The following is a 69,012-nucleotide window of genomic DNA, read 5'->3' on the forward strand; positions in this document are numbered from 1 at the left end:
AGGGTGGTGAGAGACCTATTTAAACTACTGTAAACCTTTTTATGAGGGGAGTTGGTAGCAGAATAAATTTATTGAGTAAATTGTGCGGCTCGGGATCCTTTTCTATCTTCCTGTTTCCTTTGATTCTTAATCTAATTAGGTTCAAGCTTCGTCAACATGTTACAGGTTTGAAAATTGTGTAGAGCATAAAAATTTTGTGTTTTTAATTCATTTTGCTTGATTATTTTTTATCTTGCTTTTCTTCTCTTCATGGTACATGCCCTTATTAGTTTTCAATCAAAACATGCACAAAATTACAGCGGAAGTGCAGTACTGTTCTTTCTGTTAGAAGCTATAGCAATTCTTAGCACCATATATAGTTGCTTAAGTGAATGAACTGTAAATGTTAATTTAACCTAATCTCTTTTGTTACAGGTCTAGGTCAGACCTCGATTGCAAACGATGTTGGGCAAAGCGCGGAGACAAATGCCGGCACACAATTTTCCCAACGTTTAGTCGGTACTAATTTTGTTGAACAAAATATGCAACCGAATATTTCTCTTAACTCTCGGAGGGAAATGCTAGGAAGCCAGTCCTCAGATCAGAAACTGAAGTACCAATTACAACAACAGGAGTTTCAGGATGGGATCCTGAAGGATAAGGTCCAGAATACTGGTAAGAGTTTTGTCATCCAACCTGGCATTCTAAACCGCCAACCTCATCAGCGGCAGCAGCATGTTACATCACAGAATACTCAGAATCAATTTTCTCAGCCGCCATCAGTAACAACACAATACCGTCAAACACCATTTGCACAGCCATCAAATAACCCAATGTTTCAACAGAATCAGCAACTCGGGAAGCAACGTGATGATTCAGAGCAGCTACAATGGTCAATTCCCCAACAAAATGTTTTACCGTCATTCCAGCAGCCCCTGGGCCAAAAAAGATATGTTTCTAGAATGCAGCTCCAGCAAAAAATGGCTGGATCACAACCATTTATCTTCAATGCTCAATCGCATCGGAGTTCAAGCCCCAAGATTCAACAACCCGGGGTTACAGCTTCTGAACAAGATGTTCATAAAATCACACAGCCTGGTCAGTTGCATCAGATTCTGGGTTCTCAAAAACAAAGCGGCTTGTCTCAAGAAGAGATCCAGCGAAAACCACAAACCTCAGCTTCCTTCCATCAGCAGAGGAGTATAGCTGATCAGCAGAAGCTTTTTCAGTCACAGATATCATTCGCTGGGTCCTCCTCAGGTAGCAATTTCTACGAAACTGTACACATGTTTGCTGGATGTATAATATAATTCATCACATTTACCAAACATTGTTTTTAGACCAAAAAGCAGAAATGTGCTCTATCAATTTCTTATTCAAAACCTTTTTTTCACTGCCTTTCTCTTGCAATATCTTTTGTTTTCTATTTTTAGGGGCTAATAATACATTGTCAAATAGTATCTGTCTTTTGTAGCATCACTAGAGCCCAAATCATCAGGTCAACTAGCCAATACAGATGATGAGCTTGATGAGGCCTATCAAAAGGTAACTTTTATTGATTAAACTGAGTATTTCTTGAAGTTTCATTATGTTTTTCCATAAAGGAATATCTGTCATCTCCATCGCCAAGGTACTTATCATTTCATATAGGATTTGGATAGAACAAATGATGGTGCTTTTATCATCATACAATGGATTGGTCGTGTGGTGACAGCATCACCCCCACCCTCCTTGGGGGAAACAAAAAAGAAGGCTATCTCAGACACTCAAATCTTATGTATCCTATGGTTGACAATGAAGTCAGAAATTCTTGCCACTGATTAGAATATGTTCATTTCCTTTGCAGCTTCAATACTTTAAGCAACAGTATGGTCCACAACTCAAGAAACTATACATATATTTTAAGTCCTTACTTGACAAGGTATGTGAACTATTTGATTTCTGGTTGCACGCAGCATATATGTTCGCAGATGCCATAGATTGATTTACTCTCAGGATTTACATCCATTAGTTTTTGTCAGGATGTACATCCATTAGTTTTTGCCGCAAGGATTTTGATTTTCTGCCAATTATCACTTTTGATCTTTTCTGCAGGCAACAGATCCGGAGCTGGTTAGAAAGAACATGAAGCAAGTGATTTGGATAGAAAAGGCCATGCAGGTTTTTTCATTACAGCGAAATCAGATGAAAAATGCTTCCAGGGAGAAGCTGGAGACGACCAAGGATGCTATTGTAAAGTATGTGAACCTCTTTCGGCAGAAGAGAGTTGCCTCAGTTGAGCAGCAAGCAGAACTTAGTCTGCCGAATAGCGGTCAATCCCAAATATCTCAGCCTCCTCAAAGCTGGAATGGGAAACTCCAATTCCCTCTAGTGAATTTAACTATGACAAATGGTTTGGGAAATTCATCTCCCCCAACTTCTTCAATGCAGTCAAGGGTTCCAAATTCGCAACCCAATTTTGTCAGTTCACTTCAATATAGTTCTGGAATGGGTTTGGAACAAAAGAATGGACCGAGTATGTTTCAGCAGTCAGCAAGGAAAACGGGCCAATATTTTGCTGGTTCACCACAAAATAATAATTTTTTTAGCAATAGCAATGTGAATGCTTTCGATTCTCCATTTACTCATTACACATGGGTGTTACAGAACCTCGAGCAACAAATGCAGAAACAAACTATTCAGCTCAAAAAGGAACAGATGCTGATGCGCAACAGTCAATCATGCATCACTCCAGCTATTGAATCTACAGAACATCTACATCAACTACAGTTACCAACTACTGTAAATCAACTATACTCCAGTTCTCCTAGAAAGTCTCGGCTCTCTTCTGCTCAAATTGACCAGCAGAATTTCCCTTCAGCCTCTATTCCCTTGACTCCAACTTCAAGATATGTTGCATTGACCAAAGTTGATCACCAGACACGAAGTCAAAATCAATCTACGGCAACCGACACACCTGGGATATCAGCCTCCCCTTTTCTCGAAGAGTTCACGAGCCCCTCCAACGCATCTGATACAAATCAACCATTCCAGCGCTTACTTCGAGCTGTGAGTATATTTCTCTGGTTGCTTCTCAACATCTAAATGTCAGCACAAACCAACCATTCCTTCTAATATGATTTGACCCTGTTCTGATTCATTTAAGGCTCCACATATATTGATTGCTCATTGCTACAATGTCACGGAATGTCTGCTATCCCTACAGAAGAACTGCTATTTTTCCTTCAGATATAAAGCTTACATGGTCACGTGGACTGCTAATGTATTCCCAGGTAGAATCAATGTCACCAGGGGTATTAAGCGCTGCTGTCCAGGATATTGACTCAGTTGTCAACATGGTCGATAAGATTGCTGGTGGATTAGCTGAAGGACACTCTCAGGCTGCTATTGGTGAGGATTTGGTGTCTGAAACAAGGTTCCGTGTACAAGAAATGAACTTAGCATACCAACAGTTAAGCATTTATGAGAGAGAGATGGAGCAGAAATTTAGTGCAATGACCTGGGACACAGACGGGCAACCAATGCATAGGAAATTTGATTTTGATTCAACTACAACACCGAAGCTCAACAATTTGAGGATCAAGGTTTGCAATGTACTTTTACTCTTGTCTTCAGTGTTCCTTATTGAATACTATCCAATATGTCCTGCCTCTGCTCCTAGCTTATTTCCTTTGCTTTATCTAATGTAGTTCAACGCTTCTCCTTTTTCCGATATTAATTTAAGTACGAAATCAGGTTATAAAGATTCTATATTCTGACTGTTTCCTCAATGAATCTAGTTCCTCTCGATCCTTAAATGGAACAATTTGACCAGATAGAACTCTAGGATTGCTTTGGCTTAATGAGGAACTGGAATCTAAATTAACGATCCTTATTGCAGCCCAGCAAAGATCTGCTGGATGAAATCAGACGTGTAAACCAGCGATTGGTCGAAACTTTAGTGGAGGTTGATTCAACTGAAGATGATTCTATATTATCTGAATCTGGTAAAGGAACAATCATCAAGTGTTCCTATACTGCTGTGTCTCTTAGTGAAGATTTAAAATCTCTGTCTTCATCTCCGACGGTCGGATTCGTAAACCAACTGAATTAATAGCAATTACTATTTGTTGATTATTCACTAATATATTATCATCACTTCTTACAGTTCCCTGTGCTTATCTTGCGCTTGCTTGTTCCAGCCGATTATCCAAATACTTCTTCGGTAATCTTTGATAAGTTACCTGTTGGTTGGTGAGAAACTGGAAAACTCATTGTGTTTGATTTATTGCTTTTTCACTTCTGACACATGGTTCCATTTTCACAAGCTGTATCGAATCTGTTTCAAAATGTCTCATGTTTATTCATCTTGGACAATTTCATGACACAGTGAGGAGCCAGAAGATTTGTCAGAGAAGACAAAGTTGAGATTCAGCACAGCTCTTAGGAACCTTTCTGAATCCATGCCTCTCCTGGAGATAGCAGAGACTTGGGATGCTTGTTGTCGAGCTGTGCTCTTAGAGTTTGTTAAACCATTTGGAGGAGGATGTTTCAGTTCGAGATATGGCAAATGGGAGGATTTCTTTACTACATAAGTTACCAATTCTTATGGATTGTACCGTTCAGAATTTCCGGACGAGTAACTCTTTAGGATTAACTTGTTTCTGTTATCTTCACTTTTATGTCGGGTTGGGTTTTATTTTTTAACACATATTAATAATTTGACTGGTTTTTTAGTACTTGTGGAAATGAAAGTGAGCCAATGAGAATTTTTATTCTTGATTTTTTGTTTCTTTCATTTTCTTATTCAGAATCTGCACATTTCGTTGCAAGAAAAGAATGCTACCGGGCTAGCCTTCACAAGGAGCTCGTTGAAGCATTGAGCCAATGACTTTGATTCCAACTTTGAGCTCAACCAAGAAATGGATTTGCATCATTAATTTGTGAAGTTTAGGCTCAAGTCTAAGGATGGGTTTAAAGGAAAACCAAATATTTTTAAGAAATAAACTTAACTGAACAGATATTGATGACCAGAATGGAGTGCCAATATGATTAATTATTGTTCATTATATTGTTCATTATTAATTATTGTTATTTCATCACTTATTAAATAAAACTCTAAAATATAATTTATTTTATTTTTTAATATAATTTTTTATTTGAAACCTATTTGTACTTAAAACTTGCACAAATCCATTATTACATTGTATTTATTAATATAATTAGTTAGAATGGGGTAATAAGATTTTTGATTTCATGATTATTTGATCTTCAAAGTTCTGATATTATATTAAATAATTATCTCAATCCAAAAATTTAAATCAATAGACGAAACTCAATATGATTTATATTATTGATTTAGTTAGGTTTGAAATAACAGATGATTCTAACTAGTCAAGTGTAGATTTGCCATAATAAAATATAATAATATACCCTAAACAGATTATATAGATCGCCTAGTAGATATATTTATAAGCCAATTACATAGGTATAGATCATAAGGAGGTCTGATCACATTAGACCAAAATAATAGGTCAAGTAGACCATAATTTTTTATTTAATTATTGGATCATACTTAAATTTTTACAAGAGATTTCAGAGGTTAATTTTTTTTTAGAAACCACAATGTTGCAATGTGAATTGTTAAATCTTTAGATATCAAAAATCTCGTTCAAACCTTTGGTTTTGATTATTTTGTTGTTTTCCTTGTTAATTTTGAGTTTCATGCATTATTTTGGATTTTATCGTTATTTCCTTTGTAGTTTTATTTATGATTTTTAATTGAGATAGGATTTCTAATTTATTTAAGATTCCGCAAACCTTTTAAAGATGCAAACTTTATTATTATTACTTTTAGAGATAATAAATCTATGAATTTAAAGTTCATATCTATAACATTTTATTTAAACTAATAATTACTTATTAAAACTTTAATATTGTATTTTTAATAGAATAAAATAAAGTATTTCCTACCTATCGAAAACAATCCATCCTACCAAGCCCTTATTCCGCTAAAAGACTAAGATCCGGATTGCCGTAGATGTAACATGGAGCATTGAGCAGCGGACCAACGATGGAGTCCCCATTCCTACCTTCTTATCCTTGTGCTTTGATCACTACGGTATAATTTACCATTCCCCTAAGTTCTTTCCTTATTTCCACCCTTGCTTGCCAAGCTTTTTGTAGGTCCCCTGGTAGATTTCTTAGCGATTGCAGTGGAAACAAAGACTTAATGAAAAAGGTTTATCTTATTCATATGAAATCGGAGTTGGGATGCTGCTAAGTTGGCTGCCATGAAGTTTATCCATAGGTTTGGAAAAACCTTGAACATTGAGCTTGAGTAGCTGGTTACCTATGTCTTCAAGATGACGTATAATGTGAAACCACATAGTGCGGTTGTATCAAAATGGAAAACTCTGCCACCCATTCTCGATTAAATCGGATATGCCACGCTCGAATGTTTATTCCATACATGCAGCTGGCAGATGGATTGCGTCCAACAACATTTTAATTCGTTTTTCTTGGGTAGTATTGTTATAGTGTTGATGTTTTCTGCTCCAGAGGCTCCATTTTTCGAAGGATTGTTGATTCTGCTGGTTGGTATTTAATGTTAATTTGAGGGCACTGGAATTCATTGCGGTGATTCTGCTGTTAGTGTTTTGTAATGGCATAAAGCTGATCAGTAGTTTTGCTTTGGTCTTTTAGACTTTCATGCCTAGTTATGGCTCCTCAAGCTAGTTCTGTTTGGTAGCTGTCAATATTTTTTTCTGTGGCTTGTTATATCGATCCATTCAAACTCTTTATCAGGCACACAACCACCTTCTGCCCTTCCTATAGCAGCATTGGTTCTCAATATTCTTGAATAGAAAACAAAAATATTGAGTCGTAATTAATGGCTTGGAGTTTCTAAATCTGTTGAATGATGGTCATCAGAAAGGGCTAGAATTTACTTGTATATTTTGTTGTCCGTGCTGTACTGAGAGCAAAAAATAAATAAAACACAAATAAACTAATTTATGTAGTTTTTTAAAATTGAATAATTGTATATTATTAAAAAAATGATAGAAATACTCAACTCAATTTAGTACAATCCTATAAAACCCAGTATTTTACTCTTACACTCTGTATTTCTCTCGAATCTTTCTCACTTTCACAGTTACATTTACTTGCACTCACCACACTTTTTATGCACACACTATATATATCACTCTCTCGTTTCTATCTCTATTTATAGAAAAAAAATAAAAACCTTGAGAGCAACCCATGTATAACCTAATAAATATCAACCAACTATTACCTACTACAATAATAAATTTATGGTGATTAAAAAATAATTGATAAATTTGCTATGTATTTTGGTCAGAAAACTTAGATAACAAGGTTACTAATATGAAAGGATGTTATAATTAAGGTGTTTTGATGGTTTTATTTTATAAAATCATCTATTTGAGTACTATATAAATTTTTAATTTTTTTTATTTAAGTTCTTTACAGGTAAAAAATGATGAGTATTCATTACCAACACTTATATATTTACATTTTTACTATTATTATTCCGTGAAGAATTAAATTGTAACGATAGATTAAAATATTTTCATATTGAAGTGGGCCTCTAGAATCATCTAGGATTCAATGGTCAAATTGAAAGTCATGAGTTTTTTTGTACACACTTGTTTAGTAGTTTTTTTTATCTAGTTTCACTTGTATATAAATGAGTTAGCTAGATTTTCTGCCCCATTCACTAGTGAAAAATCCATGAACTATCCATAACTTATTAACTCCATATACCATTTCTTTAATTCCTCCTTTATGCAATGCAAACATGCTGGCTCTTTGGAGGTGTTTGTGATGAAATTGACGAGTATGCTAGCTAGACGGTTTTTGTTCTCTGGATGATGAAATTGGCTCTTTTAGGGCATGCATCCATCTCTTAAATTGGGAGTCAGTCATTTCTCCTAAGTTTAGACGTGGTTCGGGTCTTCGTATGGCAAGAGATAATAACATTGTGATGTTGAGGAAAATTGTTTGGGCACTCCTCTCCTCCATTCAAAAGGCATGGAGGATCGCTAGTACTGATTGCGGAACAGTGCATGTCATCATATTACACATCAAAAGCATCATGGCGATCACCATGATTCCCATCCATGCAATCCCAGCGAAGGTTAAAGTTTTCCATGATCAGAGAAGCTAGAGTTCAGAGAACGAACTTTTCTTGATCAAAGAGAGTGAAGGTTCTTGATGAAGATAAAGTTCTTGAACGAGGGAGAATGAGAAGGGAGAAGAGGTTTTTTGTTAAGAGTTTGTTAATGAGATGGTAAGATCAGATAGGCTTATACATGAGTGTTTGTGGAGCAAAACAATAGAAGGGAACTTGAATATCGACAATTTCAGCATTGAAAATATAGGGCAATTTTTATATATGCAATGCAGTTTCAAGAACACGACAGACCGAGAATATTTATAAAAAATAATAATAATAATAATAAAATTATGAGAGTTGAATTTTCGATATTGTAATTTTATGTACACGGGTTGAAGGTTGTGGCTAAATTACTCGTTTTTTACAAAATACCTTGGGCTCTCTTATGACTCTGACCAAATCTGACTTGACTCAAGGCTTAGATAGCAAGCTGGTCGGGTCAACCAGTAGAGTGGTAGGTCAATATATTTTTTTACAAAAACAATATAGTTTGGATATTTTAAAAATAAAATAATGTTATTTTTTTTTGTTTTTTAAATTAAATTATATCATTTTAAATTTTTTTCTAAATAAAACGATGTTTAAAAAATATAATTCGAAATGAAACTCAGCTTCGGTTTGCTCACCTAAGTTAGATTTTACAACTTTGTCTTGGGTGCTTCTTAGGTAGAAAAATATAATGGCAAATCTAAAACAGTCCCCCAAGTATGCATGTAGTCTCCATTGATGAATCTCTAAACTTTGTTTTCATCTCAATTAGATACCCATTAATCTTTCATTGAGCTCATATATTCCATTCAAATTTAGGTTTTCCATTTAAAAAATGTTTCTTTTTCGTTAAAAACAGCTTTGAAGAATTTATACGGAACCTTAATTGAGAACTAATTTTTCAATGCTTCGGGATCCAATTGAGCTTTTCACCATACAAGTTTCTTCTCTGATTTTCAACTCTTGAAAGTTGGTGTAGATCATAAGTAATACTTAAGAGGGTATTTAAAAGCGTGGTTATTGTAATTTTTTTAACATATTTTTTATTTAAAAATATATTAAAATAATATTTTTTATATATTTTAAAAATTATTTTTAATATCAGCATATTAAAATAATATAAAAAATAAAAATAAAAATATTTTTAAAATACAAAAACAAACCTAACTTAAAAAAAAATAAAAAAAGAGTAGAAGAAGCAAGAATCAAAACAGGATGCCTTTACTCCATCTTCAAATGACACAAGGTAAACCATAACACCCAAGGAAGCATACAAAGGGAGTCCCGAAAACTGCTACTGAATAGAAGAACAACAGGAGCCGGCATGACTAGCCATGAAAGTCTAAAGACCATAACCAAAAACTAACAGCAGAATAGGTTAAGCATGAACAAAAAGAACTCCAGTTCCCACAAACATCAAATATTACCAACCAGTAGAATCGTCAGTCCTATGAATTCTGAGATCCTGGAACTGCAAGTGCAAAGAAAACAAAAAAAAAATGTAAAATTTTCACCCAAGAACTAATCTTTAAACAACTGATCATGCGTAAGTTTTGAACCATGAATAAAAGAATTTTTACAGAATGATTAAAGAATCAATACCTCTGTTAGGATCGTTCAGGAATGGAGAGCCGAGCTGCCAACTTGTAGGCAAAAAAGCAATCTAGGGCTGCATACATTACTTTATCAAGAGGAAGTGGAACCAGCCTCCAGTTGCTTTTAAGAAGGTCATCAGGTTTTTTATACGACTTCGAGAACTCAATGTATACCATATCTTGTAGAGGCGAATGGAAATTGAGACGAAACCTGTTTGGATCCAACACAGTGGCCAAAAACGGGATCTCATACCAGTGTTCCATCTTCACTTCAAGATTGTGTGTCTTACGAAGATAATTGACTTTCTCAATCAATCCAAAACAAACAAAATCTACGCAACTGTGATTCAAGAAATTCTCTAGTGAAGAAGTTGGAAAGTTATCCGGAGGATAAACATGATAGATGATGCAACAACTCTCGTGACAGAATTGAAGGGTAGCAGGAGTTTTGAGTCGGCCATCATCACAGTATTTGTCCCAAATCATGTCCATAGAGACCCTAAGCCTGTTGCCACGATGTGGTAGCTTAGTCCCAAACAATTCAGCAATCCACCTCAAGAGGCTTGTAGGATTATTGACAATGGTTGTGTAACAGAGCATGTCGTCACATTTCACGTCAAAAACATCATCTCCCCCAATATAATTCCCCCCCTTGTGATTACAGCGAAGTTCAAAGTTTTCCATAATCAGTAAAGCTGGAGTTTAAAGAATAAGGAAGAGAACGAAGAGGAAGACAGTTTTTTTTTTATCAAGAAATGACTTCTTGATCAAAGAGAGTGAAGGTTCTTGGCCGAGAAAGATAGTTTCTTGATAATTAAATTGAAAGTTCTTGATTAAGAGGGTTGTTCTTGATTGAAGAAGAATAAGAGAAAGGGTAATGATAGGCAGAGAGGAGAGGAGAGGTTTTTGTCAATAAGTTTGTTAATGAAATGAAGAGATCAGATAAACTTATATATGTGGTTGTGGTGCAAAACAAGAGAAGGGGGAGCTGCAATCAGTTTCAGCATCTGCAAATACTGTGCAATTTGTGTATATGCAAAGAAATTTCAAGCACACAAGTGAGAATTGTTGGATTTTGGATGTTGTCATTTTACATGTACATTGGACAGCTTCCGTTAAATTTCTCTTTTGTTTTACTAGGGTGTTTCATGAGAGAATACCTCTGGGCATATTAATGAAACCTGGCCGGCTAATGACCAGTACAAGGTTAGGGTTATAGTTCTGAGCCAATTAAAATAATATTGAATTGATTTGTCAGATCAACATGGAACCAAATCTACTCCAGGTTAAAAAAAAATTACACTTGACTCGAGTCAAGAGGGAGATCAGCTAGATCTCGGGATAACCTATCAAGCCAAATTTAATAATCATGTCTTTGTGTGCTTCTTGCATAGAAAACTTAAATGGAAAATCTAAAATGACCCCAAGCTATATAGGTAGGTCGATTGAGTCTGTAAACATTGTCATCACTTCAAGATTGTGTGTATTCCGAAGATAATTGACTCTTTCAATCAATCCAGATTGTGTTTCAATAATTTTTCCAGAGAAGACTTTGGAAAGTTATCTGGAGGTGAAACATGATAGATGATGCGAAGACTCTCGTGACATAATTGAAGGGTAACAGGAGTGCTGGGTTCTTCATCGTCACTGAATTTTTCCCAGATCATGACAGGTTCGGCTAAATAGCTTTTTTATTATTATTATTACTACTCAAGTTTTTCATGAGAGAACACCCTTGGGCATACCGATGAAACCTGTCCCACTCCATGACCGATCCAAGATTTGGGTAATGGATTAGGCACGGTAAAACTCAAGTTAATACAGATGAATTAAAACAATATCACTAGTCTGTTGGATCCTCAAACTTCCATAAATTCTCAGTTGAATCCACCCAATCTCCTTCATAATCGCTCATGTTGTCTATAATTGTCTATAGTTGTCGTTCTCGGTTCGAGATTTAGATTTGACCTAATTAAAAAACTAGATCAGTTTGTTGAGTCAATAGTGTTATTTTAGTGGTTTCTTTTTTAAAAAAAAATATGTAACAGAGTTATTTTGAAAAAAAAATTAAAAATCTTTTGGATAAAAATTAAATAAAAAAATAATAAAGTTTACTTAAATCTCACTCGAATTTAAAGCCAACTAAATTGTGAGACTAGCCGGATCTTCAAAGTTTGATTAGATGAATATCCAAATCAGTTTTTTCAAATAAAAAAAAAACCGTTGCCTGAACTAAATTTGGAGTCAGTAAATCAACAGATCAGATCGGGAAAGGTTTCACAGGTCGATAATTCACATTTTAGGTTTTCCATTAAAAACAAAAGACATTTTTTTCATAAAAATGATGTGGACAATTCACATTGTTGGGAAAATGATAGTTCTTATGCACTATCAAGTACAAAGAAATGAATTTATTGAGGCCTGTGGCTGGATCGGCAGCCAGTTGAAAAGGTCAGGTCTGTATCCATTCAACTCCACAGAGCCATACCAATTTTTTTCCAATTTTTCTGTACATATTCTTTTGCGTGGAGCATATTAGGCTGAGGTAAATGAGTTGAACTACTCTAGCAATAGCAAATATTTCTAGGCAAAATATCTCACACTCGACAACTTGAACATATGGCCATGGATGGCATCCAGAATAGAAAGCACCATTATTGAGCAGAGCAGTTTCGCATCTAAAGATGATTTCATTGTTTTTTCTTTTCAGTATCTATCAAAATATTGGAAGACAGCCTGAAAGATCCAGTTCAACAACACTATCACACATCAAAACAAATAGAAATAGGCACAGAAAATTAAATAAACCAGTTGAAACAACATTCACCACACATTGAAATACTTCAAATTTAAAAGTCATCCAAGTTAAGTACATAATCTTTAAAAAGAACTAAAAAACCCTCAGATCCCATCATGAAACCTAACTCAAGCAGCATACAAATTCTCCCCAATCTTGTAACACAAAAAGGCATCGAGACAAGCATATTGAACTTGAGCACCAGTAAGCCACTCATTGTCCCACCTGCTCATAGTAACCCTTTTTGGCTTCTCAATCTGCTTCCCCAAAATCTCCTTCACCAACGATTTTATCCCAGAATTCTTCCACTTCTCAGCCCCCAATTTCTCAGCAGCCAAAACCCTTAAATCCACAGCATTCCCCATACTCACATCATAATCCTCCACTAACTTCTCCACATCACCCTCAATACCAACCCCAACAAAAGTATAATTCTTGTTACTCAAAAAATCATAAAGGGATTGTGGGATACCAGTGGGACAGTGCAGGAGTTGAAAGATCAAGCAGTCTTTGCCAGTGGAAATTTGGAGGGTGGCAACTGGGTTTTCGGTTTGACGCATCCTATTGGGCCTCCACTCGATGTCTAGGCCAACTAGAAGGGGATGATCAGCAGGGTTGTTGTTTTGGTGGAGCTTTTGTTGGGTTTCGGCTATCCATGTGTTGACAAAGGAAGGCGTGTGAGTGACTAAAGTACGGATCTTGTCATCGAAGAAGTTGACATCATAGAGGTTGTGTGTATTGTATGGGAGTTGGTGATCTTCAATGCTGATTGCCATGGTGGTGGTGGTGGTGCTGCTGCTGCTGCTGGGGGTGGAATCGGCCGACGAGGATACGATTGTGGATGGCTGACGAGGAGACTTTAAATGGTCCAGCAACCTAAAAGCCCTGAGCCTATTTGCCTATTGGACATTGGTCATAGTCACAATTGCTTTTTTTTGTCTTTTTTGTGGATTAAACTTCATTTTAAACCTTATAGATTCATCAATATTTCACTTTTATCCTTATAATTTAAATGTTTTTCAATACTGCCTTTCTCGTTTATAAAAGTCACACAGATCATCATCCTTGTCATTAAGTAGCCTACTTTTAAAATTATTTTCGATTTTTTTTAGGATTTTGAATATTATGTATAATTGTCAGGGTCAGTTCAAGGAGTGATCCGAAAAAATCTTGATTATTGGATTAACGCATGAGTCACCAAATCAAATTAGGTAAATTATTTTTATTAAAATAACATTATTATAGGGATAAGAATACGAAACTTTAACCTATGAAGATAAAAGTGGACATTGACGTGTCTACGAGAATAAAGAAAAGAATAAATACTTTGCTTTGTGTTAACTGCCCGATTGCTTTATGTTTAAAAATTGTTTTAGAGTACGGTTGTTTCTTAAATAATTTTTTATATTAAAATATATTAATAATATTTTTTTATTTTTTTAAATTTATTTTTAATATTAAAATAATTTTAAAATATAGTAATTTTAAAAAAAATAAATTTTTTTAAAAATACATTTAAAACTTAAAAACAAACCTGTCTTAAAATAAGAAATGGATTCTAAGATGGTCGTATATTGGGCTTCTTCCATCAGCATATGTTGATGCTTTTGTTCAGTGATTTAAAAATATCAATTACATGATGTGACATTATTTAATAAAGAATTTAAATTAAAAAAAGAGGTTAAATATATCAAACCTTATCCAAAGTATAAACAAAAAAACAAGGCATGCCATTAGTACATCAAATATAAAACTGGATAACATTAACGTTAAATTATGAGATATTTTAATGAAAGAATAACATTTAAACTTTATAATACTTTGAGGGAAAACTATCTTGAATAATTTAAAAGGTGAATTTAAGGTGTTCATGGTCCAATTCACTTAATTTAAATTAAAAATTCCAACCAAACCAAAAGATATTATTTTTTAAATAAAAAATAATTTAATTAAAATCTGTTAGACTAATTTTTCAACATTAAAAACTGGGGAACCAAACAATGCCTGTAAAGTTTTGTTATTTTTAATTATATATTTGAAAATCAAACTATATAATTTCTTGCTCAGAAACATATGAGAAAAAATATATATATATATATATAACTTTGTTAACCACAATAATATTCATTAAGTATTTTTAAATTACATGAGAAGAACAGAAATTAAAGTAAAAAAATGGACAATAATATCAATTACAGTAGAAAGAATCAACAAGCCACCAAAAAAATGAATTTATCATCCTTACATTAATGTGTTGTACAATAAAAACTAAACTTTTAAAATGAATTTCGTTGATACGTTGAGATTGAAGTTAAAAATCTGTTTATTTTGAAGATAATTTTTATGATTATAATTTTAATAAAATGTATATGTAATTGTAATTGGTTAGATTTAGATATAAATTTAGTAAAGATTATGATTAAAGTTTACATATAAAAAAAAGTATAGTATAAATTAAGGTGAGGTTTTGAGAGGGCAGAGCGAAAGCCCAAGTTAAGCATAACCGCGTCAACGCTAGAGATGGTGGGCTATATATAGGTAAAGGGAGATAAAAAGTGGGGATGGATTGCGTCTTCATGAAATTAAAAATAAAAGGAAGAAGAAGATAGAGATGCTGCTACATTATTTTAACTTTCAAGTTTGATCATGGAAAAGCAAGAGAGATGATAAGAGGAGGGGTGGCTGCTGTCAAACAAAAAACAAATGGAAAAAGAATAGCTTAGGGTTAGGTTACGTAAGCTATTTATACATTCTTTTCTGTTTAAATTTCACTTAAACAAACTCACTTTACTTGAGTTTTACTTGAGTTTAGTTTAATTGGTTTTTTAGTTTTTAAATTATTTTTGTTATGTTTCCTTTAATTTCAGTGATTTTTTTTTTTTTCAGTTTGTTCCATTGGTTGATTTTTTTAATATCCCTTATGAGTTGAGTGTTTAAATTTTCTTATTAATAATAACTTGTCTTTTTTTTTTAACATCCACAATAAAAAAAATTCAAAGATGATGGGTTTTTTAATTGATTTTTGAGATAATTGAGCTTTTTATTTAAATAAAATTCAATATATATATATATATATATAATCTTATAATGTTTAGAAATACTAGTTATTTTTTGTATTTATTTTTAAAAAGGAGATAGTTACATATGTAAGAGAGAAATCTTAGACGATAATGAAAAAAATGATAGTACTCATCAAGTAATTAGTGATCACTTGTTATAAAATAAATCTCATAATAATATTAATTTAAAATTCAAATTAAAACATATAAAAAGTAAGTAAATATCTTATATTAACACATGAGAGATTGCAATTGCAATAACTAACAAGTTGTCTTGCTTCATTGCTTTTTAATTAAATATTATTAATTATATTCATAAAAGTAATGAGTAAAATCTTAGTTGGTTTGGATAAATATAAATAAAAAAAATTAATTAATTCAATAAAAAATTTGATGTGAATTAAAAACATATAAATAAAATTAATTTAATTAATTTGGTCAAAAAAATATTTTTTGAGCTGTTGATTTGGTTTATTATAATTACAACTCAGTTTTAAACTTGTTGATTTTTAAATAAAATAAATAAATCAAAAGTGCTTTGATTTTCTTTTTTAAAAGAATGTCTTGAAATTAAGACAACTATAAATAAGATATAGGGACATGCTTGTACGGGCCTTTGCCTGTATCGTAAAATCATCATCATCACATTAGTTGTTACTCTGTGATTTGCAAAGGACAGAATCTTTTTTAATTACACCAGCAAATAAAGACCTCGTGTAAATTCATGACATACCATCTTAAAAAAGCTGTCCGAAAGAAAGGTCTCTCTCTTATTATGTCTTCTCTCCACATGACCCAAGGTAATGGCAGAGAAAAACAACATTGAAAAAACATCCAAAAGCCATGATTCCAGCCAAGGCCCACCATTACTAGCGACCTCTTCAAGCCAGAAACCCAAGAAAGAAGAGCACGAAACAATCAGGGAATCCAAGAGAAGAAAAAGGTGCCCTACAGCACTTGACAAAATTGAGGAACTCACCCCATCAAATCCGAACTTTTCCTTCACTTTTGACACCCAATTCGGTGGCAATTCTCAAGAACCCACGCCCAAATTTGGATCTTTCAACCTGGTCGCATCTACCCAAGAAAGAGTGGACGATACCGGTCATTGTTTCTATCAGAGCTTAGAAGACGAAGAGGGAGACCATCAAGAAGAAGTAGACAGGCAGCAGGGTGGGGTGAGTGAAGGAGGAGTGGTCAATGTTAGCAAGATATTGAGGAGGTCCATTGATGGGATTAGAGAGGTTAAGTAAGAAGGTAGGATTTGAGATATTTTTTCATTTCATGTATGATTAGATTAGGGCGTAATGGAATCAAAAACCCAAATCAAAAGGGGCAATAATTCTTGTCTATGTTCATCCTCAAGCAGTATTAAAGCATCATTCTTTCTCTCTCTGAGGTGGGCCATCATCACTTTTCAGGTTCAGCTCACCTACGCCTGCACCCCTTCACTTATTGGCTTTTATTTATTATTCCTTTCTGGGTTGGTCTGATGTTTATTACCTTCACACACTGTTATGTGGAAGATCTGTGATCCGAGAATTGAAGCACGAAGGGTTTTATGGCTATGTTTGTGCGGCATGATGATTTCTGGGCTTGAAATTATTTGGTTTGTTAACCCGCATTAATTTATCATTTTTATTTAATTTATTTTTTCAAATCGTAACCATGAAAATAAGGAAAATAAATGAGTTTTAGAATTCATGGTGTGTGAGTGGATATAGAATTGATCTTTGATTACCATAAACAAATGTAGAAGAGTTTGGCTCTTGAGATTTCCTTCCACGTCCAAACATTTGTGTCGAGGAAAAACACTTTCAATCCTCGAATGGTAAGTGAACATATGATCCTATGAGCCAAGGGTTAATTCTTTCTAATTATGAATGATGTGAATTCAGTTCCTCATGAGTCTTGTTATTTTGGTTTCGGATGATCTGTTTTTCACTTGTCATGGATAATGAAATTAATCTATTTTTTGCAAGTTTAATTAGTTCTAATGTACCACCTAGGATATAATTCTAATGATAAATCATGTGAATTCAATTTTTTTTAAATGATTTTAGTCTATTTTTCACAACTCGTTAGCTGGTCTTAGGACACCGTGGATTAAAAGAAAACAGAAAGAAAAATCATTGTTATTATAAGCATAATTGTTAGAAATTGATTTAAATATCAACTCGGAAATAAGCATGGGTTAATTTTTAAATTATAAAAAACTTTTTAGTCGAATTTAAACCAGATTTAACCATGTCAACAACTAGATTTCATTGACATGATATTTTTTTGGGTTTAATTTAAAATCCAGCCTAAATGAAATTCTAAATTACAAGTTTTAAAATTAATTCATTATTTAGACGGAGTTTAATCACTACAATCCATGTGATCAATGCACCATTGATGGGTTTAACTTTGATGTGCTGATCCTTGAAGGATATCTCTAATGAGCTTGTTTCTACAGGCATAGTTTGAAATGGGTTCATGCCTTGATCTTCAGGGCTAAAGCCTGTCTAATAAAGTTGGTGATTGGATCCTTGAATGAAATGAAATTCACGCTAGCTCCACTTGACAAGACGCATGGATTTTGGGATGATCAACTATTCAACCCTACTTCTAAATTTTAATTTGAAAGAAGTAGCAGATGCAGCCAATCTCCTTGGAGCCATGTAAACATAGGCGTCAAACCTACCTGATCCTGATCATTGCAGAAATCAAAGATACAAGAGTAGATGATGTTCTTGATTAGCACCAAATATTTCTTGGTTTCTGCTGTTGATACCCTCCACGACAGAGCCATTTACTTGCAATAACAAGTTACTGCAATGATTTCAGATGCAGCTTCTAGCAGGAAGAATCAATCATGTAATTGTCAATATTCACAATTCTGTATACAAAGATATTAGAAAAATGGAAGAGAAACAAAAATAAAGGGAAAGGATGGCTATCTGCCCATCACTTTTTAATCCTAAATGTTTATCTACAATCTACAGGGGCAATGTACATGCTTCTCCAACTAGATACAAGCACCCCTCGAATTTCTCAGAACTGGCAAGAAGTTCCCAACCGTTGCTTCAAGCTGCCACATTTTGTGCCCTCGAGAACCTCCAGGAAAAGCTTCTCGAAACACTCCAAGAACAATTTCCATTCACCTTCACTCAAGTCTCCAAAAGAAATGCCCTCGGATTCGCAAGCCCTATTTCGGACTGAGTAACTCTTGCTCCTCGTTAGACCCCCTAGTTTGATGTCGTCCCCATTGTTGTCTCCGCCATTTTCTTTGATAGTCCTGTTGCTATCATCACCATCGTTATAGTTTTTGACTTCATGGTCAGTTTCCTGAAACAACGGAGATAATTCTTCATCTTGCGACCCAGGCAGTGACCTTACAGGTGAGAATTTTGCAATTTTAGGTGGCTTAGCAATCTCGGGAGGGGACTGTAAGAGCTGATAGAGATCCATTACCTCAGCGGAAATATGCTCAGTCTCCTCATCGAATTGAAATAGTTCAAACTCGTCCTTTTCTTCTCTGCTATCCATATTATCCTCTTCATCATCTGATGCATTAACAACGGCTCCCTTTGCTTTTGTGCAAATATCCTCTAATACACTCATATTTTCCTCTCCACTATAAGACTCCCTGGTCATCATTTTGCCTATATCGGCAAGGCAGAGGCCAGCAGCAGCAGCTTGCTTCAAGAAAATACTGCAGAGGACAAGAACTCGGATAGAAGATTCCCTTAAAGAACTAAGCTCAGATCTCAAGAGCTCTGCATCTTTAAATGGATCGAGATTGGATATGTACACGAGTTCAGATTCTGAAAAGGGAACCAGGGCTTGAGGCCAATGCAGCCATTCAAAATAAGGATCATCAAGCCACTCAGGTAGGCAAAGTCCATGGTCTATAGGCACGAGCTCGGCTGCCCCGGCTGCATATTTTTCCTTCTGATCGTTCTTTTTTACTAGTATATTTCCAGCATGCCTGTCAAGATTTAGGACTCTCACATCAAAAATCGCAATCTGATGAACAGAAGCAACTGAAAAACCAGAACAGCCTAATTCCCCAGCATCAAATTCATGTTCTACAAAACGTTGGAGAGAGGCAATCTTGCAGGGCGGAGCTGAAATATTTTCAACACCGTTAACGTGGAACCCAACACTGGAAATCTTTACTAATGCTGTTGGAGGAACACCAGCAAACCCACCATGGTCTAGTAGATAAGCAGCTAATTCGCGAAGTCCAGTTTCACCTACTCGAATTGATCGTTTCATACCAGGTTGGCCAAGCATCAGGCCCCCAAAGCCTTTCGGGTTATTAAAGGCTAAAGGTTCTTCATCAATTGGTTTTGCCAGTGCAATATTATCTCCATTCCTGCTGCGCAAAAAGTAAGCACCGCCTAGTCCACTTGATACTGGTATGGGATCAACACCGGAGGCCAAAGCTGTGGCAACCTCAACAACAAGATCACGGACTCTCGGTGCTCCATGGCCACCAAGAATCTCAATCCTTGGACTAGTGTCGAGCTCTTCTTCGACTCTAGTGGCCAAGGAAAAACACGGACTGGAGAAGCTTCTGTGAAATTTAACTACTTCGAATGCTTGTTTTAAGCTGGAAAGATTGGTTTGGTCAATTTCAAGAATGTTTAAGTCAAAGTTAGTTAGAGATTGGAGTCTACATCTCTGAGATCTTTTAAATGGCTTGAATCCATGATGTTGATCAATGGCTACTGCCATTTTGTTGAATCTCGTGCAGGTGAGAGTGGCAGTAGTGCAAGCCAAGGGCAGTTCTTCTCACAGGATTCCCAGAGTTCTAGTCTTCCATGGGAGATTAGCCATCATATTTCTACATATCCATAATAGGCACAACATCAAAATCATTCACCAAGAACATCTAGGGCTCATATCTAGAAAACTTCAACAACAATCAACAATAGCATCACGGATCTAGGATTCAAACCAAGGTTAATTCTATAATCCTCATAACATAGCTTTCTTACCAGCGTTCTACAATGCTTTGATCCCATTACAGCAATTCAAATTCCTCCAACAATCCATGAGATTGCTGAGATTTTTGAAATTTCACCAGATTTCAAGGAAATTTAAAAGTTTAAAGATGTGGGACATCAAGAATTCCATTGCCCTCAAAACTTTTTTACATAACCAGAGTATAGTTGTGGCAAATCTTCCATGAACAACGGGAAAAGATAGAAAATTGAGCAACAAGAATTCACAGAATTAAACACAGAGAGACAATGTATGCTTACACAATATTGGTGGGAAAAGCCAAGTGCTAGGATTCCTTTTGTTTCACCCAAGTACAGCCCCCAAAATACAGGCCAAAATGTGACAAATTTTTTAATCCTTCATCACCTACAATACCAGATAAAAAACATTAGACATTATTAAATCACATGGATCAAATTTCAAATCCCATATTCTGTGACAAAATGAGGATTAAGACCCTATTCAACAACAAAAAAAAAATATAATCATATGATCATTTGTTGATGTTCTAATATCGTGTTTCTTAGAAACAAAGCAATGATAGTATAAAAAAAAAAATACCCTGAACGCTGATTAAGGCATTCAGGGAAGACTGGAAAGCAACAGGAGCGACGAACGAGTCCGGTCACCGGAAAATAAAATTTCCAAAAAACCTCTCTCCACCACTCCTACCACCCTCTTGTTTTTTTTTCCTTTTTTTCTTTTTTTTAACTGCCTTTCCTTCCCTCCCCCTTTTTTAAAAGTTAGTTTCTGCCTAAATTTGGTCTTTCCACTTTGGCCAACCGTTGTGGCTATTGTCACTGGCCAATCAGAAAACGCCACGCAAGAAGAGCGATGTTAGGACACGGCAGATTCTTATTGTGTCGAACAGGCTGGCTTCCGGTTATACTCTCTTGTTTCTGTAACCGTTTGTCACCTTGCAACTGGGGCATCCTGTGAAACCGGTTGAGATCCACTCTTCTCGGTAGATTATTTCTACGTTTTTTATTTATTAAAAAAACATAACTTAATTTTCCTGATGTCTTCTTTATCTTTCTTTTTGTTCAATTTTGGGAGAAAAGTACTTACATGTAGTTGTTCAGTTTTTCTTAAATTGACTTAAAAAACTTGAAAATCAAAGCTTGATTCAATTTTAATACTCTAGATTACTCAACAAATAAGTTTAATTTTAATTAGGTAAATACTAATAAAAAAACAAAAATTAGTTACTTTAATAAATATAATTTAACTCGAATTTATATAATAATTCACAGGTTAACTCAATAATTCAATAAGCCGTCCATGAAAAATTATTAGACAATTATGAGATTAAACAATCTCATTTATATTTTCTAATTGGTTTTTATACACTCAAATTAAACTATTTATTTTTTATAACATGTCATGATTAGCAACCGAGTTGACCAAGTCAAATAATGTGAATTCTAGTTTAATTTGCTTTGAAATAAACCTAAATTAAAAATTAAATTAACAGGTAATCAAGTTGACTTGCCACATAATCTAGTTTACTTGTATAATAACATTGACAATTAGTATGCGTTTATTAAAAGGAAGGACTTCAAATTATAAATAGGCAAGCCATTTATAAGAAGGATGGTGACTCTCACAAGCTGTTCATGAGAACAAGGACATCCCATAGTTTGCTCATATTCTACAAGCTCATGCATGGCTTCAGCCCTAATGGCTGCTAGATGTGCGAGTGTCGTAGAAGATATCACGAGACTTGTGGAACGCAAGTCTCTCTTCTCGGAGCCCCATTTAGTTGCTTTCCGACGGAAATCTTTTCCTGACCATTGGTAACTTGATGTTTGCTGGGAATCAATACTATCGTTTCTTGATTCCCTAGCTCATCGGTTTCTTGAACAGAAGGATGCGAGCGTCCGCTCCCTCGAACAAGACCTTTGATGGTTGTTATGAGTTCCTTATCCTTCAGCAGCGACTCTAATGTTACATGTACACCTGAGAACACGACATAGGAATAATCGGCTCTGGTTATTAGCTGGACACAAGAAAAGAGCTAGAAAATCTAGTATCTAACTAAATCTATCTACAGAAATGGAATTGAACACATACGGTATCTCCAGTAATGCTTTGGATTTGTTGGGTCATTGATCGTCTCCTCTGTTGCTGGGCGTGTCGTGTACTCTTCTTTTAGTGCTAACAAATCCTGATCATTAAAAAAACCAATGGTTTAGTTCGAATTTACACTGATCAACATCGATCTAATACATGAAATGAAATACTCACTGGTTATGATACAGATTTCCCTATAGCAGCCTAAGATTTGATGTTTGATAATTGAGCCAAGTCACCGTACCTGAAGAGGGAAGATTGCCCACATTGATGGAGCTTCAACATGTTGCCTTATGACGAAATGTGCTATATCTGGAACACATTGACTAGAAGGAATTGCATCAGGCCCCACCATGTTCTTGAAATATCGGCATCTTCTTTCTGCATCTTCCTCCCACCAAGCACGAAAGGTCGAGCAGTCATGACATGATGGAGCACACACCTGGAGCACATGATTGCCAGCTCAATTAATATCACTCTAATGGAACTGTAGGGAACAAATGGGCATAGAAATATAGCGTAAGAAGTCTAGAACTCACCGTCATATAGCTGTACTGAGAAGGAATACCGAACTCCAGGTCCGATTCACTGGGCATACGTTGAATGCGTAAACCTATCAATCCTAGTTCTTGCATGACCTGCATAACATTATCCAATCATGCTTGATGTTTACAGAATGCAGATTTGAAATAATAAAATAACTAAAAAGGAGTGGAAATGTGGGCAGTTAGAGTTGAAGTTGGGAAGGGTTGAACAAACATACAGGGTGAACACAAGCAGGAATGAGACCCAGATCTTCCCCACAGGCTAGCATATCTGACGAGTTCAGGAGAGCAGGCAAAGTCTTCAAAGCATTTTGCCTCCATAGATTTTCTTGCCGGTGAAAATAGTAATCATAATACAGTCTTCTGAGAACATTTTTGCTGTATTTCATGACAACCGGTAAGAGAAGCTATATCAGCAGGAATTGAGGAGGTTGTTGAAAACAAGGAAAAAAACTAGTACTTGGTTACTGAACACCGGAAATATTAATAAGCAAAAGGGGGATGCATAACTTTTAGTTTACTTTATTCTTCTATAGGTCTTTCAAAATAAATGCACCAGGAATTTCCCATAATACATATGATTAGAGTACCTGTGGTCATCCAAATCCTGAAAACTTGAAGTATCCTCGAGATTGAAAAGGGGATAGAATTTACTTGCATCCTCAGGATCTCTAATAAGAACTATATTCTACAAACATAATTAACAGATCAAAACCAAGGACTGATACTAGTAATAGGATCATATTGAACAGTCACTCTAAAGCAATCAAGAGATAGGTCTGGCATAAATCCCATATTACCAAAATTATGGGAATATAAATATTTTTCACTATACGCTACCTTCAAAAGATCAAACAGGTCACGGCGTATCTTGTCCTCACTCCCCAATAACATGGACTTTTCTGCAAGCATCTTCAACTTGGAAGCAATCTTTTTCTCTGTGTTAGAATCCTCCTTGAACTAGAGTAATTTGAAGAAAAATGAGTCAATCAATTTTTCAGACCAAAACAAAAACACCAAATATGATACAATAAGATTGAAGCAGGTATAAATAGACAAGAGAAGCGATAAGAATTCAGAATCGCTTTCCTGAAAGTAAGACTAAAGAATGATGCTTCAAGAACACCACCAAACTTGAGCCCCTATATACAAGCTCATAGATTGTCTATATCAAGTCAACAGAATTTCAGAAATGGATTACTAGAAGAATGCATTATATATGGGGATATAATAAATCAAATGGCTAGAAGAAGCAGCACAAATGTTGGAGCTATAACAGAATGAAGACTATAAAACAACTTGAAAGAACCAGATAAGAAATTTAATGGAAGAAATTTAATATCAGGAATTGCAAGACAGTTCAGTCCATTCATATGAAAAGGTTCCTTTATGACAAGAATTCAAAAGACCATTAGAGGCTCATTGGGAGTCACAAATTCTTCACTAGACCAACTTTGTTTCAGTCAAAATGCTCAGAGGTAGACCTCAAAGATTATCAACTAAAAGCATAACTTTACCTTATAGTGGCCCTTCTGATAATCGTTCAGAAAATTTGACACAATAAAGGTCCAAGATGCTCCAAATTTTTCCTGAAAAAAAAAAAAAAAGAGGAAAGGGTAAATCAACATGCTCATAATGTCTGATTTAGTTTAAGGTCACAAGTCAAATGCAATACGTTGATGATCATCAGAAGTATAGACCATATTACAGCCAAAAAAGAAAACTCAGTAACCTGTACAAATTCTTGCCGGATATATGGGAGGCTCAACCTATCAAAGTCCCAAATTCCTTCTCTTTCAAGTTCTTCCTGCAGCAGAACATTATTTGAACATATTTAAGAGAACATGAAAGGAAATTGCTCTCACAGGTGCTTTCAGGACTAGTGCTGCAAGGGTACTTGGGCTTTATAAGAACTCCAACAACCTATAGCAAAGCCTAAATTGCTCTTGCATCCTCTAAACTTACTTTTCATGCGGGAAAGCTAGGAGGGTGCTGCTATACCTTACTTAGAGGGATAGACGGCCGGAATTTCCCAATCAGACCTGTCATGGCATGCTCTGGAAGCTCCCAGATCCTAAAGAAGCCTAGAATATGATCAATTCTGTACGCCGTAAAGTATTTTGCCATCTGTAAGTGAAACAAAGAAGTTATTCTTCAGAAAGAAATGAAGGAAAAGTACAGACATGATCATCATATGTAGAGTGCAAAACCTGTGTTAGACGTGCACGCCACCAAGCATAGTTGTCTTTTGACATTTCCTCCCAATTATAAGTTGGAAAGCCCCAATTCTGCCCATTTTTATCAAAGTAATCTGGAGGTGCTCCAGTGGAGGTGTTCATGCGAAACAAGTTTGGATAGACCCAGGTATCCACACTGTTTCTGTCTACACCAATAGGTAGATCTCCTTTCAATATTACCCCTTTATTTCTTGCATATTCAGCAGCTTCTGACAACTGCCAGTAAATTATGATACAAACAAGATAAGACTGATTGCTGGCTTGAGAGAAATTGCAAATGATAGACAAATATCATCAGACCAATTAAGTTACCTGTAAATGCAAATGGAATTGGATATAATAATGGAAGCGAATTATGTCATGGTGCAAGCTGTCTTTTGAGACAAGTTTCTCAAGCTGTGTGAAAATGGTGCAATTTTGTCAGAGATTTTAAATAAAATAACTTTGTTTACGAAATTGAATCGAAGATCTATATTACCTAGTTATCATGTGTGAAAAGATCCAATAAAATTTAAACAAATGATATTTAATCTCAACTTGGATGAACAAAAAGCCAAAGAGATGACAACCTTTTTTTCTGTAAAACAGGAAAAACGACCCCACTGGCTGTGATCTGATGTTTCGAAAAAGTCCCGCAAAAAACAGAAGGCTGCATAGGGCTTTAACCATTCCTGCCATCAAGTAAAACATACATTAGATAACCAATTGGCTCTAAAGAGAGTATAATCAAGGAGAAAAACGATCAAAGTTCAAATTGCACATCAAAGTACTTTAGGAGTCATGGTCATGATCAGAGGAAGAAGAAAATATAAGTCTGTAAGACCTCATTCTCAGAGAAATATTTCTGAAAGGAACTACAGTTGAGTATCAAATCTTTCTCTTGTTCAAACACTTTCTTGGCAATTGATAGTTTAGTAGCCAGCGTAGCCTCATAATCAACATCCTGCACAGATCCAAGCTCAAATATGTTAATACAAGGACTGGTTAAGCCATATTATCATAATTCTAATCACAACAAGTTCTGGACTTTTATTTTCTTTGTTTTTCATAAAGACAAAAATCTTGTTAAAATGATGTTTGAGACTGCTCAACATGAGTGCTTGTTCCCTCCCATCCAAGAACTGCATCAAGGTACAAGATTCTACTAAGGGATATAAGATGGAGCTAGGCAATTGAATAACAAGTGATGGCTTGCTGCTTTCATGCCTTTTTAACGAGCTAAAGCACTGGAGAACTGATCCTGCAGGCCAGTCCTGTAGGGAAAGCATGCAACATCATGGTTTTCTCCTTTTATAATTTCTTGTCATTTTCTTAATTGGGTCACAACATGTTATTAAAAACAACAGAGATGAACATAAGAAATGTGTTCCTTCATGAAGTTGAAGAATCGCCAAAAAAAAAAAAAAAAAAAAAAAAAAACCTTTCCATCCAACTGCTCTCTGGCTTCCTGTATTTCTTTCTGCAAGAAAAGGAAAAGGAAAGGATCGGTGTTTACAACAAAAGGGAATGGGTAAAAAGCAAGTTTAATAGGTAAGAATATAGTTCACTGTAATTGCCAGCATATATAAAGAAAATCTACTCTTGTATCCTGTTAAATAGGATAAAATGAACAGCCTATGAAACCACCTTGATATTCTCCTGTAGATTTTCTGAAAGTGCCTCTACTCTCAGGTATAGTGGATGCAATGCAAACACAGATAGTGAGCTGCAAGAACAAAAAACCAAGGCAGGAGAAAACTTTAAATGAGCTCACCAATCAAATCCTAGTTTGCCGCAAGAATTTAAGAAGAAAAAAATTTAAGTGGAACTTTTACTGCGATATCATGAAATTTTAGAGAAAAACAATTAAATTGATGATGTCAGGGCTTATTTTTCTTAACCAGGTGATTTAATTGAAGACATTTTCTGTCTTTGAAAAATCAACTTAACTATGCCTTAATACAATCTATATAGAGTCCCCCTGTAATTTCTGCCTTCGAAAAATCGACTTAACCATGCCTTAATAAAATCTATATAGAGTCCCCCTGTAATACTAAATTATGTGTTCTATAAATGGTAGTTCTGTTGCATACCTGTATGGATATGAATCCCACCACATGCCATGCACGGATGTGTCATTGATCGGTAGAAGCTGGACTAAATGGAACCCTGACTCAACTGCCCAATCAACAAGAAGCTTCAAGTCAAGAAACTCCCCTACCCCAAGATCAGCTTCTGATCTAACAGAAAACATTGGTATTGCAACACCAGCACCCCTCCAAGGCATTTCCTATTTTAAAAAATATATATATGAATTATAATCACGCTTGAAAAGTCTCCAACACCACAACATATGTTGACAACAACACATGCTGACATTTGAGTTAATCTTTATAGCTTACTCGCATCATGCCATCTGAAAGGAAAATATATCTTGGCTGAACTTTAGAAGAGTCAATAGAAAGGTCGCGATGTGCACCAGTTTCCAAAGAAAAGTTTCCTGCCTTTCCGTATTTACAGTACTTATACGTAAACAACCATTAAGGAAGACAAACAGAGACATACACAGGGAGGGAGAGAACAGTAGAACAATAACCAAATGATTTAGAAAACATCCAACTGTTTGGGGGGAAACGCTTCGAAAGGATATTTTAATGGAAAATCACCCTTTTGCATCACAACATCTGCTTGCCAAACTGAGTCACCAGCATAGTTAAGTTTAAGTCCATTGTGAAATTTCCACTGCCCTAACTTTGCGGTGCTGCCAATTACATATACCTGGACATATCAAACTTCATAAGCAGGTGCAATGCTGAAAAGAGCATGAATAACTTTGCTTGCAGACAAATGCGGGCAGCTCAGCAGGGAGAGAGAATTTACTGATGTCTCTTCTTCTACATTTGAGCAGCAAATTTTGAAATGGACAAGGACTGCATCTATTATAGTTAAGAAATCACAAAGGAAAAAAGGTTAGCAAACAGAAATCAGGCACAAACATTAACACAACAATAGCAACAGCAACAACGATTGAACATTAATAAGTCTGTACAATTACCTTCCATGTCCAACTTATTCTGAATTCCAAGGGGTCTCTCTATGTTCAAACCCCAACTTTGGCGAAAGATGACATCTTTGAAGGCACTTCTGAAAGGGATGGCATCACCACCAGTCTGAATTCCATGAAAATGAACTTCTACATCAGTAAAGTTACATGTGAAGAAACCAACATTGTTTTATTGGTAAACTCTACGCCCCTTCAATCAATGAATCATTATGAAGCCAACATAATTCTAACCATGAAGAGCAATTGTTATTGTGAGATTACTTCTCTTTACAAGAAAAATCTGTTGGTGACACATGTCATTACAGCGCCGTTACATACATTTCCAGAATAATGGGCACAGAAAGAATCCTTTAAAGAAAATTTCTACAAAATGAAAATGGAAAACACCAATTCGTAAAGCATGAAAAGGAGTGAAAGAAAAGAGCACAAAGCATCACCTGCCAAAGATCATGAATCTCCACATTCTCTCCGCCATTTATCTCCTCGGGCAATACCAATGTACGCTTCTTTCCCATCTCCCGCCTCAACACACTCTTTTCATCATCGACCACATAATAACTGTACTCGCAACTAAATTCACTCGGTACTGCAACACTTCCACGCCATATGAGCTCCTCACCTTGATGCGCAGGGCTCAATAACAAGCCTTTCTTCACATCCCATGAACCCAGGACAGGTTCAGATCCACACACAAGCAGTCTCTGACCCCAGTGAGTATAATATGGTAATCTAAAACTCACATTCACTGACTTCACAATCTTGGTTCCAGTAAACAATCCCAAATTTTCCATTTCGTTGAGCAACAAATGAGACCCTGGTGATATTTCTTGATTTCTACCGTAACCCAAAACGCAATCTGTTAGTAACTACTTTTTTTTAAAAAAAAAAACTCTGCAAAACTAATTGATAAACATAGCAGAACTGAAGTGACCCGAAAGGTAAAAATCATGAACTTAAAGAAGCCATGCAAAATTTTATATTTTGACCAACAATAAGTGCCCGGATCAAAATTCCAAGTGATTAACTTGAAAAGGAGATAAAGATTGAATCTCTAATCGAAATATGAGCAGTAATCACCTTTACTTTAATCAAAAGAGACTAGTTTCCACGTTTTTTAAAAAACCAACAAAGAGCGGTGCCTCTTATAGAAACAAAGGAATCTAAGAGTGAGGTTCGTTTGGTTCCAATGCAGCGAAAGGAGAGGTTACTTTGAAGATAATGAAATGATCATCACTTTCTCAATACAAAGATATTTTTATTGATTCTTTATTGAGAAGAGAATATGCAAACGGTTGAGCTTTGATATTTTTCTTTTGTGAATCGAAAAGTAGACAACAAGGGTGTGGATGTGCATCTTAGCTGGTTAGAAATGAAAATCAAATCCAAAGCTCTCTACAAGGGAGAATCTCACACACTTAAAACTCACGAGTGATGGCACAGAGAGACAGAACTCTCCAAGTTTGTGTGTCCCTTGTTGCTTAAAAAAATAATGAATAAAACAATAACATTTTAATAAAAACAATTAATTCAATGATCCAATCTTTCTTTTAGGTTGATCTTAATTTAAAAAAAAAACAAAAAAAAAATCCCATTGACTTTCAACTTCTTACACCCTATTGCTAAGAAAAATTATATTTTAATATCATTTACTTTTTTAAATGTTTGAAACTGTGTGTAGCTACATTTTAAAAAAAAATATGAAATTTATGTTTTTTTAATGATTTTATATGATTTTAATGTATTGATATTAAAAATAAAAAATAATTTTAAACAAAAAAAATACAAATACAAAGTGTTTTTCTTGCCTCCATCTCCAAGATTTTTCTTTAGAAGAAAGGAAACAAAACCTTTCATTTTCACAGTTCCATTATTTAGTCCATGTTTCAATATTATTTCAAGACATAAAGTATATATTTTATTCACTAAGACAAAGCTCAATCGCAATCTGCCTCCACATAAAGAAATTAGCAAGGAATCCGTGCAATTCACAGGAATTTTATGAGATAGTCCATTCTCAAAGGTATAAAAATATTGTTAAGCATCAAGGGTATACTTTTTTCTGCTTTCATGATTAAGCTATGTAGGTGGTAACAGTAATATTTATTAAAAGCTTATTTGATTATTAATTTTAGAATTTATAAAGATTAATTGAAATATATATTGTAATGCTATCACAGCGAGTATGGCAGGGGGGCAAAATATGAAAAAACCACAGCAAAGGCGTCACGGAGGGGGGCGAAGTGTTGAAGCCCCTTCTTGATCTCCTGAGACATCCATGGGAACTCGGCACCCATATCAGGTAAGCTGTATAGACTATGGAGGCGATGGAGGGGGGACGGACCTTGTTCAAGTAGTAAGAGCAACCATTTTTGTTTATTTGTTTGTTTGTTTCTTTGATGAAGAATTCAAGCTTACATTTTAGACCCTAAACCTTGTTCAGGTAAATAACAAGCTTGGATAAACGAAACTAATAATTATAATCATAGGTATTAAATTCAATATGAATTTATAAATTAACTTTAAAAAATATAATTTAAAAACTAATTTGGGTTGGATTTTAGTTTAGAAGAACTATTCAATGAGTTGATGAACTTCCGCTCGATAATCCAACCATTTTTTTTGTCAAATCAGAAGGTCCAGCAACGAGAATAAAGAAAGAGACTAAAGTTCTTTGAGCACATTATGAGATATGCAGCTTCAATCACGATCCCAACCTCCCGACTTGTTAGCGCAATGATACTGTACTGCTGCGGATAAACCTACTCATTGATTGATCATTGTGGCAGCTACTAAGGTCTGTTTGGAGAGATTCGTGCCCAACACTTGTCTCTTATTAATTATTGACTTGCACTTAAAGGCCTTGTGTTTACTGTAGCGTTGAGCTGTAAAATGTTTTTTTCTTTTTCTTTTTCAAAATTTTTTAGAATATTAAATTTTATAATTTATTTTAATTTATTATAGATAAAATTATTTTAATTTTATAGAATAAGTTTGACAAATTAATTCAAATCATAAATTTTACAAGTTAACTAGATTAGTTTGAATTTTTTTCTTTTTTAATTAAATATTTATTTTTTAGTTTTGTCTTTTAATATTAAATTGATTATAAATTTCACTTCATAATTTTTTTTAATATGTAATTATTTAAATCTCATTATTTAAATTTGACAAATTGATGTAAATTAATTTGAGATATTTTTTCATTTTTAATTGAATTTTTACATTTTAATTTTTTAATATTAAATTAATTAAAAATTACGCTTCATATTTTTTTTTTATAAAGTTATCATAATCTTTTTTTTATAAAGTTATTATAATCTGACCGAATTGTAAATTAGTCTGATTATCTATATTTAATCTTGATATTTTTAATCGAACTATATTTTTACCAAACATTTAATTTATCAACTATCACATAAATTATTATTTTTTTCATATGTTAAGAACAACTGAACAACATTTTTTTTATGTTCAACAAACACAAGTGGTTGTCCAGTATACTAAAAAGATGTTTGGCGTTACAATCCAAATATAATTTAAAATAAATAAAAAAATTTTAGCTTTAAATTATTATTGTCAAAGTTTTTTTTTTTTTTTTTTTGAAACAGGTTACAAAATGGCAAGGACAGCCAAGCGAGTAAAAAGGTATCTGCCGAGCCAGTTGGCTCTTTGTGTGGCCAACCTATAGCATAAACAAGCATTGACTTTGTGACTTTCCATTGCATCAATGGTACGCGGGAATTTCCATGAAAAAGAGTTGAGCGAACAATAACCAAATAATGTCTGAGCTCATTGATACACTCTTAAAGCACTACAGGTTTGAATCTGTGACTGCTCTCACAACCCTAGGATGGAACCCAAATAACACTGTTATTAATGCCATCTTTACGAAGTAAGAACCAGATTATTTAAAAGCTTCAAAATCACTTTCAAAAATATTTTTAAAAAATCTTTTTTTTCCTCCAAATTATTATTTTCATATCACTATGATATCGCATCTGAACATAGACAATGACACCAGATGAACCCTATCCACCCAACACTCAACCACCATATCCCTCGTCCCATGCTGCAACACAACAAATGGGACAAAGATAACACGGAAGAATTATTGAAGTGCAGCATCTTCTGTTCCTTTTTCCTTCTCTCTCTCGAAAGAAATTAAGGGAACAGGATTAGGCAAAACACCAATACACCATGCACAACATCCAGCCATCGTGATTTGAAAGGCTAAAAGTTTAAAGGCGAAACTGAAAGAGAGTAAGCAGGAAGGCCTCAGGATAAAAAATCATACCTGATTGACTTGGCAGGGATGAGAAACAAAATGGTAATTTGATACATTTGTTTTTTTTTCCTTTTTTTTTGGCTTTTTTTTTTCCTTCTTACATTTCTGCAGAAGAGTACAACAGCAGCAATGCAATCAAAGACCTGCCACCTCTGTGACTTTGACCTGAAAATGCATCGGCATGCTGAACTTTTTAATCAAATATTTACACGCACAAAAACATGTATCCACTTGGATGTGAGGCACGCCCTTTGCGTTGCTCCCACTTGAACTCCTCCAGTTTGTTCTGTCTGTCTGAATTGCGAGATGCAGTTGAGTCCTTCGACTCCCAGAGAAGTGATTTTAACTAGAAAATAGACCGTTTCTCTTTTGCTTTGTTATAATTGTAATACAAGAGCAGCTAGGGATAGCACAATTGACCACCGAACAGTGAGAAGACCTGAAGAAGCTGCAAAAGTAGATGTTTAGCACATGGCATTCATGTGAATATAACCATTTGAATAATGGTCCGGCAGTTTCAGATCATTGGTGCATGGTTCATGCGTTAAAGATTTTCATTGCCCATCTAAGAAAAGAGATTGTTTTAGAAATAAATGCAAAGAAAAATCAAGCTTGTGAAAAAAAAGGTGTACGAGGGGAAAAAACAAAAGACTAAAAGAAATCCATATACCAAACAAATCAACCCATGTGATGTTTCATAAACAAATATTCAGTAAGAGAGCCAGAATGAAAAATTAAGGGGACGAATGTCCATGCAGAGAAAAAAATTTCATCCATTTACAAAGAAAAGAAAATATAAAATCTATGCTTTTATCTCTGATAAGAAGCACTTAGTTTATTTAATGTACTCACATGAAGATGGTGCCGGTGATGGTGAAACTGACGGCATTGTGTCATGATGCTCCTCAGGTTTACCCCCTGATGGTGGCTGAGCATGGGCAAAGACTACATTTGGCAAAGGACTAGATGCAGGAATTGTTTGGGAAATAGGTGAAGGGGTTGGCGACACTGATGGTGGACCATTGTCATGTTGAGGTGAGGTAGCAGAAAAGTGAGGGGAACTACTAGGTGCATTTGAAGGGGCTAAATGAGACCCCTTTCTGCCATTCCCTGTAAACCCTCTTTTACACCCAAATTGACAACCAGGAGGTTTTGCTCCATTGCTGTTATGAGGTGCAGGTGAACCATCTACAGGTGCAGGTGCGCTTCTCTTAGTTGGAGGTACAGGTGAAATTGCAGGAGCATGGGCATGGTGGCGGTGGTGGTGGCGGTGGTGGTGGCGGTGTCGGTGGTGGTGGTGGCCGTGGTGGTGGTGGCCGTGGTGGTGGTGGTGGTGTCGGTGGTGGTGGCCGTGGTGGTGGTGAGGGGGGTTAGGAAGAGATGTAGGAGAAGGTGAAGGGGCACTGCCTTCACCACCATGGAGAGAATGTTGCAAGATGGATGATAGACGAACCTGCTTCACTTTACCAAAAACAGTGTTATTCAGGCCAAGATTCTTGGAATGACCTCTGATGGTTTGAGCCAGTTGCTTTAACCTGGGGGTATTCCCAATAACCAGTATAACTGATGACAAAACAGTAGTAGGGAGAGCCACAGTTGAACCTTGTGAATTCCATAAGTTTATGTACAAGTTCTGCATTCAAAAAGAAAACCATCAGATTCTGCATGGCAAACACTAGAGTGGTCAATGAATCAATTCTCTAGAGAAACTGACAGGCATATCTCTATTTGAGCGACCATGGAATAGAATCTTTGATGGATTAAAAGTTACATCACATGAGTTTCTCTCTCCAAAAGGATTGTAAACGCAGAAAAGAAACCCTTCCTTCACATATTCCTACCAACTCGCGTATTACACAACTTCAAGGGACCCAAACCTAAGTCATGATCCCTCACTACCAATACACAAACACACCATGCTGCATTCTCAAATACACATTCAAGAGTTGGAATACGGAAACGCTGCTGTAAAGAGATACCTCACACACATGTATGTATACAAATAGTTGTTACACAAAGTGCAAAATAGGTCATAGTTTAAAAGAAAGGAGGCAAATTATCAGCAAACCTCACGGGTTGTTAGATGAAGTCCTGTCATCAGTTGACTTTTCAGATCGGCAAAATTCTCCCGTATTTGAAATATAGAGAAATTCAAGGTAAAGTTGAATGGTATTCGCACTTTCTGCAAAAGAAAAGCACTCTGTGGTGGAATAATGGTAATTCCTCCAGGAAATTTTAGCACCTCAAAAGAGAAGGCATCTCCGAACAAGGACTCAGTTAGTCTGAGAGATGAGTCGTTTACAACCAAATATCCGAACAAGCTCCTGATTAGACTTTGATCGGTTGATGTTATTTTAGAATTATTTTCAAGAGGATCAACCCCAAACACGACCTTTGTAGTGTTTGATCCAGTGAAAGGCTCTAGAGACAGGATAACAACCTGATTCAACAAATGAATTTGAATCAAAATTGAGAAAGTATGGATTGAATAATATAAGAGTGATCAATCAAGTGAATACCTTGGTATTAGGAACATTCATCTCATCAAAAATATCATCTTGAAGCATCAATATATTGTCCTCCAGCAAGGAAGCCGACTTATTGACTAGGAAACTTGCTACTATATCATGATCTGAATACATAAAAATTGAACATGTTAATAACAATAATTGAAAGAGTGAATTTCATGGTTTGAACCCATGAAATAATTTGAAAGAAGGACTTGTGAAGATAAAATGCACATCAAATAAACAGAATCATTCATTCATTGCATGCACCCACATAACATATAGCATGAAAGGCACATTTTCATTTGCCCTTTTCTTCTACAGCTTCAAAACCAACACCTTTCTCTTATCTTTTCTTTAATGTCCTTTTCTTTCTTTTGCAGAAACGATTCACTCACTGTTAAGACACTGACATCATTGTAAAAGCATCAAGGGATGTCTACAAATCAATTGATGTTTATCACACAGAGGCTTCCAATAACAGATGTCGCGTCAATGAAACAAACCTAAACGCCCGTAATGACCAATGATACTCTCCACTGAACCATTTTACACTTCTGCACATATCAACAGCACAATGTGACTGAAGGTGATTCCTATTCCAAAATGAAAATGAATCCCATAAAAGGTGCTACATGATTGAGACCCAAAAGGCATGGACACTACATGAATGCTTTATCAGCATCATGAAAAACACCAGCAATAACTTACTTAAAGAACCGTTTTAGTTCAAATTATCCACAAGATACTAGATATGCAGCTGAACTAAGCTTAATCACACTTTGTCACTAATTCATTGGGACTGAAAGCCAAACCAAATTCATCGGTCATTACAAAACTCAGCAAAACCTCGCTTGCAGCACCTAACAAAACCAGCCATGCATGACTATGGTAGGAAGGCCTATCATCTATGGAACATAACACATCGGCAGACTCCCACACCTTGTTAAAGCTTCCATCCAATTATCAGCACTATTAAGTGGATAGTCTAATAAATTTGAAGGGTGTAAGTTCATACTTAATGCATAATCAATATGGAACAGCATAGTGCATAGTATACTACTCAGCAGCAACATATTGCAATGACAAATTATTTTAAACAAAGAAAAAACTTTAGCAAGAACATTGCCACTATCATTAAAGAAAAGGCATACAGTACACGAAGTCCAGTTACAGTACTACAAGCAGATACCTATTTAGCTTCCGGAAATACCATGATTGAGCAATTATTTTGTGCAATTCAAATTTCTTGTTTTGCATGCATCATAGATTGTATTTACTAAAACTAGCATGAAACCGTACAACATATCCCATCCATATAAATTTCAGTCTTAAACAATCCATAATTAAGGATTCCATGTCCCAAAACGTAGGTCTATATCTCAAAAACCCAGACCTTTACTCGATTTAGAATCGCAAAAGACCACCACCTTGATATAGAAACTCTGATACCAATAGTCTTCCTTCACTTGTATTTCTACCTTGAACAAATCTAAATAAACCAAAATTGCCAAACTACAATAAGATTTTCAGACTCCAGTTTTATATTACTAAATGCTGCGTAGTTTACCTTGTTTCCTCAGTTTAAAAAAAAATCATTTACTTGCCCTACATTTTCTCACCAACCCAATACCCCACCAACTGATCATAACCACTTTCAAAACCCCAAATTCAAGCAACCATACAAAAAAAGCCAAATTGATAAATTCCGCATTCCTCTTTGTTCTCACATTTTCCTATCAACCAAACACTTCTTAACAACCTCACCGAACAAAAAAACAAATACCGACGAATTAAACATAACAAAGAAATATCCACTAAAAAAATAATAAATAATCCAGATCCATCCCTGGTTCAAAATGCCAACACCCAAGGATCCAAAAACCCAGAAAAAATTAAAAAAGAAAAGAAAAGAAAATCGATCCCTACCTTTAAACCTGTAATCCAGATCCAGACCCCCCTGATCTGCAAATTTTATAAAAGGAGGCAACCAAAAAAGAGCCGACAGAAAAACAGCAACAGATAATAAAAGTACAAAAACACATCTAAAACCAATAAACCTAGTAACAATAAAATTGTCTTTGCATCCAAAACAACAAAATCTCCTCTCTACATTTTGCTCTCCATTCTCATCACTTGTACCTATTCCTTGCTCCTCTTCGCTACCACTAACACCATTTCCCACTTTTCCCATAATGTAGCCAATATTACTACACAAAACAACCCCCCTCCCCCTCTAAACTATGGCCCTTCTTGATTCTTCTTCGTGTTGAGAATGGACTTGGGTTGTTTGGTGGTGAATTGGGACTTTGTTTGTTGAGCCCATTTTTTGTTTTGGGGTAAGAAAGTGAAAGAGCAACAAGTAGACGAAGAAGGGAGATAGAGAGTGCTAGAAGAAGGGAATTCTATAGAAGAAGGGAGAAAAGAGAAGGACCCTTTTGCTAGTAGTCCTAGTAAATCTTTAATATTATATTTTATAGTTTGAATTTGTTTATATGGAGTGATTGTTAGGGTTTGAAGTGGGAGAGAGAGAGGGAGAGTGGAGTAACTATCTGTAGGAAGCATGGTCTGTTTTTGGATTAACAAGAGGTGAGGTGGTGGTGGTGGTTTGTCTTCTTTTGTTTTTTTTTTTTAATTATTGTGATGTCTTTTCTTTCCTTTTTTATGGTAATTTATTTTCACTTGTTTGTTTTAATTTTTAATTTGTATTACGGTTTTAAATTTAAAGTTTCACGCAGTCCGTTTAGTAACGTGATACAGTGTATGCTTTAAAAGTAATTTTTAATTAAAAATATATTAAAATAATATTTTCTATTTTTTATACCAGTATATCAATATTTTAAAAAAACCTAAAAATAATAATTTAATATTTTTTAGATAAAAAAATATTTTAGTAAATATAAATGGCTAGATGTTAAATGAACAAAAATACATTAAAATAATATTTTTTTATTAACATGTCAAAACTTTCAAAAAAATATATAAAAAATAATAATTTAATATTTTTAAATTTTAGTGTGATTTCAATATAGTTATTGTTTTAGATCAAGAAAGTTTTTTTTTTCAATATTATAATTCAAATCCAGGTCATTGTGGAGATGGGGATCTTTTAATCATTATGAACTAGAGGCTTGTATTTGATTGATCTTGATGTTATGTTGGGATTTAAATTGATTCTGCGTGTACATAGCAATTCTAAGATCACATTTAGGAAAGTTAGCTTCATTAATAGTCCACCTTTATTTCAAAAATGGTTTATCTTAATGCAATTGTGAGAATTGCTTTTGTCTAGGTGCATGAATGTCTCCTTTCTTGTTCTCCAATCCAATTTCATTTATTTTTGTAGTTGAAAAATATTTTTTGTAAATATATTTTTTTTATAATTTTAAATTATTTTAATATGTTATTGTAAAAAAAGTTAAAAAAATATTTATGAAGTATTTTAAAGTAAAAAATATTTTAAAAAGTAATTGCAATAAATCTAAAATAACCAATTTAAAATGGATTGAATTGACATATTTCTTAATTTGGATATTAAGATTGACATAGGATTGATTATGTTAGAATAAGTTGATTTTTTTAAAAAAATAACAGATATTATTTTAATTTTTTAAAAAAATTAAAAAACTAGCGAATGCATAACCTGAAAGTTACGCTGAGTCAATCTCCAAATAAATTTACTATTTTACTATTTATTTTCGGTGCCAGGATATTATATTTTCGTTGTACAATGAAGTCTTGGTTTTCCGTTCACGAGGCTATAGAATTGCTGGCATTTTTAATTGTGATTACAAAATTGTTAGCAAGAATTATTATAATTATAATAATAATTATTATTATTATTATCGTTCTGGATAAAAATAAATAAATGCGTAGGGACCACTGGGCAGTGACCAGTGAGTTTTGATGGAAATGGGGCACCACCTGCGCACTAACCAGTGGGCTATAACTAAATGTGTGGCTTCATAGAGGCTGTGGTGACTAATGCTCCAAATCATTCTCTTTTTTTTTTCTTTATTATTAATATGGTTTTTCAGTTAATTTATGTACAGCATGATTAATTTTATAGATTTTAAAATTAATTATTATATAATTTTTTAATAATTCTAAAAATATTTAAATTTATAATTATTAAAAAATAAATTTAAAATCTAACCAATTAAATTATCCTAAAAAATTTACTCCAAATCACTATTAAATAAACTTGTTTTTATCAATTTTTTCAGTATAATAAATTTAACTTTTATGAATAAATTTAAAAGAGAAGGTGTTATCTTATTGTATTATATTGTTCAAGATATATTTAAGATATATCTGGAGTTTTTAGTTAATGTTAATTATTTTTTTAAGTTAAGATGATAAATGTGATGAAAATAAAAAAAGATATATTTTGTATTGTATTTATAATATAGTATTGATAAATTAATAATATTGATTAAATAATACTTTTGTTGATTATAGTTTAACTTTAAAATTTTAAAAACAACTTAAAGAAATTGATGATTTTTTATGATATTGGGAGTATTAAAGTGATGTTTAGAAGTACAATAGATATTATTTTTCAAGATATTTTTTATTTCAAGGTGTATCAAAATAATATTTTATTATTATTTTTTATAATTTATTTTTAATATCAACATATCAAAACGATAAAAAATACTATAAATTTTTAATTTTAAAAAAATCATTTTTTAATAAAAAGAGGGTTTAAACTCAATTGCAAGCAGGTGTAATTATTTTAGATAGCTTTAACTGTATTTTAAAATAACTTAAATCCACTTCATATTTGTCATTTTTATTTATTTTATATATTTATCCTCATTTATCTAACCATAGATATTTATATATTTTTTTGCTTTGAAACACTGATCTATTAGGATCTTAGTGAGCATGAAAAGAAAGAAAAATCATCCTCGTCCATCGAGCCCCTTGCCAACGGGTCTGGATATTAAAATAAAATGGTAAGAGATAGTAGATTATCATTAACATACAAATTAGGACATGATGGTTTGTTTGAAATATTTATAATAAAAAAAATCCAAGAAGTATTGTTTTGGAGTCTTTTTGATAAAAAAAATTACCTGAAATAATATTTTCAAGTATATTTCTAATATTGGTGTATTTTAAAAACATTGCTAGAATACTTCAATTACGTGATCAATTAATTTATCTAAATAATCAAATAAAATCCTCGCGACTTGACACTGCTAGCTATGTAAATAAATCATTTTATTTTTACAGAATAATTAAATGTATGAATGTACTAATTGTTCATAAAAAAAAAAAGAATTAAATTTGGAATACGAGGGTTCGAGAGGATGCACTTCCACCAGGGTTTTATGAAGTTTTTATTGGATCGAATGATTACACTTGGCTCGTAATGGTGCTCACTTCAGATTCACATGCTGCTAAATGCTTGCCATATACGACGAGGAATCAACCTCAAGCCATGGACATGTGAATTTTATCCTCTTATTAATTGGGTAAAACATGCTTTCAGTCAATGATCTAGTATTAATTGGTATTCGTATTTTTAGTTTTTACGTTACAGCCTACTTTTCATATGCTTTTAGAATTGTTGTTTATCTGGGAAAAAAAATTAATGTTTTTCAAGTGTTTAAGGATGATTTTGGTATGTTAATATAAAAAATAAAAATATATTTTTTAAATATATTTTAGTTAAAAATTATTTTTAAAAAATATATCCCACCACAATTTCATATGCGATTGTTTATCATTTTCATATGTATTTTATTTAAAAATATAATTATGATTACTTTTTAAAGTATTTTTCATTCATAAATATATTAAGATAATATTTTTTTATATTTTTAAAATTATTTTTTATATAAAAATATTAAAATAATTTAAAAACATTAGAAATATATTAATTTAAAGTAAATAAAAAAATAAATTATTTTTTTCAAAATTACTTCCAAAACACAAAAATAAATTTTGAATTTTTGAATTTAAATCAATTTTTAGAATGTGTTCGACTCTATTATATTATTTACTATCGAATGTTCAGCTATGATAAAGACCAATGACGATGGATGATACTGATTGGTGGATGTCGGCAATAGATCCCAATCCGTGCCATTTTATTTGAACCATTTTAAACTTTTGAATTTTAAAATTATTAAAGATGCTTTAGTCCTTGTAAAAGCTTATGCCATATTTAATAATATGATAATAGTTATTTTTAGGTAATATTTTATTTAAAAATATATTAAAATAATATTTTTTTATTTTTTTAAAATTATTTCTATATCAACACATAAAAAAATTAAAAAATAAAACATATATAAAAAATTAATTCCAAACTATTTATTTCAAAAAAATTACTTGAAATGTAATTCCATATAGCCATTTCACAGCACAAGGAATGCTTGAGCACAGTCCAAAAGGATCGAAATAACCATAATTGTAATATTCAGTATATCATATTGATAAAAAAAAATATGTAATTTGAATCCGATTTAAGTTATATTTTAAGTTAAATTTTTTAAAAATATCAACTTAATAAAATTCAATTATTCTGAATAATCTGATTAACCACGTCAAATCAATCCCAAACTCTATGATTAAAAAAAAAGAAAGAGTAAAGAGACAGGAAAATTCAAAGAAGAATTTTTGGAAACGTAGTAGTGTCCAAAATGAAGATGTCCATAAATTCAAACCAAGAAGAGGGTAAAGACAAAAACTGTGCTGTCCTAAATTCCAAGAAATAAGAAGGCTTACACTCAGCCACCTGGCTTAAACACAGCTACCTGTATTAATATCTACGACAGGCAACAGACTGGCTAGCTTTGCTGTGATTTTTTTTTTTAATTTCTTAAATTTATAGCTTGGAGTTATTCATTAATTATTTTTTCATAAAAGCTTTAAAAATCAAAAGAAAGCTACATTTGTTCACGATAATTAAAAGCTTAATTGTTTAGTGTATGTTTGAGGATGTAGTTATAGTTAATTTTAATTTTTTTTTACTTAGAAAATAATATCAACAATAGTTTTTATTTTTTTAAAAATCAACACATTAAAATGATTTAAGAACATTAAAACTATATTAATTCAACATAAAGGAATTTAAATTTTTATAAGAAATATATTTTAAATATTGTACCAAACACGCTCTAATAGTGTGTTTCTTACTGTAGCGGAGGGTATTTTTTAATTAAAAATAATAAAATAATATTTTAATTGTAATTAGCATTAAACTTATCATTATCCAAGCAGCATAATTAAGGAACCTGGTCTGGTTTGACAGGTTCACCATAGCCCTGTGCCAGGCTGAATTTTTTTTTTTTCCTGCACATGCCTTGTATTTGACTCGGAAAACCTGGGCAGTCTCATGGTCAATAGTTTTTATAAAATAGCACTATTTTTAATAAAAATTAAAAAAGTCATTTACTCGAATTAACGTACAAATCATTTAATTAACCCACGGAACCCATGATGAGGCAGGGTTTTCAAACGGTGCTTGGTTTACGTGCGTGACGGGGAAGCGTCAACTAATTAGAAAGCGAAATTACGGCTGGTGGCTGGGTACAGTGCTCCAATACAGTAATGACTAAATGAACCACACGCGGCAGTCACGGGAGATGGGTGGGTCTCACCGCCCCCACACGCACGCCCGTGATGCATGTGCATTTCGCGTGGATCGTCGTTTTGCTCTGACCTCACCTGTGTTTTATACTTTCTAGTTTTTAGCCAGAGGATAATGCAGCGCTGGCACATTGACTTTCATTTTGGCCAGTGATGCCTTGACCTTTGGATTTGACACGTGCACTAATCTCAGCCGTGAAAAAGTAACTCATGGCGAACTTCAATCTAGCTCATATTTTAGATTTTTCAAAGGAAAAATCAAATAAATTTTTTTTCGTATATGGAGTGTGTTGGTGAGTATTTTTTTCGTTAGTCTTAGTTTTACATGTATTTATGATAAATTATCATATTTATGGAGATTTGAGAGTAAAAAATAATTAAATATAATAAAGTAAATGAAGCAATTGGGGGGGGGGGGAAATTATTAAAAAAAACTGTAAAAACAGAATGGTAAATTGAGAAGATATACACTGAAGGTAATAAAGTGAAGTGCCAACCCCTCGAGAGTGTTCATAGCAGAAGCATAAAGTGATGCTTTGATTTATTAATCCTTCCTTTAATCATATTCTTTTCTTATCCTATGATATCATGGGTCAATAATAAAGTTAATTAAAATAATATAGTCTTATCCTATTCTTTTATTAATCCAATTTCCCAGCTGCGTTTGCATTCCATTGTGCAATCATGTCCTTGAATTTCCAGACGCACACACACTACCTCCTGAATTCTGAATTCCGTGAGCTGATTGAACTAAATCAAGTTAATTAAAATAATACTAGCTGATTGAATTAAATTGAGTCAATTAAAATAATATTATTTTAATTTTTTAAAAATTTAAAAATATTATTTTTTAATATAAAAAAAGTTATATATTATCTTGTTCCAATTGATTCGACAAATTACTTTGGTTTGATTAGTTTAGACTTCATCGAGTTTTTTTCAATACCCAGTAACTTAAGCGTTGAGATTTGAGTGATTCCGTTTTAAAATAATTGAAGTTTGATTCGACTTTTAGGTGTTGATATTTTTATACATGTTAGAGCTTTCACAATTCCATCGCACAGAGGACATATTCCGAGAGAAGATGAGTGGCTTCACTTTTATAAGGATGAGGTTCCAGTTTGCATGGCAGTGGGAATCCTCCTTTTTTTTTTTTCAAACTTTTTTTATTTTTTTAATATAAATATTCCGACTAATTTACATGTATCTTAAATAATTCTATATAATTTAAAATTAATAATTATATAAATCTTTAATAATATTAGATTTATAAAATTTAAATTAATAATTTTTATAAAGGGTTTCAAGACCTTTTGAATTCGAGTTTACTTTTTTAATTTATATATATATATATATATTGCAAACTAGTTGAGTTACTTTTTTAAATTATATATATATATATATTAATTTTGATACGATGTGGAAAATATCATATAATATTTTTAATGTTTTATTTTTAATTAAGTATGAAAACAATATTTTATTTTTTATTAAAGATATAAAAATATATAATAAAACACAAGCACCTCTTGTTTTTAAAGAAAAAAAAATTATCCATATAAAATCATAATAAAAAAAAATTTATTTTATTTTTTTTGTTTGTATTTATCATAAAATATTAAAATCTCATCGTCTGCAGACTGTAACAGTAAGACCCAAGATATCTGGGTAGATTTTTCACATGATGTATAGTGTATTGATACGACTTATTTATCTTTCAAAAATCTTCAAGGAGAAGATATAGAAAACTTTGAAAAACTCCTGGATTTAATTATTTATGAATAATACCATACTTACAAGCAACGTAACTGGTTTGTCCTAGTTGACCAGGGAATAAACCATTAAATAAAATAAAATAAACTAGAAATCCAGAAAAACTAAAATAAAAAAGGAAACAAAATAAAAAAAATCTTAATTCCTGAATTGGAGGGAGCAATCCGAGTCGATTTTGCAGGTTTAAATCATAAAAATAACTTAAAAACAGACATTCAAGATGGGTTTTGATCTCGAGAATTCTACCATCCATGGCGCGGGTCTCCGAATCATCTAACGGATTAGTTCGCGTTCATCTTTTCAATTTGGCTTGTTAGTTGCCTGTCTTTCTCTGTGATTCATGGATTTATCGAAGTACACGTCCCATATCAACTTCTCAACGTGATCTCTGTTAGATTTTAACGTTTGTTTTTTTAATTATAAATATATTTAAATAATATTTTTCACATTTTTTTGACGCCAAACATTAAGATTGTGATGATTTTTTCTTGTTTTTTAATTGTTTTTTTATGCTATATTAAAAATAATTTTTAAGAAATAACATAATATTTTTTAAGAAATTCTTAAATAAAAAATATTTTAAAACATAATCATTTTCCCCTCTTCATTCTTCGTAGCGACAGCCTTGCCCTGTCTCGCGACTTCTTCGTATCTCGTGTTATGTTGCCTCGAATGATAAGCATAATCAGTGGATTATTCTTATCGGGCTAGTCCGTGGGCCTCTCTGGTTTCTTACAGCGAAGCCTAAGCCCAAGCGACCTGACAAAAACGATCAATTTGAGTTTAACTAGTAAATTAATCAATAACCAGTCAAAATCCAATTTTTTTTTTTTTAAATAATATATAAGTTAACTTGGAGTACTTTGTTTAGTATATGTCTCGGATTGGATTGTGATTGTAATTATTTTTTAAAATATTTTTTTATTTAAAAATATTTAAAAAAATATTTTTAATATTAATATATTAAAATAATTTAAAAATATCAAAAAATGTTAATTTAAAATAAACAAATTTAAATTTTTTCAAATATATTTTTTAATAACATAAAACAAACATCACCTTAACCCTTAATCCGAAACCGTTTGCTGTGTAAACCCCGGATCATGTTTAATAATGGAAAGACCGAAGAAGTTGAAAAAAAGGTTAGCCCACAAAGAGCCCAACAAGTTTACCACATAAAATCCAAGCAGCGAAAGCCTGTCTTTTTTTTTTTCGAGTTTTTTTTTCTCTTTCGTTTCTAATTTCACTCTTTAATCCTCGCAATCACTACCAAATCTCTCAAAGTTTACCACATAAAATCCAAGCAGCGAAAGCCTGTCTTTTTTTTTTTCGAGTTTTTTTTTCTCTTTCGTTTCTAATTTCACTCTTTAATCCTCGCAATCACTACCAAATCTCTCAAATTTCTCTTCCTTTGGCTCTCTGTTTGCCATAATTTTCGATTTTTCTTCGATCAGATCAACCGGCATGGGAAAAAACGTGGTTTCTGACGAAGAAGGTGAGGAAAATCGCTATTTTCACCCTAAAAACTGCTGCAATTTTGTTAACTCACTAACGCATTTGCTGTTCGTGATTGGTTTGTGGTTTTTGTAGATGAGGTGGAGTTAGAAGACGAAGATGAGAGAGAGCCAGTTGATGGAGATAAAATTGGACGAGACGACGAGGAGGAGGAGGAGGATGGTTTGCATTAGCTTAAAGTTTTGTTTTTTTATTGGAGTTTTTAGGGTTTAATCCGAGTTGGTTTTAGTTAAATTTTGGGGTAATTGGTTTTATTTTTTTCTAAGTGTTTAGTTTGAGGGGAATTAACCTTTTTTTTCCCGGCAAAAAAAGTGGGTTTGTTTTTTTTTTTTGGAATGGAAGTGATGAATTGTGGCAAGGATAAATGAAAAAATAGTGGGTTTGGGTTTTCATTGGAATGTAAGTGATGAGTTGCGGTAAAGAGTGTTTGATTTAGTTTTGTGGTTTTTGTGCAGAAGAAGGGCAGGATGAATATGAGAAGGATGATTTTATAGTGGATGATGTCGAGGAGGAAGAAGAGGTGGAAGAAGAAGAGGACAGGGCAGATAGCGACGAGGAGAGGCACAAGAAGAAGAAGAAAAAGAAGAAAAGGTGGGGTTTTCTTTACTCTTATTGTGTTTTTCTTGTTTTTTGGTATTATAATCTTCCTTTTCTTTTGATATATGGAATAGGAATATTTGTGACTGTGAGTGATGGAGAAAAGAGTCATGGGTTGTTTTATTGTAAATTGTGTTCTAAAAAAATGGGGTTATTGGTGTCCATGATGCTGTTTCAATGTCCTTAGAGAAGCTGAGGATGTACTCGATGAAGATGACTACGAGCTCCTGCGAGACAACAACGTGTACCACCATCGGCCAAAGGTTGTGAGCTTTGTCATGTTTGGCACCAATAACACTGCAGCTTAATTCTTGCACTGCTTGTATGGGTGAATAGTTTGGCTTATAATTATGTGGGCTTTGCTTAAAATTTCTGTCAGGATAGCAAAAAATTTAAGCGTTTGAAGAAAGCTCAGAGGGATTCAGATGAGGACAGATATGGGCTTTCTGATGACGAGTTTGATAGAAGTGGTAAAGGTGGTCGAACTGCTGAGGAGAAACTGAAGCGCAGCTTATTTGGTGATGATGAAGGCATGCACATCTTGCACTTGTTTTTTCCCATTATTGGTATTTTGTATGTTGAATGCTTGTCATTGTAATCATGCTCAACCACAGGGGTTCCACTTGAGGATATGCCTGAAGAGGAGGAGCAAGAAGAAGTGGAAGAGGATGTGGACATTGGTGACGAGGATGAGATGGCTGATTTTATTGTGGATGAAGATGATGATGATGGAACTCTTGTGAGGTATGGTTTCCATTACCCATGCAGTGTGTGTGGTTTATGTTATCTTATAAGTGTCTCTTAATTATTTTACTCATTTTGTAGACGCAAGAAGCTAAAGAAAAAGAAATCTCAGCAGGCATCTGGAGTTTCATCTTATGCCTTGCAAGAAGCTCAAGAGATATTTGGTGATGTTGATGAACTCATACAGATACGCAGGCAAGGGTTAGAATCTAGTGAATGGAGAGAAAGGAGACTGGAAGATGAATTTGAGCCAACTGTCCTTTCTGAAAAATACATGACTGAGAAAGATGATCAGATCCGGATGACTGATATTCCAGAAAGAATGCAGGTTTTGTGACTTGTCTACTTTTGAGAATATACTATTTTTTTTCCCTCTCAGTTGTATTCATTTTGGCATCTGTTCTTTGCTCTTTTTATCTATTCATTTCTTATAGGTATCTGAGGGAAGCACTGGTCCTCCTCCATTGGATGATTTCAGCATAATGGAGGAGAGCAACTGGATTTATAGTCAGATTGCAAGTGGAACATTGCCTTTGTTTGCGGAGAGTGGACTGCTTATAAACAAGGATGATGTCACCCGATTTTTGGAATTACATCACATTCAGAAGTTAGATGTTAGTATATTTTATTTTTATAAGTGAACTTTGGTGTCATGTTCCAATTTTCACCCTATTCTATTGGCTTTCCATTCTGGATTTTAGATTCCCTTCATTGCTATGTATCGGAAGGAAGAGTGTTTAAGCCTGTTGAAAGATCCCGAGCAATGTGAAGATGATGAAAATCCTTATGACACTGGTAGAATTCCCACATTCAAGTGGCACAAGGTAATAATTTATCATGACAGTGTCACCTTTATTTATCTCATAGTGAAGCTCATACATCAAGAGCTATGGTAGAAATCTATGTTTTAAACATGCACATGGTTCCTTTAGGTGCTTTGGGCCATCCAGGACTTGGACAGGAAGTGGTTACTTCTTCAGAAACGAAAGAGTGCCCTCAATGCTTACTACAATAAGCGCTTTGAAGAAGAATCTCGACGGATATATGATGAAACAAGACTTAATTTAAATCAGCAGCTGTTTGAGTCAATTCTTAAATCACTGAAGACTGCTGAATCAGAAAGAGAGGTTGATGATGTTGATGCAAAATTTAACCTGCATTTTCCACCAGGTGAGGTTGGGGTGGATGAAGGACAGTACAAGAGGCCCATGCGGAGATCACAATACAGTATCTGTAGTAAGGCTGGTCTATGGGAAGTTGCAAGCAAATTTGGTTACAGTGCCGAGCAACTGGGAATGCAGTTATCTTTATTAAAGATGGTGAGTTTGCCTAGGCTAGTGATCATAGATGTTTTTTATGGATGCATAACTTTATCGTTTCATTTGATTCTAGGAGGACGAGTTGCAGGATGCCAAGGAAACACCAGAGGAGATGGCTTCAAATTTTACATGTGCAATGTTTGAAAGTCCCCAAGCAGTTCTTAAAGGGGCTAGGCACATGGTATGGATCGATGTTCTTATTTTATATACTTGCAACTACAAAAAGTTCTGCTGGATGATATGCTTGTTCATGAGGTCAAGTTCCAAACTTTTTTTTTTTTGGTGGATTCTTTCAGGCTGCAGTTGAGATAAGTTGTGAGCCGTGTGTCAGGAGATATGTCCGTTTAATTTTTATGGACAAGGCTGTAGTGTCTACGAGTCCAACATCAGATGGGAAAGCTGCTATAGATTCTTTCCATCAGTTTGCAGGTATCAAGTGGTTGCGTGAAAAGCCAGTCAAGAAGTTTGAGGATGCACAGTGGCTCCTTATCCAGAAAGCTGAAGAGGAGAAACTTCTTCAAGTCACTATTAAGCTTCCACAAAAAGTTATGGATCAATTGATTGATGACTGTAACGGTCGCTACCTGAGTATTGGTGTTAGTAAATATGCTCAACTGTGGAATGAGCAAAGGAGTTTGATACTGAAGGATGCACTCTTTGCTTTTTTGTTGCCTTCAATGGAGAAAGAGGCTAGGTCATTGTTGACAAGTAGAGCTAAAAACCGGTTGCTTTGGGAATATGGGAAGGTTTTTTGGAATAAAGTCTCTGTGGGCCCATATCAACGTAAAGAAAGTGATATTTCCATGGATGATGAAGCTGCACCTAGGGTTATGGCTTGCTGTTGGGGTCCTGGAAAGCCAGCTACTACTTTTGTGATGCTAGATTCATCTGGGGAGGTTTTAGATGTACTTTATGCTGGGTCCCTTACCTTACGATCTCAGCATGCTAATGATCAGCAACGCAAGAAAAATGATCAGCAACGTGTTCTGAAATTTATGACAGACCACCAGCCACACGTGGTTGTTCTTGGAGCTGTGCACTTGTCTTGTACTAAACTGAAGGATGACATTTACGAGGTAAATAATTACAAACTTATTCATGAGTCTTGGTGTTTTTTGCAAATAAATCTGGAGTCAGATGCTGTGACTTGTGGGTGCACTGAACTTATTCATTATATTTTTATATTACCATATAGAGTAATTGAGGTGCTGTCTTTTACACATGAACAAAAATTCCTGGCTTCTGCTGCCTTAAACATAGCGGAGTTAGATGCAACCAGGTGTGAGGCAGCATTAATTGCTTAAAAAACACAGTTGTTTTTTATTTGACACTGCTAGATTTTATTCGGCTGTTACACTCGAGAAATCTCTCCACAGTATCTACTCATTCAAGCACAGTGATCTATTTCGAAGGGTGCTGCCATGAATGAGGCATAGATCAATGCATGTGATCATCTGGGCCTTCTATGAAAACCACACAGAAGTTTTATCACAAGTTCACATCTTCTTGATTGAGACAGACCTTTTTGGATATTTCTATTCACTATTTAATTGGTGGGTTTTCTTGATAGATCTTGAGATGGGATAACCACTAAGGATGTTCTCTTTTCTAAGCCTTTGAGTTGGAGCTAAGATCTGCACAACTATGTTGTAAAAAGCAAAAGATATGAAGTCTTGAACCGTAACAATTAACAAGGCCTTATTTCTGTTTGAAAAAATAAACATGTTGCAACTCATTTTTGAGGAGTGCCTGCAACCTGTTTGAAAATAAGCGTAGCAGAAAAGATAACAAGCTTACTACATATTGTTAAAGGTGGTAGAAAAATGCTTAATCTATTATTTTTCTTAACAATAGCTCTCCTTGCATGCGCTAACATTAAGGCCTGCGATGTTTTTGGCAGCAGGAAGTTCCTGCTATCAAGGCTGTGGGTATTTTCTTTACTTGTTTTATTGGCGAAGCTTTATTGTTGCTGGCCTCTTTTTCTCCATTTGTCATACTTGTCCTGTTTATTTGAGTTTGATGAGAGTGGAATTCTAGGTCCTTACAGGGTCATGCTACGGATTCCTTCGGGGATGTTTCTCTAGCAAACTGCTGTACCATTTTTGCTTAGTTTCTTTTGTTCCTGAAGAATATTCTTTTCATTCATTATTTATCCTTCTCTCATCACTTTTTCCATTGTTGACATTTTCAAAGCTTAATTGTAGCCCATCACTGGTTCTGCTAAGCTCCAGCTTTACTTGATTTTGCGAGGAGTTCCTTTGTGCTTGAGCATATGCAGTTGTCATTTATAGTAATTCATGTTACTCATTAGTTTGCTGTACTGGTGCTTATTTTATTTCATCCTGCCACTATCAGATTATTTTTAAAATGGTGGAGGAAAATCCTAGAGATGTTGGACATGAGATGGATGAGCTGAGTATTGTGTATGGGGACGAGTCTCTCCCCCGTCTTTATGAAAATTCTCGGATTTCTTCTGATCAACTACCTGGGCAGTCAGGTATTATATATTGTCTTGCTGCTGTTTTTGATCTTTCAAGTCCATTACGCATGCAGTTAACCCTGTCTTCTCTTATGTGGTTAGGCATTGTTAAACGGGCTGTTGCTCTTGGCCGTTATCTACAAAATCCCTTGGCTATGGTTGCAACGCTATGTGGACCATCTAAGGAGATTCTATCTTGGAAACTAAATCCTTTGGAGAACTTTCTCACTCCTGATGATAAATACATGGTGATTGAACAAGTCATGGTAGATGCCACAAACCAGGTGGGCTTAGACATTAATTTGGCCACAAGCCATGAATGGTTATTTGCTCCTTTACAATTCATTTCTGGGCTTGGACCCAGAAAGGCAGCATCTTTGCAGAGATCTCTGGTAAGAACTGGAGCGATTTTCACTCGCAAGGACTTCGTTACAGCTCATGGTCTTGGTAAAAAGGTGTTTGTCAATGCAGTTGGTTTTTTGCGTGTCCGGAGGAGTGGCCTTGCTGCTAGCAGCAGCCAGTTCATTGATGTGTTAGATGATACAAGGATACATCCAGAATCCTATGGTCTCGCACAGGAGTTGGCAAAAGTCATTTATGAAAAGGACAGTGGTGATGTAAATGATGATGATGATGCACTCGAGATGGCAATTGAGCATGTTAAAGAGCGGCCTAATTTATTGAAAACATTTGTTTTCGATAAGTATCTCGAAGACAAGAAGCGGGAAAACAAGAAGGAGACTTTCATGGATATAAGAAGGGAATTAATACAAGGTTTCCAAGATTGGCGTAAACAGTATAAAGAACCAACCCAGGATGAGGAATTTTATATGATTTCAGGTGAAACCGAGGATACCCTTGCTGAAGGGATAATTGTACAAGCCACAGTTCGCAGGGTGCAAGGTGGAAAGGCAATATGTGCATTGGAATCTGGTCTGACTGGGATTCTTACAAAGGAGGACTACGCTGATGATTGGAGGGATATTCCTGAGTTGTCCGACAAGCTGCATGAAGATGATATACTGACTTGCAAGATAAAATCAATTCAGAAGAATAGATATCAAGTGTTTCTTGTTTGCAAAGACAGTGAGATGAGAAATAACCGATATCAGCAGGCCCGAAACCTTGATCGCTATTATCATGAAGACCAGAGCAGTCTGAGGAGTGAGCAGGAGAAGGTTCGCAAAGAGAGGGAACTTGCAAAGAAACATTTCAAGCCTAGGATGATTGTTCATCCACGCTTCCAGAATATAACGGCTGATGAAGCAATGGAGGTATCTTCTTGATGCTTTATACTTGTATACTGTTAGTCAAATGTTTGGTAGATCGATTGGATTGTGAAGATTATCTTTTCTTATGTGGTTTAATTAGAATTCCAAAAAGACAATTTCCATTATATTTCTTCTCTACCATGTTGTGTGAATCCTCTTCATTTATGGGCCTAGGCTTGGATTTTACTTATATTTTGCTTTGGATTTACTTTGTACTCTGAAAATGCAGTTTGGGTTTTGATTTTATGTTTTTTGATAATTATTTTCTTTGTTAAAATTGGCTTGTTTCTGTTTTCTACAATTAATTGTGTCCGATCTAAGTTTTTTTTTTTTCTTTAAATAATTTGTCTTGCAGTTCTTATCTGACAAGGATCCTGGAGAAAGTATTATTCATCCTAGTTCTCGTGGGCCGTCGTATTTAACTCTAACCCTTAAAGTTTACAACGGAGTTTATGCTCACAAAGACATAGTTGAAGGTGGGAAGGAACACAAAGATATCACGAGTGTACTTCGTATTGGGAAGACATTGAAAATTGGGGAGGACACATTTGAGGATTTGGATGAGGTTGGTTTCTTTTATTTCAGCTTCTTGAACCAAAGGTTTTGCTTGTAGTTGCTCATGTACTTATTGCCTCAATTGAAAAAAAAAAAGAACATAATGTTTTGTGGTTGCTTGTTGTATGTTTTTTGGCGAGGGAATAGGCTTGTGTTCTCTTGTTCTTTATGAAGTGAAATTGCTAGATTGGTGTTGACTTTCTTTTGGATGTAGGTAATGGACCGCTATGTTGATCCCTTGGTGAGCTACCTAAAGGCAATGCTAAGTTATCGCAAGTTCAGAAGTGGCACCAAAGCAGAAGTTGATGAGCTCCTTAGGATTGAGAAATCACAACAGCCTACTAGGATAGTTTATGCATTTGGCATTTGTCATGAACACCCAGGCACATTCATTCTCACTTATATAAGGAGTACAAATCCCCATCACGAGTATGTTGGTCTATATCCCAAGGGATTCAAGTTCCGAAAGCGTATGTTTGAGGACATTGATCGGCTGGTGGCATATTTTCAAAAGCATATAGATGATTCCTTGCATGAATCAGCACCATCAATTAGGTCAGTTGCTGCTATGGTCCCAATGCGAAGCCCTGCAACTGGGGGCTCGTCCTGGGGCGGTTCAAACTATGAAGGTGGTCGGAGAGGGCAGTCTTTTGACAGAGATCGTTCTTCTGGTCCAGGTTCCAGGACAGGTAAAGAATTAAAAAACAAGGTGGACGTATGATATGCTGAAGCAAACCATCTAAGATATCACTTTGTAGCCTCTTCAGTTTGCTGAAGGATTTGGTTGAAAAGTGCTTGCACGGGTTTTTCTTTCATTTCTTATATGACCTCTGCATTCCAGACTTAGAGCTAGATACACTAAATTCTAGTATGAAAATCAAATGAAATTCTTTGTGCACTTTCAAACCTTGCATTTCTGTGTCCATTAAATTGCACTTCTGGTGGAACTTGAATTCTCCGGGATTACCCTTCATGTGGAGTTACCCAGATCTTGATGAAAATAGGGGTCCATATGGCAGACTAAACCATTTATGTTGCTAAACACACTTGTTTGTTTGATGGTTAAAGATTTCTGGGTGTACAACAGGTCTCCAAGCTGTTTTGGCAGATTTTAGAGTTGCCCGATCCATTTCAGATCTAATGAGCATTTTAGGCTGTCATCCATATTTTGCTTTTGTCTTCTCTACCAGCTTACTACAAGATTTTGGTATTCTTTCTAATTTCTGTTAATGTAAAAATCTTAAATGCTCTTCCATGTTTCCTTTTTACAGGTCGAAATGATTATAGAAGTGGTGGTAGTCGAGATGGTCACCAGAGTGGGGCACCAAGACCATACAGTGGACGAGGACGTGGTCGTGGCTCATATAACAATGGCGGAGGAAGTAATAATGGCAATGAAAGGCGGGATTCTGGTTATGATAAGCCCAGATGGGATTCAGGAACCAAGGATGGTGATGAAGGCTGGGGCAGTTTCCCAGGAGCCAAAGTCCAAAACTCACCTGGCAGGGAAGCTTTTCCTGGTGGCTGGGGAACTGGTGCAAGCAGTGGTGGAAATGGTTGGGGTGGTGGAGCTAGTGGTGGTGATAATAGTGGTTGGGGCCCTGGAACTGGTGGTGGGACTGATAGTGGGAATTCTGGGCGGGGTACTACCAGCTTGAAGAGAGATTCAGCACAAAGGGGGTGGGGTGCTGCTGGAGGTGGAAATGGCAATGGTAGTGACTCTGGTCATGGAAGTCGTGGTGTAGGCACTAACGATGAGAATTCTGGGTGGGGGCAATAACTCTTTAAGAAGGTCCAGCACAGAGTAGCTGGGGGTACTGGTGGCAATGGCGGTGGTGACTGGGGTCAAGAAAATGGTAGTGGGGCCACTGACAACAGGAGTTCTGAACTCCCGGTACTGCTCCCAAGAGAGGTTCTTAATAGTCACAAGCCGACAGTGGATGGTCAGGAGGTGGTGGTGGTTGGTGAAGCAGCCAAACACTAGTCCATTCCAAGTTTCCGAGGTAAATGACTGGAAAGAGGCAACGGCATAGCTCTAGGGATCTGGCGAAAGCTGTAGAACCTGGCAAGGTTCTTCCAACAGCATTTTCTGGCAGGTGGAAGGACCGTTGAATATACATGTAACTCTTATCATGTAGAAAAAAATATTTGCTTTTTTAGTTATTTTTTAGTTTTTTCAATTTAATTTAAGAAATTAAATATTATGTTTAATAATTTTATTTTCTCTATTTTGTATGGGACTTTTATTATTTTTTTAATTTTTATTTTCAGGTTTTCTAATTTATATATGTTAGTTTTTAATTGATTTTAAGAATTGTAAACCTGTATTTACTGTTTTTATGTTATTTTGTTGTGAGAATGACTCCTTGCAGCCAAAATTACCACAGCTAGGTTATCAAACATCCTCTCTGTTTTTTTTTTTTTTTTTTATCTCAATTGATCCTCTGCCCTATTCACTTTCTCGTGTTCTAGTTGAGATGTTCTAGCATTCAATTCTTGATGAAAGGAAGCATGCGTGCTTGAGTGAGTTGCGGTAATTTATGTTTTTGATTATTTTTTTGAAAGTATGTTTTATTTAAAAAAAATATTAATTTGATATTTTTTACTGTTTTTTTAATGATTTTAATATATTAATGTTAAAAATAAAAAAAAATATCTTAATATTTTTTAAAACAAAGATACCCTAGACTTTAGCACTAAACATATAATTGGGAATCATGAAATAAAATAAAATTTAAAATGAAAAAAGAAATTCAAATAAAAAAACCACCCCCTTACATTATTAAACCTGCTACATGATTGTTAGAAATCAATGTTTTTAACTTGATATTAGTAGCCCATATTGAACTATTAAAATTCAAAATTCAATTTTAACGTTAAAAAATGATTAAAAAATAATATTTATTTTAATTGTAAGTAAGAGTTTGTTAGAGTGTAGTGGTTGAAATTATATTTTATTTTAATTATATATTTGAAAGTGTTTGATTAAGTGATATATATTATAGTTTTGTACAAGTTTTATTGAAATTGTTTTTTTAAAAAAAACTTACTAAAAAAAGCAATAATTTGTGAAAAAAATTTAACCTTTTTTTTAATTATAACTATAAAAATTTATATAATGCCGAACAATTTTTTTTTAAAAAAAAAACAGAACACTAAATAAGCAAGTCATTAACTTCCCATTGGAGTTCAATTTCCCTCCTGAAAAAAAAAAAACAAAAAAAGACAAAAGCTTTTGTTTTTTGAAAAAACGGAACCTAAGTCCGAGGACCCGACGCGTTTGGTACTATTATATAAACGGGTTTCAACAGCCGTTGTCGGTGTTTGGGTAAGTTTAGTTTAGGGTTTGTAAGAACAGAACCATTTCTTGTCCGAACAGTAGAAGGGGAAAAAAAAGGAAGAAAGAAAAGATGACGACTATTAAGTCTCAAGAAGAACTCCTTGCTGCTTATCTTGAACAACAAGAACTCAAAGTAATCTCATCACTTCCCATTTCTCTCTATCTCTTGTTACTGTTTTATTTTCTTTTTCTCTGTTTAGTGTTTTGTGTTTCTTGAAATGAACTGAGTTGTGTTAATTCTTACTTTGACAGTAAAAGATTGGGAGTGATTTTTGTGAGAATGAACGGAAGGGAAATGACCCAGTTGCTAAATTTTTTGATGTGATTTGAGAAACTAAGGTTTTGTTATGTTTGCTGCTGTTTAGGATTGGAATTTGAACTTTTAAAACTAGCATGCATGACCTAGTATGAGTTTTCGAAGTATCGTTAGATAGCTTGATTTAGTGAATCCTTTGAAAGTAGTTTGGGAATTTTGTGGATGCATGGAAAGTTTTTTTAATGTTTAAGAGTTTCTTTTGTATCTCTTGTTCATACCTTTAGTTTTTGGTTGTTTCGTGCATCAGCAAGTGGAGTGCATTTTGATTTTCAAGTGGATGATAATTGGAATTTACAAGAACCTGATTCGTACAGATGCATTTTTTTTGCTTGGACTGTGTTTGAACTTCAGGAATTGTGTTTTTGCAGCATGGTGAGCCTACAGTTGAGGACGGAGATGACGAGGATGAATCTGATGAGGATGACGATGATTATGATGACAAGGATGATGAAGGTGAGAAGTGTTAAATTATGAATCTGGATGTTCACTTGTGCGATGAATCAAAGTTACTGCAATATATAGAGCTTCGAGCCAGTCTGATTCAGAGGCAGGCATTTTTTCCTCTGTGATAACTTTAGATTCATGGCTTAGGTGTGAAATAAATTGCATTAAGCATCCATGTTTGAGGCATTATCACATGATTTTATTGGGAAGTATTGCAGACACAGCATATATTTTAATGAGTTTTACCGGAGGGTTATATGTTAGCTCATATATAAAGAACAACAACATCTTGGATTTATTGGAGTATTCTTAGAAACAAGTTTTAGTATTAATGGCAGCGTGTTATGAGATTTTAAAGAGCTTACCGTTATTGAACTAGCCATCTAATAAAGTGGACCACGCATCTTCTGGAACTATAAGCAAATTTGCACTTGTCAAAGTTTTTGAACATTTTGAACTACACGAAGTTGCTGGATATATATTATGGTGGCCAGAGAAAAACAAGGACAAAGAGCATCTGCAATCCATGCTTTATGACACTATAATATTGGATGTTGGGTATGATTTGTTTGCTGACCCAGGGTTATTGATTTTGGCAGGGAAAGGAGATGTAGGCGGCCGGGGTAAGCAGAGCAGAAGTGAAAAGAAGAGTCGTAAGGCAATGCTGAAACTTGGAATGAAGCCATTCCCAGGTGTCAGCCGAGTTACAGTAAAAAAGAGCAAGAATGTAAGCATTTAACGTCTCATCATATTGTCATTATTGATTAATCCCCTCGTCTACCTTGGGTTCTGATAAATCTTTGAAATGCATTATCGTGTACTATGGTTTTGCTTATCAGATCATGTTTGTTATCTCAAAACCTGATGTTTTCAAAAGTCCCAATTCAGACACATACATTGTCTTTGGGGAAGCAAAGATTGAGGACTTGAGCTCCCAACTACAGACCCAGGCTGCTGAGCAGTTCAAGGCACCTAATCCAAGTACATCCGCATCACAGCCTGAGCCATTGTCCACGGTCCAAGATGATGAAGATGTAGATGAGACTGGTGTGGAGCCCAAGGATATTGAGTTGGTGATGACACAAGCCGGGGTTTCCAGATCAAAGGCTGTGAAAGCTCTCAAGGCTGCAGATGGTGATATCGTTACTGCCATCATGGAATTAACAAACTGAGTTGTTCTGGCCATAGAGTGTTTAATTCTGCTGGATTGATTCCAGCTCCCACCCAACTCAAACTTCCCTTGACATTTGGTGATCTGAGCTTATAGATTTGAATGTCTGTCTCATGTTCTCTGCATTTTTAATTCTGTGTGAGAAAGAGTAATGTATCTATGGTGCGTGGTTTGCTTGTGAAAGCGCTCCGTAGTCTGGTGACGATATTAAGTGCAAGAATTGCTGCTGGTGTAGCCCACCAAATGCCACTGGACAATCTCGCAGGCCAGGAAAATTTTATTTTGGCGAAAGTAATTAAAGGCCTGTTTGGAAGTTAGAATTATTTTTTAAGTGTTTTCTACTTATATTAATTTTTTTTAAAAAAATTATTTTTGGCATTAACCTATCAAAACTATCCAAAAACGTTCTTCAATTATATTTTTAAATACAAACAAACATGTAAAAAAGATGGTCATTAATAGTAAAAGTCGTGGAAAACTATCCAAAAACATTCTTCAATTATATTTTTAAATACAAACAAACATGTAAAAAAGATGGTCATTAATAGTAAAAGTCGTGGCATTGACCAACAGAAAAAATAAATTTACTCGATTAGTTTTAGAAACAGGCTCGATAAGGTGGCTTTATGGTCTCAAGTTACTAACGCTCCCAGCAGCTAGTCATCTATTAACGGGGAATGCAGAGAGTAATTTCCAGTAACAAACCTCTTTACTCCTTTAGGGCTGGAAAAGGGCCTCCCGCTGTCCGTCATCCTCCCTAGAGGTTCAGGTTTAATAGCATTTTTTTTTCTTGAACTACTGGAGCTGTGATACATTGAGACATGCACCATTAATTTAGTCAATTTTATCCTTAAATTATTTTGTTTTGAACAAAATTTTTCTTCCCGTATCCTTATCATTAATCAAAAACCCTTTAAAATAATTAATATTTTGATATTTCTCAACTGAATTTTTCAAAAATGCTAATGATCATTTCAAATTATTTTCTATTTTTTGTGATTTTATTATTATTTAATATTCAAGAAAAAAAGGATCCAAGGACCTGGTTTTCCCTTGACAAGCCCCTTAAAATTGAAACTTGATTGCTGGGAATATAAAAAGTAAAACCCGGTTACAATTGGCTACCATTAAGAAGCAGAATTCTTGAAAGCAGCCAGAAGTTATCAGAATATAAAGCGTAATTCTTGGGATATACTGTTGCTGTTAAATTGAAATAGATTGCCAATCAGTGTAAAATTGTTAAAAATGGAGTGGGATGATCAGCAGAAGGAATGGTGGAATCTGGGTAAGTAGAGTAGAACGGGGAGGATTAAAGACACCCACAGGGCTATATAGCCTTTCAAGCAGCAGATTCAGCGGACAGGAAGCACGAATGAGAGAAAAAACCACATCCTGACTACTTCTTTATCTTGCCCTTTGATTCGAATTAATTTCCACAATAATATCTGCCCTTGATGGGTCTCTATAGATGTTTAAAAAGTGTGAAACTTGAAAAACCACCAACATGAAATTTACGCTTGTCCATCATTATAAAACCCTTGAAATTTCCAAGTTTTCTCTACCTTTTCTTCCAAGAACAAGAATCAGTACAGCCCAGATTTTTCATGGATAACATCTTTTATTTTGGATGGATGGTTCCACCCAGATTTAGAAGAAAAAAATCTTCCACTCCCATTGCCAACTTTAATGAAACAAGGGAGGCGGGCAACCAAAAAAATGACAATGAACAAGTTCATCTGTGCAAACACCTAAGGAGATTCAATACCACCATCAGGCACAACCAAAATTATAAACAGATAGTATTATAAGCACAAGTGATTATGCGAAGATAAGTCGTTTACAGTAAAAGTTGCAACGATGACATGGAAAGGTCCTGAATTACCTTTCAAACAGACTCCACACTTGTAACTTCAAGGTCTCAAACCACTCACTCCAAGATATTAAGTCGACTATAAATGGAGGTACCATGATCATAAAGAAAATGAAAACATACCGTGTTTATAACATACTAACATCCCTAGTTAAAAGGCCATCCTGAATACCCCATCTGCTGGTTGTTTTCATGCATGGTTGGTGAGCTGCTTCCAGGAGTCTCATCATGGTTAGAGCTCGAATTGGATGAGCGGAAGGGCCACAGATAAGATAATGGACTGCGTCTTCCTTCCCTACTATTCTCCCTTCCACTATAATTGCTGTTTCTGCTTCGAGAGCTTGAGCTTTGATAACTGGGTCCACTGCTTGATCCTTGCGGTGGTAGCTCCTGCCGACAAACAGGGCATGAGTTGTGCTGGACTAGCCATGGAACTATGCAATCTGAGTGATATAAATGATCACATGGCATCTGCCTTGCTTCAGACCCCAGCTCAAATTTATCTTTGCAAACTGGACAGTGTGAATCAGTGCGAAGATGCCTTAGTGTGATCTTAACAGTGGGCATCGCATCAATTGATGACCTGGTTGCTGGGGCAGGGCCTCGGCGATCATTAGCAGAAAGCTGTTCAAACAACTCTTCAAGTCCAGGGCCTACAAAATAATCACCGGCATTACCTCTTGCAAAGGCAACACCAGGAGACCCAGAAAAGAGAGCTTCCAGCCCACCATTTCCAGACAACCTAAAAGGAATTTGGCCACCAAAGATCAACAGAGGACCAAAACCTGGATTATGTTCAGGAACTGAATCTGATCTAGATCTAAAATCATGATTATGGCTTCTATCAGCCATTCGTTGCCTCATAAAGGCTGAGAAAGCTTCCATGAACCCAAACATATTGTCATGATCATCTTCACTGTCCATTCCTAAAAAATCCAACGGGTTGACGCGATGCATATCATCAAGTTCTTGGACAAATCCTCCACTGCAGTAGGGGCAAGCTGCATCTCGCCCTCGCAGTCGAACTGGCCGCCTGCAGCTGTAACACCAGTGGGTATTTCTGCTGCTTGACATACTTTCCACTTCTCTACTCTCCTCACTGTGCAAAGGCTCACAACACAAAACCCACCTCTCGTCCTCAACAAGCCTCAAGCTACAACTGTTACCCTACAGCATACTGCCTGACAATGACAAAGCCACCACAACAGATATAAACCTTTTACTATTAAGCAATCTGATAAAGTATTCAACCACTATATGAAATTCCTCTCACCCAAAAAACAGTAAGAATCCCTACGTCTATGGACACAGACCCTTATCTAATCATTTTGCTCATGGTGATTGTTTACTAAAAAATCTTTCCAGCTTTCTAAATAGCTCCCCACCATGCCATGCAACACAATCAAAAGGTTAGGAAGCATGCATTTATTAATTACAATTCCCTCAGATGTTAACGTTGAACAACAAAAATCATAAATCACTACAAAAAACGAGAGTATAACCTCATACTTCAGCATGCCCTTGAAAATTAATAGGTACACATGATTAGTAACAAAAACACATCACAGTAAATAATGCCTTCAAGGAAAATGAAAGCCACCTCATCATACAATAAGCAATGAAGCAATTTCTCAAGCCTATGAGCATACACTTATGAAACTAAAATCAACTATCAGAGAGAGTCGATCTCTATCAGAAGCCAATGAATTACATACTTGTCCACACACACACAAAAAATAAATAAATAAATAAAATGAAGGCTAATTATTCAGTGAATTCATTATCTAAAAAAAATACAATAAAATCCCCTCAAAATAATAATAATAAAAAAGAACCCAGATCCAGATATATAATAAACTATCCACAATAGCAGAATTGGCATAAAAAAGGGTCCCTTTCTTGCATAATTTTTCTTTCCACTTGAATAAGTCTCAATCCCTTTATCAAACAGGAGATTAAAAAGAATCCATCTTTACTTCATTTCCTAAACTCAATCATCAATAAGAACCAATTCCATAAACCCACAAAAACATTACAAAAAACAAAAAAAACAAAAATACCAGACCAAACCCAGAAAAGGAAACATATATTTCAAGATCACATTCAAGTAACATCAAGAACTGACAGATTTCTATAAAAATAAAGCAGGAATTAGGCAAAGATAAAAACTTTAAGTTACCTGAACAGGAGTTATGGATCTATCAGACACGGTCGTGGGAGAGAAGAGACTTGGTAGAGTCTAGAGTGGAGTGTGCGAAAGGGTGAAAATTGGAAGTGAAGTGGGGGTTGTTTATCCTAAAATACACGTGGCGCGTGATACAACATCTTTATTTATTTTTGTTGTTCGAAAGTGTCCTTTTCATCATCCCTTTCTTTCTAGATGTTTTCACCTTTGGAATTTGTAGCTTACTGCTGTGTTATTGACCTAACATCACCATTTCTTTTCCTTCTTTTTGTTGATTTAATGCTACATTTTCCAAATTTGTTTTTCCAATTGATTGTAGTTTCTGGTGAGTTAATTCAGTCATTTATTTTTGGAATTTGAGTCCAGCTAGATTTTATTTTGAGTCCATCGAGTGTTGATTGATTTGCGACATGTTGATTTAAATGAAACAAGTTTTGATTTTTTAAATGATTTTTTTTATTATTAAAAAAATCTTTAAACAATATTTCGAATTGACTCGTCTAATGGGTTATGAATTGATTTATATTTCATAACTATCACAATTGCTTTCTTACAAGATCTATTGGTTAGATTTTGTTTCTTTAGTAATTGAGTATTGTAGATGTTCAATTTTATTGTTAGTATAAGCTAATTTTGTTATTAGTATAGGCTATTTGTGTGTGAGTCTCTGTATATTTAAACAATTGTTATGTGCTCCATGACGGTGTTGTTTGAATTCTTATATCATCCACCGTTGTCTTATAGAAAACTAAACAGCACATTTTTCTTTCTAATCAACGTTTTGAGTTTAAAATCTTATCCTTAAATTGTATTTTTTCAGTGTTTTGTAAAGAGATATAAAAAATTATAAAAATATATTTGGTTGGTGAAAAAATTAAAGATGTAAAACAAATTTATCTCTAAAATAATTTTAAAATAAATTTATACCCTTTCAAAACAAGTACCAAAAAAACATATCCTTTCTGTTTTTATTATTCCTGTCACTTATATCTCTAGATATTAAGGTGGCATAAGTTTAAAATTGGGATTGCTAGTTATTGAGTTTATTTTTTTACCAAGCATAGAGCAACTATTTTATCTTGGGGAGTGTTCATTACTAGGACAAAAATGAGATTTGTGATTTGCATGAATTCCTTTGTTTGTCGTCTAATCTTTGTTTTGGTGGCCAGCTAATGGAAATTATCACTGAACCTTCCTTCCCACCGTCAAGAGCATCGCGCGATCATAGGTTCTTGGAAAGCTAGTAATTTTGGGTCCACCATGATGAACAACTTCTGGAATATGGACAGAAGCTTGGTAGGGGAAAAAGGAAAAGGTAAATTCTACTTTCCTTGCGTGGGGCATGGGCTAATTGTTTTTTGCTCCTCATCTTGGTTATGCTTTTGCCATAATAATTGTAGGGGAAAAGATGCTGCCGGGGATAACATTATCTTATTAACATTAATGTTTTTGTCCACTAAGAAACTCGTACATGTGAGAGTTTAATAAGACAAATACAGGGCAAGAGATTTACAAGACTAGCACTAGAATACTGGCAACATTTTCTAAACCACAATTAAGCTGCAAAATCTATGTGATATTGATGCTGGAGCTAGTTCTAGTCCAGCAAATCTTGTGTAAAATTCAGGCATGTGTCAAACTGAAGACATTCCTTCTCTTTTTTCTACGTTTTGTTTCAACTGTGCAGAAGTCCTTTGCACCTCGTATAAACTTCCAGTTCAAGATGCTTGTGTTGGAGACAAGCTTAATTAACCATAACAAATGATATATTTGTCGAAGAAAAGTCAAACGACTAGGAGGTATCAAACTATCAATCAGCCGGTCACAAATACAAGAAGCTGCCTTGCAGAAAGTCCCAGTTACTTGTAGAACTAGAACGATCATCTATTTGTTGTGGTTCCAGTAATGTTGCAGAAGAGAACTCTTCCATGCAGTGCTGCTGCACCACATATAAAATTAAGGATGAATGCACCAGAAGGAAAAAATTCAACTCCGTTTACATAGGAACCTCAGTCGGCATCTCCAAGACCATCACTACCATCTCCTCTCTTGGATATAGGCATGTAAGGAGAGCTGGATTTCTTGGTTTGTGTAGCGACCTCAGCATTCTTTCGCAAGACAGCTCCTGGTGATGGGTATGGTCGCTGTTGAAATAGCGGACCCTGACATTCAGAGGCATAAAACCACCAAAAAGTGAGTACAATACATATATGCTATAAAGCACATACAGCATGAATATTTTCATCTCTGTGCACAAACATGTGCGAATTTGGAGAGAAAGGGATAGCAGTACATGCATGGTGTCAATTTTAATGTTCTTGGAAAAAATACCAGCACGTAATTGCTGACCATATGCTGGGCGATTTGATATTTAGCAGAATAATTTTGCAATATACAATCTCAAAGTTGAAGAAGACATTGGAGGTCAGGTGAAGGGGAAGGCATAATCACTCGATTGCCACATTATGACATGCATTGACCAGAATCAGCATAGCCTCCACCTTTATATTTAGCAGCATAATAACTCTCAGAAAAAGGAAAATGAAAGTTCATCTAGAAAAATAAAGTTTGCATACCGTAGCAGTAGTATCAGCTGCACGAGGCTGAACTCCTTTGAGGCCCACAACCCTGCAGATTGAACAGAGAGATGAGATTAATAGACTATTCTGGTACTTCTCCTTGTTTACATATCTAGGAAAAATTGTCCAAAGAGGAGATCAGTGATGGGCATAAAATAAACTATTCATCACATACCAGCCACCACGGGGAGCATCTGAATAAGAGCTCGGATCCATGGGGTCCAACTCATCATCATCATTGTAGGCACGCTTTCTGCTCTCCCTTCTATTTCCTTTTCCCACAGGAGGTTTCCAATTGGACCTGGCAATTCAAAATCAATTACACATGCAAGCAAATAAACTTGTGTGCATAAGTGTGCATTTAATTTTATTGATTCTCTTTCTTTATCTTCTCTCTTTTGTTGTCAATGAGGCTGTGTTTGAAGTATAAGAATTCATCAAGCAAAAGAGCTGATTTTATTCTTAGGTGCGTTTGTTTCATTGAAAATGATTTTCAAGAAACCACTAGTTAAATTTTCTTGTATTTGTCATTAAAAAAGTTGGTCAATGGAAAACATTTTAGAATCAAAGAAAAATTTGGTTTGGTTTGGTTTCAAAAAAGTATTGTCCTTTTATTTTGGACAGAAAACACTTTCCGAAAGTTATGAAAAATTTTAAAATATTACATTATTTGCTAATTATATCAAATTTGATCCTGAAACTTTTGATTGCTATGTATATTTTGTTTTGAATATTTTTTTTTTCAATTTCATCCCTTGGAATTTAATTTTTATATTAACTTTAGTCCTCATTTTTATAATTATTATTTGCTTTTCCCTTATCATTTTTTAATTGAAATTTTTTATCTATCAAATTTAGTCTTCATTCTTTTAATTGTTACTTATTTTATTTGAAATAATTTATGAAACGGTAATTATTATTATTTTAATTTCTTCATCTTTCAATTTTTTTATTTTTTTAAATTTGATCTCTATTATTTTTATTATTATTTATTTTATTTGAGATAATTTATAAAATTATATTTTTTTCAATTTCATTCTTATTCAACTTTTTAAGTTGTAAGATTTGTTCCTCATTATTTTAATAAACTTGAAAAAAATAAAACATTAATAAGTTATTTTCCAACTCATTTTCCTAACATAACCAAATACTGAAAAGTGTTTTCCAACTTATTTTCCATTATACTACCAAACATCAGAAAATAATTCACTTTCTGGAATTCACTTTCCAAAAGAAAATACTTTCCAGCAAACAAACAAGGCTTTAATGTCAATTAAATTAGGTGACACGACTATTTCTTTCTTCGTAGTCATTAACAATAAAAGGCTACAATTGTCTCCTCATTCTTCCAACAGGTTTATATTTCCTCAAACATGTTAGATGTTAAACTGAAACTGTCAAACTTATGGATTGGGAGACAAAGATGTATAAAATAGTTTCCTTTGGTTAATTTTCCTGAATGCTGGACATCATCACCTAGACACCAAGACACTAACGTGGCAGGCATGAATTAATCCACCCCCACCCACAAGTGAACTCCCATTGCATGAGTTGTAGCTTAGAATGCTAACCCTAATAAAAGCAACAAAAGTGGGATAGATCAGTAAATAGTAATATAGTAACCATGTGCTCAGATGGCGTTGGAGTCTGCAGCTCAGGTGACTTCCACTCGCTCTGAACAAAATTACTCGGTTATCTCAAAACAGGAATGGTGTCAATGGCTCAGATTAGGAGATATCCATCTCGTTAACAGTTTTGCTTTGAGTGAATGCTCTCAAGACTAGAAATTGCATTCTTGGTTGATTGCATGAGAATTTGAATTTAAATTGTATGTAGGGTCATGGTCATTCAAAAAGTTAACTCAACAACAAAACCAAAGTCACTGAAGCAAGATGTGATCTCCAAGTAATTTAATTTAGATCAAGTACCTCTGTTTTGGAGCATTTTTTTCAAGATCACCCTTCGAATTTGCAGGATTCTGCTCCTGGTTATTCAAATTGGACATCATGTACTGGTATTGTGGTAGATTCAGAACTCTGCAATCCAATAGCATTTCGATAATATGTAAATAAATAATGAATCGTCTCAACGTGCTTTGCCTAAGACAATTTTTTTTTTTTTTTGGTCTCAAGCAATGCACTTTAAAAAATCTCCCAATACCGACTGCAACTTCAGCAGAAGGTGTGTCATCAGAAGATTGAACCATAAAAAGTTCAAATGTGAAAATATATGGGGAAAAAATGAAAATCAAACACAGAATACGTTAAGTTTCAACCACCACATATGCTTATGCAGTTCTTTTTTGGCACTCTAGTAATATGAAAGAAAAAGGAAGAGAACCCAGTTTATAAATTGCTGATGATTTACCGTGTGCAATGATTGCAGTAACCCCAAGTCTGCACAACACCGAGCCCCCACCCACCACATTCGATACATTTCTTTGGCTCGGATGATCTATTGTCCTGATTCCCACTAGAAGCATTTCCAGAATATGAGATGTGAGAGTGTTGTGAGGATAGCTGTGATGATTTTGGATGCTCCCATTGTGATACATGGGTCTTCATATTGTAGTAATATTTATGACCTGCACATGGAAAACAAAAGGCTTTAAGCACAGGGGGAAAGGGGAAAAAAATCTGCAAATAAGTCGAATGCTCATTTCTTTTCCTGATCTTCATTACTCTTCAGTGAAGTCCTACATGTTTATAGGAAATTTGTTGCAGTTCCACACTTTACAAAGGTTAACCACAAACAGAAAATTAAACAAATGATAAAGCACGGAAAAATCTACCTCAAAGTGATATAGCTCAAATTGTATAATATTAAAACAAGGAACAATCTAGGGGTGAGAGTGAGATGTCAATGCAAACCTACAAGAGATGTTAATTTGCTTGATAACCGAGCAGTCTCTTAACACCATCCTACTTAAACATTAGAACTTAGAAAAACTAGAAAATAAATGATTCAATCCATTAATGCCCCTAAAAAAGCTACTTGCAGAACTCTAGTTATATGCATGGTATTCAGGAACTACAAACTGTGACAACATAAATTTCCCCTCTCCCAGTCCCTCTTTACTTTTTTGCCTCACGTTTCATTTATATACAGCTGGATACTTATGGCATACCTGTAGATTCGTCCAATGTCTCCACCCAGTCTTCTAAATGAGGTAAAGGTGATGGAGTCCATGTGGTTGAAGGCATATCAGTTGGCCTTTCCCACTGGGTCTTTCCAGTGCTTCCATGGTAATAATATGAAGCACCACTAGCAGGATCCTTTGCTTCAACCTAATCATTGATAGAAATCCACAGCAGCATAAAAGAAGTGCTGGAAAGAATACGTAAGGATGCATAGGGCATCAAAACTTGGATACTCATAGGAAGTTGAAATTCGTTAACCCTTTATGAAGTTCAAGGTCAATACATTGCCGTTATATCTTATGCAATAAGAAGTGCTTGAAGCATATTAACTGAAATTCTCTCTCTAGGATTCTACTCTGAACATTAAGAACTGCAAAAACTAAATCTGAATTCCCCTAACACAAGCAAACCAGATATGAAACGGTAGGCATTTGGCAGGTTCCAAAAATTTCCAATGCCACAGTTCTCATGCAGAGATTGGCAAAGCAGTTTATCCTTAGACAGATAAATAAAAAACAAAAACATATATACAGCAATCAAGACACACCCATCCAGGAGGCAACTTCCAGATTTCAACAGCTTGAGCTGAACCAGTCTCCGACTTCTGCAATACAAAATTATGAGGCAATGTATTAAAGGACTAAAATAATAGATTGAAAGGAAGACATCAGGAAAAAAATTCATATTTGGAATGCACAAGATAGGTTTAAATGAAGAGAAACTTCAGAATTTCCAAAATGTTAAAAATAGCCAAGTAAAAAGGTCTTGAATTGTCAAAAAAAAAAAATTATCAGCACGATATCCTCACAAAGAGGCTTCTTTACGAA

The 69,012-nt window shown here is 34.6% G+C and overlaps 10 protein-coding genes across 12 annotated transcripts in view; 3 read left to right on the forward strand and 7 right to left on the reverse strand.

The window, feature by feature from the left end:
• LOC105136945 (mediator of RNA polymerase II transcription subunit 15a-like) overlaps positions 1 to 4,734 on the forward strand; it is a 7,049-nt gene extending 2,315 nt beyond the window's left edge. Inside the window, exons 4-11 of the mRNA XM_011042465.1 lie at positions 415 to 1,239; positions 1,454 to 1,524; positions 1,826 to 1,900; positions 2,074 to 3,027; positions 3,252 to 3,563; positions 3,860 to 4,045; positions 4,127 to 4,212; positions 4,349 to 4,734. Of these exons, the coding sequence (XP_011040767.1) occupies positions 415 to 1,239; positions 1,454 to 1,524; positions 1,826 to 1,900; positions 2,074 to 3,027; positions 3,252 to 3,563; positions 3,860 to 4,045; positions 4,127 to 4,212; positions 4,349 to 4,553 (2,714 nt within the window). The 3' untranslated portion in view covers positions 4,554 to 4,734. The remainder of the gene's footprint in view (positions 1 to 414; positions 1,240 to 1,453; positions 1,525 to 1,825; positions 1,901 to 2,073; positions 3,028 to 3,251; positions 3,564 to 3,859; positions 4,046 to 4,126; positions 4,213 to 4,348) is intronic.
• Positions 4,735 to 9,753: 5,019 nt separating this feature from the next.
• Positions 9,754 to 10,425, reverse strand: LOC105136948 (Werner syndrome ATP-dependent helicase-like). The gene has a single exon (XM_011042466.1). It carries the CDS (start codon positions 10,423 to 10,425, stop codon positions 9,754 to 9,756), a length of 672 nt encoding a protein of 223 aa, XP_011040768.1.
• A 2,092-nt stretch (positions 10,426 to 12,517) lies between these two features.
• On the reverse strand, positions 12,518 to 13,467 carry LOC105136893 (Werner Syndrome-like exonuclease). The gene has a single exon (XM_011042397.1). It carries the CDS (start codon positions 13,312 to 13,314, stop codon positions 12,667 to 12,669), a length of 648 nt encoding a protein of 215 aa, XP_011040699.1. The 5' UTR covers positions 13,315 to 13,467; the 3' UTR covers positions 12,518 to 12,666.
• A 4,587-nt stretch (positions 13,468 to 18,054) lies between these two features.
• Positions 18,055 to 21,171, reverse strand: LOC105136894 (phosphatidylinositol 4-kinase gamma 8-like). 2 transcript variants are annotated; one of them, XM_011042399.1, is made up of 4 exons: positions 21,154 to 21,171; positions 20,853 to 20,958; positions 19,054 to 20,431; positions 18,055 to 18,927 (listed from the first exon to the last, which is right to left on the reverse strand). In XM_011042399.1, exons 3-4 carry the CDS (start codon positions 20,320 to 20,322, stop codon positions 18,634 to 18,636), a joined length of 1,563 nt encoding a protein of 520 aa, XP_011040701.1. In that variant the 5' UTR covers positions 20,323 to 20,431; positions 20,853 to 20,958; positions 21,154 to 21,171; the 3' UTR covers positions 18,055 to 18,633. The 2 variants fall into 2 exon arrangements, with proteins under 2 accessions (XP_011040701.1, XP_011040700.1); XM_011042398.1 differs by having other exon boundaries at positions 18,055 to 20,431.
• Positions 21,172 to 22,109: 938 nt separating this feature from the next.
• On the reverse strand, positions 22,110 to 29,969 carry LOC105136895 (4-alpha-glucanotransferase DPE2-like). Its single transcript, XM_011042400.1, has 23 exons — positions 29,568 to 29,969; positions 28,928 to 29,324; positions 28,482 to 28,596; positions 28,307 to 28,362; positions 28,077 to 28,204; positions 27,829 to 27,955; positions 27,520 to 27,716; positions 27,074 to 27,152; positions 26,868 to 26,906; positions 26,271 to 26,390; positions 26,017 to 26,118; positions 25,760 to 25,843; positions 25,421 to 25,663; positions 25,212 to 25,337; positions 24,943 to 25,017; positions 24,728 to 24,799; positions 24,051 to 24,170; positions 23,801 to 23,898; positions 23,429 to 23,588; positions 23,205 to 23,303; positions 22,910 to 23,107; positions 22,666 to 22,759; positions 22,110 to 22,551 (listed from the first exon to the last, which is right to left on the reverse strand). Exons 2-23 carry the CDS (start codon positions 29,279 to 29,281, stop codon positions 22,307 to 22,309), a joined length of 2,931 nt encoding a protein of 976 aa, XP_011040702.1. The 5' UTR covers positions 29,282 to 29,324; positions 29,568 to 29,969; the 3' UTR covers positions 22,110 to 22,306.
• A 2,772-nt stretch (positions 29,970 to 32,741) lies between these two features.
• On the reverse strand, positions 32,742 to 37,854 carry LOC105136897 (uncharacterized). The gene is made up of 6 exons (XM_011042401.1): positions 37,212 to 37,854; positions 35,295 to 35,407; positions 34,844 to 35,215; positions 34,093 to 34,408; positions 33,628 to 34,026; positions 32,742 to 33,223 (listed from the first exon to the last, which is right to left on the reverse strand). The coding sequence occupies exons 1-6, from the start codon at positions 37,474 to 37,476 to the stop codon at positions 33,153 to 33,155; spliced, it is 1,536 nt and encodes a 511-aa protein (XP_011040703.1). The 5' UTR covers positions 37,477 to 37,854; the 3' UTR covers positions 32,742 to 33,152.
• A 7,947-nt stretch (positions 37,855 to 45,801) lies between these two features.
• LOC105136898 (transcription elongation factor SPT6-like) lies at positions 45,802 to 55,368 on the forward strand. 2 transcript variants are annotated; one of them, XM_011042403.1, is made up of 18 exons: positions 45,802 to 46,155; positions 46,251 to 46,337; positions 46,631 to 46,766; positions 46,960 to 47,035; positions 47,152 to 47,302; positions 47,387 to 47,516; positions 47,598 to 47,844; positions 47,951 to 48,130; positions 48,218 to 48,340; positions 48,449 to 48,835; positions 48,909 to 49,016; positions 49,132 to 49,911; positions 51,191 to 51,332; positions 51,417 to 52,588; positions 52,941 to 53,150; positions 53,355 to 53,829; positions 54,412 to 54,680; positions 54,714 to 55,368. In XM_011042403.1, exons 1-18 carry the CDS (start codon positions 46,125 to 46,127, stop codon positions 54,918 to 54,920), a joined length of 4,911 nt encoding a protein of 1,636 aa, XP_011040705.1. In that variant the 5' UTR covers positions 45,802 to 46,124; the 3' UTR covers positions 54,921 to 55,368. The 2 variants fall into 2 exon arrangements, with proteins under 2 accessions (XP_011040705.1, XP_011040704.1); XM_011042402.1 differs by having other exon boundaries at positions 45,803 to 46,155; positions 54,412 to 55,368.
• A 1,073-nt stretch (positions 55,369 to 56,441) lies between these two features.
• LOC105136899 (nascent polypeptide-associated complex subunit alpha-like protein 1) lies at positions 56,442 to 58,616 on the forward strand. The gene is made up of 4 exons (XM_011042404.1): positions 56,442 to 56,613; positions 57,165 to 57,249; positions 57,840 to 57,967; positions 58,080 to 58,616. The coding sequence occupies exons 1-4, from the start codon at positions 56,551 to 56,553 to the stop codon at positions 58,410 to 58,412; spliced, it is 609 nt and encodes a 202-aa protein (XP_011040706.1). The 5' UTR covers positions 56,442 to 56,550; the 3' UTR covers positions 58,413 to 58,616.
• A 1,567-nt stretch (positions 58,617 to 60,183) lies between these two features.
• LOC105136900 (E3 ubiquitin-protein ligase RING1-like) lies at positions 60,184 to 62,636 on the reverse strand. The gene is made up of 2 exons (XM_011042405.1): positions 62,461 to 62,636; positions 60,184 to 61,462 (listed from the first exon to the last, which is right to left on the reverse strand). The coding sequence occupies exon 2, from the start codon at positions 61,353 to 61,355 to the stop codon at positions 60,429 to 60,431; it is 927 nt and encodes a 308-aa protein (XP_011040707.1). The 5' UTR covers positions 61,356 to 61,462; positions 62,461 to 62,636; the 3' UTR covers positions 60,184 to 60,428.
• Positions 62,637 to 63,860: 1,224 nt separating this feature from the next.
• Positions 63,861 to 69,012, reverse strand: part of LOC105136901 (WW domain-containing protein) — a 6,702-nt gene continuing 1,550 nt past the window's right edge. Inside the window, exons 6-12 of the mRNA XM_011042406.1 lie at positions 68,733 to 68,789; positions 68,173 to 68,332; positions 67,413 to 67,629; positions 66,974 to 67,081; positions 65,221 to 65,346; positions 65,043 to 65,094; positions 63,861 to 64,628 (exon numbers count right to left, since the gene is read on the reverse strand). Of these exons, the coding sequence (XP_011040708.1) occupies positions 64,476 to 64,628; positions 65,043 to 65,094; positions 65,221 to 65,346; positions 66,974 to 67,081; positions 67,413 to 67,629; positions 68,173 to 68,332; positions 68,733 to 68,789 (873 nt within the window). The 3' untranslated portion in view covers positions 63,861 to 64,475. The remainder of the gene's footprint in view (positions 64,629 to 65,042; positions 65,095 to 65,220; positions 65,347 to 66,973; positions 67,082 to 67,412; positions 67,630 to 68,172; positions 68,333 to 68,732; positions 68,790 to 69,012) is intronic.

Source organism: Populus euphratica, unplaced genomic scaffold, assembly GCF_000495115.2.
Source record: "Populus euphratica unplaced genomic scaffold, PopEup_1.0 scaffold59.1, whole genome shotgun sequence".
Taxonomy (NCBI): domain Eukaryota; kingdom Viridiplantae; phylum Streptophyta; class Magnoliopsida; order Malpighiales; family Salicaceae; genus Populus; species Populus euphratica.

What these genes read in the sequence shown, in the direction of transcription:
- LOC105136948 (XM_011042466.1), bottom strand. Translation starts at nt 10,425, where the DNA reads ATGGAAAACTTTGAACTTCGCTGTAATCACAAGGGGGGGAATTATATT.
- LOC105136893 (XM_011042397.1), bottom strand. Translation starts at nt 13,314, where the DNA reads ATGGCAATCAGCATTGAAGATCACCAACTCCCATACAATACACACAAC.
- LOC105136894 (XM_011042398.1), bottom strand. Translation starts at nt 20,322, where the DNA reads ATGGCAGTAGCCATTGATCAACATCATGGATTCAAGCCATTTAAAAGA.
- LOC105136895 (XM_011042400.1), bottom strand. Translation starts at nt 29,281, where the DNA reads ATGGAAAATTTGGGATTGTTTACTGGAACCAAGATTGTGAAGTCAGTG. An exon ending in AGATTCATGATCTTTGGCAG is followed by an intron (nt 28,597 to 28,927) that starts GTGATGCTTTGT and finishes CATGGAATTCAG; the next exon opens with ACTGGTGGTGATGCCATCCC. An exon ending in TTTCAGATGGCATGATGCGA is followed by an intron (nt 27,717 to 27,828) that starts GTAAGCTATAAA and finishes TTTTTAAAATAG; the next exon opens with GAAATGCCTTGGAGGGGTGC.
- LOC105136897 (XM_011042401.1), bottom strand. Translation starts at nt 37,476, where the DNA reads ATGGGAAAAGTGGGAAATGGTGTTAGTGGTAGCGAAGAGGAGCAAGGA. An exon ending in TTCATCTAACAACCCGTGAG is followed by an intron (nt 34,409 to 34,843) that starts GTTTGCTGATAA and finishes TTTTGAATGCAG; the next exon opens with AACTTGTACATAAACTTATG. An exon ending in ATCACCGGCACCATCTTCAT is followed by an intron (nt 33,224 to 33,627) that starts GTGAGTACATTA and finishes CTACTTTTGCAG; the next exon opens with CTTCTTCAGGTCTTCTCACT.
- LOC105136898 (XM_011042402.1), top strand. Translation starts at nt 46,125, where the DNA reads ATGGGAAAAAACGTGGTTTCTGACGAAGAAG. An exon ending in CGAGGAGGAGGAGGAGGATG is followed by an intron (nt 46,338 to 46,630) that starts GTTTGCATTAGC and finishes GTTTTTGTGCAG; the next exon opens with AAGAAGGGCAGGATGAATAT. An exon ending in TGAAGGATGACATTTACGAG is followed by an intron (nt 49,912 to 51,190) that starts GTAAATAATTAC and finishes TGCCACTATCAG; the next exon opens with ATTATTTTTAAAATGGTGGA.
- LOC105136899 (XM_011042404.1), top strand. Translation starts at nt 56,551, where the DNA reads ATGACGACTATTAAGTCTCAAGAAGAACTCCTTGCTGCTTATCTTGAA. An exon ending in TTGAACAACAAGAACTCAAA is followed by an intron (nt 56,614 to 57,164) that starts GTAATCTCATCA and finishes GTGTTTTTGCAG; the next exon opens with CATGGTGAGCCTACAGTTGA. An exon ending in CAGTAAAAAAGAGCAAGAAT is followed by an intron (nt 57,968 to 58,079) that starts GTAAGCATTTAA and finishes TTTGCTTATCAG; the next exon opens with ATCATGTTTGTTATCTCAAA.
- LOC105136900 (XM_011042405.1), bottom strand. Translation starts at nt 61,355, where the DNA reads ATGTCAAGCAGCAGAAATACCCACTGGTGTTACAGCTGCAGGCGGCCA.